Here is a 65,626-nt window from a genome sequence, read left to right as displayed (position 1 = left end):
CAAAGTAGTCTGGATGTCTGCGCTGGAGCAGGCTATATGTAATGTAGATTCTGTTCATGGTATATATGTATCTAGGGCCCTTTTTTTTTTTTTTTTGCTTTAATTGGAGATAAGACTCACATTTAGAACAGAGCCATGCACCCCGGTGCTATGGATTGGCAAACAGTTTTGCTATGTGAGGGCTCCCTCTAGTGGATATTGTATTGTCCTGCAATAGCAGAACATGTTCAGGGGGCATGCTGCAGAAAAAGGGCATGCTGTCCATATATACAGTGAATATGCCTTTTTTTTTTTCTTCTTTAATCGTTTATGAATGTCCATCCCTTGGCGAATGATTTATTGTCCTGTTTATGGTGATCTAGATACTTTATGTATTTTCATATTTTGCCGCCTATCCCTGGATCTACTATTCTGGCCAAAGCAGACGGCCAGCTTTGTAATAGAAGGGAAGGGAAACTTTGTGTTTTATTAAAAAAATGTTCTGCTTGATAACAAAATAAAATTTACATTTATCAGAGATTTGGAGCGCTGCGCTTTGTGTTCTGCATTGTCTGGGAGTGACTGACACATATATACTGGTAAACAGGGTCCCTATACTAAGTTTTGCTATGGGGCCCTAGGAGATCTGTGTGCGCCCCTGCTTGGGTGGGTTTGATGTTCCGGGGGTAGGACTTATAGCCTCTAGGCAGAGGGAGCTCACTACATGCTGATTTGTTATTGTGCTGTATAAACCATTATGTCGGGAGCTCCCTCTGCTGGTGTTTTCAGGCAGGTGAAATTTTAGCATGTAGCTATGACTTGGAAGTTTTTAGCAGAACAAAAAAAAAAAAAAATAAATAAATACTTCCACCACTAAACAAAAAAAAATCCAAAAAAATCTGGACCTATTTAGATCATAGTCTCACATTCCTGCTTTAGACCACCAACATTAACCCTTTCACCTCCCTAAACCACATTATAATGTTGCATTGTGTAATATTATTGCCGTATTTAGCGTTAGTCTGTAAAATACCCTAGACCCCCTGAGATAGTAGATATTAGCCCATGGTTGAGACTAGAATGGAGTTGTTAGAAGGAGGTCCTCCCCCTGGAGTCAGAAATCTAGTCTGTTCACTATATAGCAGGCTAGAATGGAGTTGTTAGGAGGAGGTTCTCCTGTTCTCGATGTTACTTATTAAATTCTTTGCGTTCTTAATATAGGAAATTGTTTTACTAGAATTATGAATTTCCTTATATTCGTGTATTTTTATCGATGCAATAGAAAAAAATCCATTCTGCTTGTTTTCACACATACATAAAAATAGACCTAAGGGGGTCATTTATGGCCAAATACATACCACTTTTTGGTGTATATTTGGCACACAATCTGAGACTTCTTCCCCTTCCAAGTCACTTACACCAGTACTAAGAAAAGGAGGAATGGCGTGGGTGGGGAAGGGGTGGCCCGGCCGGCCCGGCTCATTTATCATTTCCTACGACAGTTTTTGGCGTAAGAAAATGATCTAAGTCTAAGGCAGCAACGGAGCTGGTGTAGATTTAAGGCTGTTGTACGCCGGCTTAGGCACATCAAGCGCCAGCGCAGGGTTACTATTGGCGTCTAAAACGCCAGTCTTAATAAATGACCCCATACATTTTTCAATACATGATCAAATTCAGAGTTTTACGGTTGTGTACGCACAGCATGGCCATTAATGACAGCCGTTAACACTCTCATTAATGGCTGTGTGGTTTTGCCAATAAAAAACCGCCAAGACACATAGTCAATCAAAATGCCAGTTCTAAAACCACGTCCACCGCGTGAACACACCCTTCATGTATTTTAATTTCACAGTTTAATCTGCCACAGCCGACTAGATTAAGGACTCCACAGAGAGGACCAATATGAATTCAATAAGCCATAGAAAATACAGGAGGACCTCCTTCTACCCACTCCATTCTAGTCTGATCTGTATAGAAGAGACTAGATTACTGACTCCAGGAGGAGGACCTCCTTCTAACACCTCTACAGCTTATATTACTGACTCCAGGAGGAGGACCTCCTTCTAACACCTCTACAGCTTATATTACTGACTCCAGGAGGAGGACCTCCTTCTAACACCTCTACAGCTTATATTACTGACTCCAGGAGGAGGACCTCCTCCTAACATTCCCGTTCTACCATATAACTGACTCCAGAAGGAGGACCTCCTTTCACCCTCTATTCTAATAAGGGTCCATGCACATGAACATATGCCCTCCGAGACATACAGTTCGTGAGCAGGGCATATGTCCCAGAGTGCACAGTTTCATAGTTTACTATGCTGTGCGCGTCAGGCTACCCACAGGATTACTGTCCCGGACTCGTATGATCATGGAACACAATTGATGCTGCTCTGGGACATATGGCCTGCTCATGGACGCTATGTCTCGGAAGGCATACGTCTGTGTGCATGGGCTTCAAAATGCAGTTGTTAGGAGGAGGTCCACACTCTGTAGTCAGTAATATAGTAGAATGGAGTTGTTAGCAGGAGGTCCTTCTCTATTATCAGTAATATAAACTGCAGAGTTGTTAGAAGGAGGTCCTCCTCCTTGAGTCAGTAATCTAGCCTGTTCACTAAACAATCAGCTAGGATGGAGCTGTGAGAAGGAGGTCCTCCTTCTGCAAAGTTAGTAATATAAGCTATAGAGTTGTTAGAAGGAGGTCCTCCTCCTGGAGTCAGTAATGTAGCCTGTTCACTAAACAATCAGCTAGGATGGAGTTGTGAGAAGGATGTCCTTCTTCTGCATAGTTAGTAATATAAGCTATAGAGTTGTTAGGAGGTCCTCCTCCTGGAGTCAGTAATCTAGTCTGTTCACTATAGAATCAGCTAGAATGGAGTTGTTAAAAGGAGGTTCTCTTCTATTATCATTATATAAGCTGCAGAGGTGTTAGAAGGAGGTCCTCCTACTGGAGTCATTAATGTAGCCTGTTCACTATATAATCAGCTAGAATGGAGTTGTTAGAACGAGGTCCTCCTTCTGGAGTCCGTAATATACCCTGTGCAGTTGGTAGAATGAGGTCCTCCTTCTGGAGTCCGTAATATACCCTCTGCAGTTAGTAGAACGAGGTCCTCCTTCTGGAGTCCGTAATATACCCTGTGCAGTTGGAAGAACAAGGTCCTCCTTCTGGAGTCCGTAATATACCCTGTGCAGTTGGAAGAACAAGGTCCTCCTTCTGGAGTCCGTAATATACCCTGTGCAGTTAGTAGAACGAGGTCCTCCTTCTCGAGTCCGTAATATACCCTGTGCAGTTGGTAGAACGAGGTCCTCCTTCTGGAGTCCGTAATATACCCTGTGCAGTTGGTAGAACGAGGTCCTCCTTCTGGAGTCCGTAATATACCCTGTGCAGTTGGTAGAATGAAATGCTCCTTCTGGAGTCCGTAATATACCCTGAGCTGGCCAGAATAGAATGAGTCCTATTTTTTAGGTGAAATCTTATACTTATGATATTCTTAGGTAAACTATTACATGTATTTTTAAAATAACTTAAAATTGAATGGCAGTATTGAAGGCTTAAACCTGGCACAGTTAAATAGATTTTACAGGGAGACAGGTACAAGACTGCGACTCTCATTATATGTTTTGTAAATGCAAATATATTCATAGAACTGTATCTACCACTGCAGAGTTCTAAGGAGGGGGATGTGGAATAGCGTAGGACATGCTTTAGGTTTATACACTTTGATGTAGTCAAGTGCAGACACACCATAGGCCCTTTTGAAAAGATTCCTGGTGGGATGATTCCTTGGGGGCCACCCAAGCTCTTATCATGGCAGAGGTACAGATACACAATGACCTGACCCTTCCAGCATTAAAGGGGTTGTCTCATCTCAGACAATGTGGGCATATCGCTAGGATATGCCCCCATTGTCTTATAGGTGTGGGTCCCACTAATAGGACCCGCACCTATATCGGAAATGGAGCCCTACAAGGTGGTGGCTGGAGGACTCCGGTCCAGCCACTACCAAGCCGGCTCCCCATAGAAGTGAATGGGAGCGCACCGCGCATGACCGGCCACCACTCCCATTCACTTCTAGGGGCTCGATGGAAATAGCCGGCCCCATAGAAAATGAATGGAGGGCGGCTGCGCATGTGCCCTCCTTCAGTTTCGGGGCTCTGTTCTCTATATAGGTGTGGGTCCCAGCGGTGGGACCTAAACCTATAAGACAATGGGGGCATATCCTAGCGATATGCCCCCATTGTCTATGATGAGACAACCCCTTTAATACTCGGAGCATCAGGTACTTACAGTTGCAAGAAAAGTATGTGAACCCTTTGGAATGATATGGATTTCTGCATAAAATGTGATCTGATCTTCATCTAAGTCACAGCAATAGACAATCACAGTCTGCTTAAACTAATAACACACAAATAATTAAATGTTACCATGTTTTTATTGAACACACCATGTAAACATTCACAGTGCAGGTGGAAAAAGTATGTGAACCCTTGGATTTAATAACTGGTTGAACCTCCTTTGGCAGCAATAACTTCAACCAAACGTTTCCTGTAGTTGCAGATCAGACGAGCACAACGGTCAGGAGTAATTCTTGACTATTCCTCTTTACAGAACTGTTTCAGTTCAGCAATATTCTTGGGATGTCTGGTGTGAATCGCTTTCTTGAGGTCATGCCACAGCATCTCAATCGGGTTGAGGTCAGGACTCTGACTGGGCCACTCCAGAAGGCGTATTTTCTTCTGTTTAAGCCATTCTGTTGTTGATTTACTTCTATGTTTTGGGTCGTTGTCCTGTTGCAACACCCATCTTCTGTTGAGCTTCAGCTGGTGGACAGATGGCCTTAAAGAGGACCTTTCACTACAATAACAAATCTAAACTAAGCATACAGACATGGAGAGCGGCGCCCAGCGATCTCCCTGCACTTACTATTATCCCTGGGCGCCGCTCCGTTCTCCCGGTATAGGCTCCGGGATCTTCATATGTTCGGGTCAACTGGGTGGAGCCTGCCGACGGGCTGGAGTGCTGGCCAATCGCAGCGCTCAGCTCATAGCCTGAGAGTTTCTTTTTTCTGAGCCATTCTAAGATTGTTTTCTCGTGACACTTTGTACTTCATGTTAGTGATAAACTTGAGTCAATAGGTTTTACCTTTATTTATAAACAAATTCCCAAATTTACAAAAAGTCTTAATTTTAAAAATTTCTCTCCTTTTAAAACAGAAAATCCAAAAATTACAGAAAATTTTGAAAAATTCACTATAGTGATACCTCACAAAATAGTTATTACTTTACATTTTCCATATGTCTACTTTATGTTTGCATCATTTTGTAAATGTCATTTAATTTTTTTTAGGACGTTAGAATTTTAGAAGCAATGTTTAACATTTTCAATTTTTGGGAGGCAGATTTTGCTAGAATGGTTTTTGGGCACTATTTTGTATTTGAAGAGACCCTGAAGTGCCCCTAAAGTGGAAACCCACAAAGAGTGACCCCATTTTGAAAACTACACCCCTCAAATAATATATTAAGTGGTGTACTGAGCACTTGGTTTCTGTTTTGGCACAGCATTAATCTGAGGGGACATATCATGTGATATTTTTATAGAGCAGGTTGTCACGGACGCAACAATACCAAATAAGTTTTAAACAGTAAAGGCATTTTTGTATACAACAATATCTTGTTTTTGTGTTGCCGTTTTCTGAGCGCCATATTTTTTTTTTCTTTTTCGAGTGATTGTCTTATGTAGGGTCTTTTTTCAGGATTTTTTGACAGTTTGATTGTTACCATTTTGGGTTACACACGACTTTTTGATCTCTTGGTATTACACTTTTTGTGAGGCAAGGTGACCAAAAAAATGGCACTGTTTTTAGTTTGTTTTTACGGTGTTCACCTGACGGGGTGTGATATTTTTATAGAGCTGGTAGATACTTACGCGGCGTGTCTATTTTTATTTTTTTCCTATTTTTTATAATTTTATATAACTTAATTATGGGAAAATGGCACTTTATTTTTCTTTCTTGGAACTTTTAATTTTTTATTATGTAAAACAAGTGAATGGGGCTAAGCTGCAATACCAAGCACAACCACTATACAATGGATGTCACTGTGCTTGGTAAACTGTGAGCAGGCCACAACGCTTACTTGAGAACCGCAGCATCTTCAGGCAACTGATCAGCAGGGGTGCCAGGAGTCGGACCCATACTGAGGATCTATCCTGATAGCTGAACAGTATTAAAGGGCATCTGTCAGCAGATTTGTGCGTATGACACTGGCTGACCTGTTACATGTGCACTTGGCAGCTGAAGGCATCTGTGTTGGTTCCATGTTCAGCTTCCTCCAACATACAGACCCATGTAAAAAACCTCCCTGCGGCCTCCTCCAACGTACAGTCCCAAAAAACAGTGTTGGCTCCTTTTACCCAGGCTATACTCAGCCTACAGGACCCGAGTTACTCAGCGTGGACTCCGGCAGTAGGAGCAAAATTAAGCAGATATGAGAAAAAAATAAAAAATAAAAAAATAAACATCACAAAAAGGCAACGTAACCTGAGAACAACAGGAGGGAATGGTGTCCCCTGGAGAAGACTATGGGGGTCATTTATGACCAAATATACGCCACTTTTTGGCATATATTTAGTGCAGATTTTGTCTCAAAGGCGATTTGTGGCAAAATCTGCGACTTCTTCCCCTTCGAAGTCATGTACACCAGTTCTAAAAAAAGGGGGCGTTGTGTGGGCAGGGAAGAGGGCGTCTCATTTATCATTTTCTATGCCAGCAAGGGAGTTGGCGCCTCTACATAAAACTTAGGTGCATCAAGCGGGTTAGGACCAGGGTCTAAAACATCGGTCTTAATAAATGACCCCCTACAGTCATGTGAAAAAATTAGGACACCCTTTGAAAGCATGTGGTTTTTTGTAACATTTTTAATAAAAGGTTATTTCATCTCCGTTTCAACAATACAGAGAGATTAAAGTAATCCAACTAAACAAAGAAAACTGAAGAAAAGTCTTTTCAAGATCTTCTGTAAATGTCATTCTACAAAAATGCCTATTCTAACTGAGGAAAAAGATAGGACACCCTCACATGTATTCCCTCTTAAATTGGCTCAGATCTCACACAGGTATATCACACCAGGTGCACATAATTAGTAGATCGTTACTCTGCATGTTGAATGAGGCTTGCCCTATTTAAACCTCAGACATTTAGTTTGGTGTGCTCCTGACTGTTGAAGTGAGAGTGAGCACCATGGTGAGAGCAAAAGAGCTGTCAGAGGACTTCAGAAAAAAGATTGTAGCAGCCTATGAGTCTGGGAAGGGATTTAAAAAGATCTCAAAAGATTTTGAAATCAGCCATTCCACTGTCCGGAAGATAGTCTACAAGTGGAGGGCTTTCAAAACAACTGCCAACAAGCCCAGGACTGGTCGCCCCAGCAAGTTCACCCCAAGAGCAGACCGCAAGATGCTAAAAGAGGTCTCCAAAAACCCTAAAGTGTCATCTCGAGAACTACAGCAGGCTCTGGCTACTGTTGATGTAGAAGTACATGCCTCTACAATCAGAAAGAGACTGTACAAGTTTAACTTGCATGGGAGGTGTGCAAGGAGGAAACCTTTGCTTTCCAAGAGAAACATCGAGGCCAGACTGACATTTGCCAGAGATAAAGTTGACAAAGACCAGGACTTCTGGAATAATGTTCTTTGGACAGATGAGTCCAAAATTGAATTATTTGGACACAACAGCAGAGGACATGTTTGGCGTAAACCAAACACAGCATTCCAAGAAAAGAACCTCATACCAACTGTGAAGCATGGAGGTGGAAGTGTCATGGTTTGGGGCTGCTTTGCTGCAGCAGGACCTGGTCAGCTCACCATCATAGAATCCACGATGAATTCTACTGTGTATCAGAAGGTGCTTGAAGAACATGTGAGACCATCAGTTAGAAAATTAAAGCTGAAGCGGAACTGGACCATGCAACATGACAATGACCCAAAACATACTAGTAAATCAACCAAAGATTGGCTGAAAAAGAAGAAATGGAGAGTCCTGGAATGGCCAAGTCAAAGTCCAGATTTGAATCCCATTGAGATGCTGTGGGGTGACTTGAAAAGGGCTGTACGTGCAAGAAACCCCTCAAACATCTCACAGCTGAAAAAGTTCTGCATTGAGGAGTGGGGTAAAATTTCCTCAGACCGATGTCGAAGACTGGTAGATGGCTACAAGAACCGTCTCACTGCAGTTATTTCAGCCAAAGGAGGTAACACTCGCTATTAGGGGCAAGGGTGTCCTATCTTTTTCCTCAGTTAGAATAGGCATTTTTGTAGAATGACATTTACAGAAGATCTTGAAAAGACTTTTCTTCAGTTTTCTTTGTTTAGTCGGATTACTTTAATCTCTCTGTATTGTTGAAACGGAGATGAAATAACCTTTTATTAAAAATGTTACAAAAAACCACATGCTTTCAAAGGGTGTCCTAATTTTTTCACATGACTGTATGTATGTATCACTGAGGAACGCAGTGGGAGGATGGCTGAGACATCCCTGCCTGGGATACTCTGTAAAAAAAAAGAAAAGAAAAGTCACGCAAAAGTGCGCACGATATAGAAAAATGGAGAGAAGTGCGCCATAACCCAGGAAGAGGGAACCATGGATTTGCACTGAATGTTTTGCATATAGCTGATCAAAACTAAAGAGATATAGCTGGCTCAAAAGCCGGCATTCCGATATATGTCATCTTTTCACGAAGGTAGAAAAGAAGATTAAGAGGTAGAGAGGGAAGCCTGGAAAGAACAGAACAGAGGGCGACAACCTGTGGGAGAGAGGGAGGCCTGCGTCAAAAGGGGGAGTTGAATATGTGCAAAACTAGAAACCATAAATCAACAGGAAAAGGTCCCGTAAGAGCAGAAGGACCATGTGTATAACCATCTGGAAGGAGGACTATAGGCTAGAAGCTGGTTAGGGAAAGAACCAGACCCTCACGAAGACTACAGCCTGACGAGGGGCGGAGGCGACATGGAGCGCCACGCATTGGGAGGCATGCAGGCAGCATACCGCTTTCTTCTCCGCGGCTTCTTCCCTGGCTATTGGCAAGCAAAGGGACACACAGTGTGACTGTTCCCTCGTCTCAGGGTGGGGGGGGTGGGGGGGGACAAGGAAGCCCAACGTTCTCCATTCTCCAATCCTAGAAGAAGGCATTAGCCCCAGGGGATAGGGAGGATGGTGGATCCCTGTCGGCTACACTGAACACAACGTGGTCCTCAATACAATTAAAATTTATGTAATAGTAAGAGGAAAATATATATTAAAAATAGCGGCATTTCTTTAATTCGTACAAAATGTATTTATTTTACATTAACAGATGGGAAAGAGGCAAGAAAATTATGTCTTCACAGTAATAAACCCAGTGATGTTCTCACAGTCATCTGTCTCCCATCTTGTATACCCGACCTGCGGCCCTCCAACTGTTGCAAAACTACAACTCCCAGCATGCCCAGACAGCCTACAACTATCAGCCTACAGCAGGGCATGGTTGTAGTTGTAGTTTTACAACAGCTGGAGGACCGCAAATGGAGCATCCCTGCGTGTAGTTCATCTGGTTATTGAGCAATAAAGCAAAATTCATCCAGCAGAGTATTCTTCCCCCCGTGCAGGAACACTGGAGCTATGTATTGTGTGGCTTCTGGTGACATACGTGGTTCTGCAAATACAGCCATAGACCCAATGCCAATATAACATCCTCTCCATTTCAGTACAGCGGGTCACTGGTTGGGAGCTAACTGGAGGTTATTCTGTAATTTATCCATGAGCAGCAGTCCACTCATGGCAAGACGATGACAATCTTCATCAGCGTCGGTCTCAATCACATCTAGGAAGAAAACATTAGTTTCAGTCTATTCTCTGTCCAGTGCTATAGATTCTATGATGTACCCTTAGGATAGGTCATCAATATCAGATCGGTGGGGATCCAACATCTGGCATCCCAGGCTGATCAGCTGATAGAAGGTGAATCAGCTTCAGCTGAATGGGACTGAGCTTGCAGTACATTTTCTGACCACTACACAGTGTATGGAGCTATGCTAACTCTGGTGCACCGCAGCGCCTTCTATCAGCTGATTGATGGCAGTGCCAGGAGTCGCACACCCCACCGATTTGATATTGATGTCTTAAGGATAGGTCATCAATATCTAGAACCCAGACAAACTTGGGAAAGCACTTTAAATAATAAAATTCTATCTGCCAGCAGCGGCCACTAGGGGGAGCTTGCTGCATACTGATTTACACACTTTGCATTGAACTCTACAATAAATCCATATCCACAGAATCTACTAACCATAGGGATTGGAGCTCTATATAAAAAAAAGTGACGAATGAAACCCACAAAGATGTAAAAAGTGTTTTAGATGGAAATATAGCTAACTTGGAATTGTTGCTGTTGGTCAATGTAAATATCATTGGTACGGTGCCGATACAATAGGAATGTGAGGTAGTAGAGTACCTATCGTAACTATGTCCTGCTCTTGGAGGGTTTGGGAGGGGGGTGAGTTTATAGGGATATTTGTTGGTGGGTGGTTACGGGATTATAAGAGTCCTATCTGAGCCTGGAAATTATTACTTGTAATGTCTGTTACAGTCATGTGATATGCATTGTATACACCATGTATGAATAATATTGTACATGCCTATTATCTGTAACCAATGACTTTTTGATGCTTGGATAGTCGATTGAAAAGAAAATTGATAATAATAAAAAAGTGTTTTAGATGTGAAAGCAGCGCCCTTCTTCTTTACAGTCATGCATGGCAGTTGCTGCTTTGTGTGCAGACCATTCAATATTACTTCTACATGCAGGGGACCTGTACGTGCACAGAATTCATACAACATTTAAAAGGAGGCAATAACACAGGATGCACTGGCTTGGTTTTACACCGCTTCCCATGGACCTCACCTGTCAGCCAGCATTTCATTTCCAGCACCTCTTCGGACATGTCAGCCATGAGTAGCGCCCAGGGAACACTTAGCAGGATGGTGATAGCGCAAAACAGGAGACCCTGTCTCACAAACCTATAGACAAAATATACTATAAAGTCAATACCCACATATGGCTGGTAGTATGGATAAGTGACGCGAGACACATCATATACTTCATATGCATGGTTAGGTTATATGGATGTCATAGAGCAGGGGTCTTCTCGGGAGCTGCCTTCTATATGCCAGAGTACAAAGCGACTCTCACTCTAGAAGACTCAGGTAGTCCATGTATTATATGGTTGGCCATTCATCTTGTCGGGATAATTATAGGCCCGAAATGAATCAAACATGAATTTCCAATGTTAAATAGTGTGGCATCTGCCATTTTGTGATATGTCCACCATTTTGTGTGAGCTTATGGAAAGGACACACGTTCCTAAAGTGTATTCTTATATTTTTCTCTATAATTATACCAGTTCGAGGGAGCACTTGCTTCCCTACAGAATTAGGTTTAAAGACAAGACATTTATCCATATATCCTAGTTATTGTGGATCTGATTATATACCTGTATATGTATCTAAAAAAGGCCATATTCTCATTTATTCAAAGATGGCAGAAAGAGGTTCATGAAAGTTCAGTATGTATAAGGTTCATATTGAATACAGAGAGCATTGTTCATTAAAAGTGATTACCACAGATGTAGGTTTATCTGAAGGGAGTGATCTTTCCTCATTACAGGGCTATGAGGGAGGTAGCGCTGTTTCATGAGACACATCTGGTGTGTAAGTTTATTCATATAATCGAAAGTATAACGTTTGTATACATATAGTGGATTTATTTAGTCTTAGCATAAACGAATTGATAAATCATATATATAATATTCTATATTGGCACGTTATAACAAGGTATTGATATATTACACACACACTTATATATATATATATATACACACACACACATACACACACATACACACACACACATATACATATACACACACACACACACACACACACACACACACTTGATGCCATGTGTATCCCAATAAAAGAAAATGTATTCTTAGGATATATGGAAAGCATTTACTCAAAAGGGACTGATATTATTCTAACCTAATGAATTAGTCGTTTGGACAGTTAGAATATACTAACCCACAGTGCTAGTGTAAGGCCCATTGTATTTCTTATCAAACCCATAAATTCAAGAGTCTGGGAAACTCATGATGGTCCCACTAAGTCTGGGAAAATAGTTTCAGGGTGTCAAAGAAGTATCCCTTCTCATTGATATACATTGCAAAGGTCAAAAGGTATAATGTGTAGCATAATTCTGATGTTAATATGTTGCACAACAGTGCCATCTGAAGACAGGAGGATATCATGACACCATTCACAACAATATTGCATTCTGGGTAAATATGATCTCATAGGATCATTACCATATGAGCACACCCATCCAATGTGATTTTTTTGGATGAGAGAAAGAAAGAAAAAGGAGAAAGAAAAAGGGAAAACAAAAAGGGAAAACAAAAAAGGAAAAGGAAGAAAGAAAGAAAGAAAGAAAGAAAGAAAGAAAGAAAGAAAGAAAGAAAGAACGAAAGAACGAAAGAAAGCCATGGCAAGACATGCAATGATGGACCACCCAGCTTTCCTAGGAGCAGAAGTGAGATTCCTACTAGGACTTGGTAAGAGACACAAAGAATGATAGTTCTTTTTATTAAGACTAATTGGATTATGTGGGTGAAGTTATACCATCTAGATTGGCGAATAAATAAATAAATTGATAATCTCCATATTGAGATGTAGTCTTAGGATATTGTAAAACTTCATTCTACCTGCAGAAGAATCAAGACTCATAATTTATCAGAGCATTAAATGATTGCCTATATATATTGATAGTAATATTCTTCGCCAAGCTAAGTGATGGATTCCCACAGGAAAGACTTGTTCCAAGTTCTTCCCATTTAAGATATAATAATAGCTTTAATCACAAGATCCCTGTTATTTGTCTTAATGGTCTTACCAAAGTCATATTTGTGAAAATATACCAGGATGGGGCGGAAGGATACAGTTATCTCTTCTAAGTTATATCCTTGATTGGATTTGCCCATCTTGAAGTCATGTGATGTGTAGTTGGTTAGAGGGGGGTGAAATGTATTTAGCATTCCATATTGATGTCTAGGAGTAGACATGCCCGTCCTGATATCATGAGGTTTCCTCTGAACAGGAGTGATGTATATAAATTTCCTACTTTGATATCCTAACCTAATAATAGCTTTGTTATAATGTGACAAGTTATTTCCACTCACATGTATTGTTAAGCTTGTAATGCTTTATATCAACGCTGAATATATTATTTGCATTTATCACAATGTTTATTTACTTATTTATGTTTATAACCTTGTAATCAATAAATCTGCATATTTTTATAATACCTACGTATTATTGTATAATGCAGAACTACATGTTTTATCATTAACGTCATCTCACGTCAAAAGAACTTATTTATCTGAGGAAATAGTCGGACTCAGATGTGAATTGTATCGATTAGGTTGTCCACAATTCACCAGGTCATGATTATAAGAATTTATGACAAATTTTATACATTTGATTTTTTCATGGTTAATTATTTTTATGAACATAATTAATAATTCTTAATTTAATTATTACTGCCCCGACAATCTTAAGGTGGTTGGTCCATCTCACTAGGATATGCCACCAATGTCAGATAGGTGGGACCCGCATCCATCTCTAGATCGGGGCTTCCAAACTGAACGAGGGCAAACCGAGCAAGCGCGGCTACCCTCCATTCACTTCTACAAGAGTGGCAAAATATCAGAGAGAGCTAGCTCGGCTCTTTTTGGAACTCCCATAGAAGTGAATAGTGAGCATGCCACACATGCACGGTGCACTCTTCTTCGCTTTGAAGGCCCTGTTCTAGAGGTGGGACCTGACATTGGTGGCATATCCTTACGAAATGCCACCAATTTGAGAGCTGGGCCAACCGCTTTAAATGGTTGGCATATAATGCTACATTTCTTCTGCAAAGGTCAACATATCAGCTGACCTACACCCAACCATCCTCACTGTATGATTACTTATCACACAGAAATAATTTTATGGTGACTTATACTCACGGATCAGTGTGAAAGCGAAGGACCCAGACAAACTCCAGCAATGCCTTCCCCATCTGAGAAGCAATCTAGGAGAGAAGACGAGCAGAGTCATCCATCCATATGTATCTACTATCTAGCCATCTATCCTATGCACCAAGTTTAGATTGTGTGCTCGATTAGATTATATCACTATTTAATCACTTTTTATTCATCCGTCTCACTTTTTTCAGGGTTTTCTGAGATATTTTTACTGATGACCTATCCTCTGGATAGCTAATCGTCAGGGGTCCCAGGTGTCAGATACTGATAACCTGTTTGACGAGGCATTGGCATTTAGCGCCATGGCCTTCTCTCTGCTCACCAAGCACAGCGCCGTCCCATTCACTTCAATGGGGCTGAGCTACGCCTAGGCCATGTGACCGATGAATGTGAGATCAGATGGCCTAGGCTAAGCAACAAGAAGGCCGCGGCGCTACTGCCAGCACCGTCACAAACAGCTGATCGGCGGGGGTCCCGAGTGTCGGACCCCCACCGATCAGATACTGATGACCTATCCAGAGAATAGGTCATCACAAAAAATCTCTCGGAAAACCTCTAACAGTCTAAAGCGAGCAATATATTTAACATATCGGACGCAGGCGGACAACTGAATCTAATTAACACTCTAATCAATCTCCCCCCCCCGTAACTTCCACACATACATATACATTTGTACACTACCATAGAATTTAAAGCCAGGTGCATCAGGATGCCCAGCGTGTGAACTAGTCTTCCAAGGATCAGGCGATCTTCCCCCAGGAGGTCAAATGTCATGACAGGCCTGGATATATTAAAACCAAAAAAAGATTCCACATGTAGTACACTAACCACCCAGAATATACACAAATACTGTAATTGCTAACTATAATGGTTGTGGTAGGGGGGACATGAAACGCCACAGACATAAATTATAACTGCAAATACAATAATTATATCAATATAATAGTTTAAAGAGGACCTGTCTCCTCTCCTGATATGTATGTTTTAGTTACTACTTGCATTCCCCATGTAATAATTCAGGAACATCTATGACGCTACTTTGTGTCATTCCTTTATTATTTCTTCTAGAAGTTGTAAATGAATTGCCAGCAGTTTGCAGAGAAGGTCCAGCATGGTTTTACTAGCGGGGGTGTCCCTGCAGAGTCTGACAGTATCCAATCAGCCACTCAACTGGACTTTTATTGCAAACTGCTACCAATTCATTCCTAACTTCTAGCAGGAATAATAGAGGAACGGCACAACAAAGAGTTATAAGAATGAATGCTCCAGAATTGTTATTACATGGGGAATGCAAGTAGTTACTAAAACAGACATGTCCGGAGAGGGGACAGGTCCTCTTTAAGTCCAGGTAATCACCACCTTGGTAATGGTGGTGGAACAGTTACAATAGCAACCAGATTTCAGAGGTTCTAAAATAAATGAAGCAATCCGATTGGCTCTTAGGGTAACAGCACCACTTTTACATTTTCCCACTTTCGATAACCCTCCATTGAGCCTTCACTTGGCCAAATTAAATGAATAAAAAACGTTTTTTACCGTCGGGAGGGAAGAAATGAGAAATGTATGAATGTAACTTACCTGTCATAGTTCTGTATAAGTGGGAAAAAGAAGTGTCCTGCAACTGCATGAAATCTGTTTGGTGTGGAAGCTGGGGTGGCACTTGTATGTCCCTATAATGAGAAAGAACAAAACACTGCAATTCCCATCACTCAGTTATACTGTTTGCCTGCAGTCACCACTAGGGGGAGCTCACTGCATACAGATTTTTACAACTCCCACTGAGCTTAACACTTGCTGAAGGATATTTCCAACATAAAGACAAAAGATTCGTAAGTCAGAAAGGCTTGCAGTAATCCTGGTCAGAACATGTGACGACAGGGAATGGTTTAGGATTTGTTTAGAGCTCTGACGTCTACGCATCATGTTTATGCTGTTTTTACATTCCGGCAGATACCTTGGCAAAGCGCCTAGTTTTGTTTGCAATCCTCTCCTCTACAATTTTCCTCCAGTCAATGGGTGCATCATCCTTTATGTTCCCATGTGTGCTACTAGGAGAGTGGAAATCACGCGTCGCCGTCTCAGGGGCCTCTTCTTTTTTTGGATTCACAGACTCTGAAAGCTCCTTCGCTGCAGCTGCTAAAACCTGACGGAGACGGAGAAGAATTGCTGTATAAATTCCTTTTACATGACAAAATATTTGTACTTTACGGATGACAGTTATAGCAGTGATCTCCAAGACCTCTGCCCTTTAGTTTCTCGACATCAGCGCCAGCCGAGCAAAATCTTGCGCTGGTGCAAAAGACTTCCATTCACTGCCGCAATATGGAGATGTGCAGCGAGCGGAGGTGTATACACCTCGGCTTTAAGCGCTCACTGTGTATGCCCGTATAGCGGCAATGCATGGAAGTCTTCTGCGCGAGATTTCGCAGGTCTAGCGAAGGGGTGGTGTGGGAGAGGCAGAGGGGAGGTCTCGGAGAACAAGATGGGCGTGGGAGCGGAGAGATGACTTCTGACTCCCCTCAGGCAGAACAACGTCCTGATGACTCCATGAGGTACCTGGTCATGACATTAGAGTCATTTTGAAAGTTACTTTTGATTGGAGGATATTTACTTAGCTCTATATGTCAATCCTGAAGACATGTTCCCGTACACTGCAGAATTATTCTGCAGCAAAGGGATAACATTTGCTAAAATGTCATCCACTTTACTGACTCCGTGGCAGGAAATCTGCAGTACATGCATCCCACGTGAATATACACTTTGGGCTGTGTCCACACATTGTGTAAATGCTGGGCATTTTCCACCACGGAATTAGATTATGGGGAAAGTCAACAGCATTTTACATTACTAGCAATGTAGATGAGATTTCATGCTGTGAAAAAAATAAAATATATATATGCAGCGTAGATCGAACTGTGCGGCAAATTTTAAATACACAACATGTCAATTTATACTACGGATTTCCATCACAGATTTGACCCTGTGTAAAGCATCGGGGGAAATCTGCAGAAAATTTCCCTCTGAAATTGCGTCAAACTCTGCAGCAGAACTTCCGCTCCCTGTGGCTGTACACATAAAGTAACACACACATACGTCTAATATATCCATTCGCTGTCGCAGGCTGTAGTTTAAGGTGTAGAATTCTCCGGTAATATACTGAGTCACCTGTAAAAGAAAAAAAAAAAGTGAATTTTTAGTTAAGCCATCCACACACATTACACAGACAGTGGAAGTCATGCGGCTGATGAGTTGTACATCGGCTGTTATGAACCATCCCCCATTACAGTCATACGCGTGCTCTCGTTGTAAGGCAATTATCTACTGTGCAATCAAAATGAGCAACTGTACAAATTCAGTCCAAGAACAGGTTAAAAAAAATAAAATAAAAAAAAAAATCGAATTGACTGACTGTTGGGGGGAGTCATCTCCCTGCACCTGATTTCTGGTGTAAAAAAAAAAAGTTGAAAAAAACATGTGTTTGCAACTTTTGGATGCCATTTCGACAAAATATCACCAAGTGGCGTTATTACACAACCCTCACCACTTTTCTGAAAGGGGGCGTGACCAGTGGCTGTGATCTGTTGTAGATTTCTGTTTAGGCGCACGGACTGCCAGAGGGTACATTTGATATACGATGAGGCTCGCGCCTCCTCATAAATTGGGGGCATCCACTGACATATTTTTGCGCCGGACTTTCAGGAGAATCTGTTGGGTGCAAGATTTCCGGGCCAACATCACTAGACGAGCGGTGTGTAGTTGGCTTTACCATTGGGGCTTCTTTACATGCAGCAGATTTTGTTGCAGAAATTTCTGCGCCCTGAAAATCAGTCCCCTTTATATGAATAGGGTTGTTTTGGCCGCAAGCACATGGATTGCCCTATTCAGATGATTGGAACAGATTTAAAGTTGCAAAAGAAAACTGCCGGGTGTGAAGGCACCCTTAGAGACGCCTCTCAGTCCCCGATGTCACAGTCACATATTCTCCCACTTTTAACTTGTGGTTTCAGAACTTCCCACCAGTTATTAGTGGATAAGTAAATCAGTGCGGGCACTTACGGGTACAGGATCAATAACAGTGACAGAAACCATGGCTGCATATCTCAGCTGAGTGAAATTCTCCACGCCGTTGCAGTCATCAAGGTGCAAGAGGATTTTGACGAGCTCTGTGCTGACCTACAGGAGAAGACGGCAAGGGAATCTTTACTATTTGCTATATAACATTCTGTATATCAAACCCATAGTTTCTTATCTTCCAGCAGAGACACCGTAAGTACGGTCTCCATTTTTACCTCTCTGGTGGCCGACGGGTTTGAACGAATCAAGCTGGATAACGAACTCATGGTCACCTCCAATTTTTCCACATCTTTTGACAACAGAACTAAATAAAAAAATTAAAATCACATCCGCTCTTCCAGATTTATATGAAGTTTAATCATGAACAGTTTCTAATATACTTTGCTTTACAATTCCTCACCAGTTTCAAGAGATGTGTTTGCTGTCAGGGAATGGGAACACTCGTTTCCAGGATTAGGCATGTATTGGTTAGCAGCCTGCGAGTCTAAAAGATCAGACTCCTCATTCATATCTTAAACTGGCCATAAACCTTGGATCGATGTCAGCTGAACTGCCTATTTCAGTGGGACTGGATGATCATCATGTGTATTGGGGGCTTCCCAACAACCCTGATGGCAGATGTCGGGGGAGAGAAGGACTAAGAAACAAAAAGGACTGAATTTCAACAAATTGCCCAATCCTTTTGTTCTTAAAAGGGGTCATCCGCTCACCAAGAAAAAAAAAAAAAATTCAGTGTTTCTAGGAGCAGCTTTGCAGCAATAGGACTCTTAAACTTTGCATATGAAGACCGCTCTGTCCCCTGGTCAAATGACAGGTACTATTCAGTGCGTCTTGCAACGCCATAGTGTTTTGACTGCTAATCAACTGGGCAGCCCCGTCTCCTGTGACAGAACAAGCTGAAAGGCTGGTTCCTCCGGGCCGGTTGTATCCATCACCTTCCCATCACAAGCCTGCCTGTATAGATACAGCTGTCCAGTTCTTTCTATCTAAGGGAATGGGGCTTCCCGGAAAGCAGTTTATGCAGATGGAACGCCATGTTATTGCAAGTAGCGCTGAATGATAGCTGACTCCTATGGGTAAGTTAGTTGCAGCTAACTTACCTATAAAAACGGCGAAACTTACTTTTTTGGTGAGCAGACAACGACTTTAAAGGGGTTATCCCATCATAATGATCACTGTTAAATCTGTGATCATTTTTGCAAATATACTTTATTAACAAATTCCCACCGATTAGGATAAAATTCACCCCCACTTACCTTATTGTTGTGACTCGGTCTCCCCTGGTTACAACCACCGCTCTTCTCCAAAATCCCGATGGTCGCGCTTGCCCAGAAGACTCCTTCTTTTCTCCCGGCCGGTCCGCTCGTTGTCCTGAACGCACACGCTGCCGCGCATGCGCGACGGTGACTTCTTCCCGGCCAGAATAGTACAGAGCTGCGTACAAGTCACCGTTGCGCATGCGCGGCGGCGCGTTCAGTCCAGCGCGCGGCACGGCCGGGAGAAGACTTCAATCAAGATGAAGCCAGCCCCCAGCCAGAATCCAGGAAGTGAACGCGCGGTGGCAGCAGGTAAGTTTAAAAACGCAAAGTGGGATAACCCCTTTAAGGGAGGCATGTAGCCGGAGCTTCTTCCCCTGTCTGAACACAGGCATGCGTGTAAAAGAATGTACGACAATAGGATAAATGCAATCCCACCTTCCAAGCAATCCCGGATATATGCTGGAATTTTGCTTTTCTTCAGCTCGGTGTCGGCACTCATGTCATATGGAGTCAGGTCATCATCACTGTTCCAGGGGATTAAGGAGACAATTGTCAGAATTAAAAAAGAAACAAAAACAAGCACAAAACATTAATAGAGGAAAACTATTTGCTCAGATATTCACAAGGACAGGGCCTATTTGATGAAACTGGACAAAAAGCTATATAGGCTCTTTCAATTTCAGCCCACCCTGTAATACCAAGATCACACGGCCATATACCGCCAACATGAAACCACCATATAGTGCCCAGTTAATATGAAGTATCCAAATAATACTGACATAATAGTTCCGTTCCCAAAATATATCACCATACATCCCTTCATAATGGTTGGTAGTAGAAGCTTACTACTGGGGTTCCCCATCCTTTTTATAGTGTGAAAACTCGGGCCTTGGGCAATTGCTGTAAGTATAGTTAACCATTCACTCACCTATCGAGTTCAGAGTCCGACCCAACATCAGCTTTGGGCTCTCCCTCCCGTTCGTTACTGTTGGAAGGCTGAATTCTGGACTGAGAGCTGTGAAAGAAAGAGAAATGACCGCGGGATGATAAGACCTGATTAACCAACGAGATGGACTCCACGTCATCCACTTACCTCTCAGGTGAAGCCGCTACGCTCTCTGCAGGATCCAGCGCAGAAATGGACGGAGGGGTCAGCAGTGACTTCAGGTCTTTGATTTCCTCACCTTCTTGATACTACAGGATGAAGGATTTTATGTTTGTACAGTAAATTGTAGGTCTAGGATACTGCCTCATTGCGATAACTAATGACTATTATCACCCCAATTTCACCATCTCAGGGACACAGATGAGTAAAAGTAGGTGCTTCCTCTTTCATACAACAGATGGCGTCGCCTCGCCTGTAAATACTCTTCATAAAAATACAACTGTGCAACATCATTTCTTAAAACCCTGTGCGTGGTGTTCCTCTGTTATTCCTCCTGGAGCTTGTTAACAGTCTCCAGTAACAACTAGCAGAATAGTGAGTGCAGCTCTGGAGTATAATACAGGATGTAACTCAGGATCAGTACAGGATAAGTAATGTAATGTATGTACACAGTGACTGCACCAGCAGAATAGTGAGTGCAGCTCTGGAGTATAATACAGGATGTAACTCAGGATCAGTAATGTAATGTATTTACACAGTGACTGCACCAGCAGAATAGCGAGTGCAGCTCTGGAGTATAATACAGGACTTAACTCAGGATCAGTACAGGATAAGTAATGGATGTACACAGTGACTGCACCAGCAGAATAGTGAGTGCAGCTCTGGAGTATAACTCAGGATCAATACAGGATAAGTAATGTAACTGAGACTCCATCTTGTTAGGGAATCCATTTTGTCTCTAACTTCATTATATCTACTATGTACTAGATTTATGACCCTTGCATGAGCAGATTCTTAGGAAGTTCTAGGCAAATAGCCAAGAACTCAAGGTTAGTAGATAAGGTATGATTTGTGCTAGAATAGTCAGCTGTATGACCATGAAATTAATATATTGCTTGTACGCTTGCTTCAAAAGCTTGGCGTAAAGCCTTCTTGTTCTGCCTCTATAAAAACCCACCTTACACCCTAATAAACAGGATTCTCCCTTCAGTACACAAAACTTGTGTCTCTTGTGTTTTTCTTCCGAGCAGCTCGACTACTTCTGATTTGGAGCCCCGCTGTATTGCCTGAATAATGGATTTCGCCAACATAATTTATGTACACAGTGACTGCACCAGCAGAATAGTGAGTGCAGCTCTGGAGTATAATACAGTAAGTAACTCAGGATCAGTACAGGATAAGTAATGTATGTGCACAGTGACTGCACCAGCAGAATAGTGAGTACAGCTCTGGAGTATAATACAGGATGAAGCTCAGGATAAGTAATGTATGTACACAGTGACTGCACCAGCAGAATAGTGAGTGCAGCTCTGGAGTATAATACAGGATGTAGCTCAGGATCAGTACAGGATAAGTAATGTAATGTATGTACATAGTGACTGCACCAGAAGAATAGTGAATGAGGCTCTGGAGTAATACAGGATGTAACTCAGTATCAGTACTAGATCAGAAGTTACTGAGCTTTGTATGTAGATTATACCTGTACATATCTGAGAAGTAGGACAATAGCAGAACAGAACTGTAAAACAATAAATATCCTACTTTCCAGAGTGGTAAGAATTAAAGGGGTTGTCTCACTGCAGCAAATGGTATTTCCTATATCCTATAGACAAAGTTAATACAAGGCACTAACTAATGTATTCTGATAATCCATATTGCCTCCTATGCTGACTTAATTTTACCATCACATTATACATTGCTCGTATCCAGGGGTTTCCGACCACCCTGCAATCCAGGAGTGCGCATAGGCCGGTACTTTTTCCTATAGTGTTCAAGCACGGCCACCACTGATGGATTGCAGGGTGGTCGTAACCCCTGGATACGAGCAATGTATAATGTGATGGAAAAAAGAATCAAGCCAGCAAATGAGGCAATATGGACAATCATAATACATTAGTAAGGGCCTGGTATTAAATTTGTCTACATCATAAATGTCATTTGGTGAGTGAGACAATCCCTTTAAGTCTGTCATTTTAAGAATTAAGGGGGTCATTTACTATGCAGAAATATGCCTATATTAGGCGTATTTCTGGTCAGATTGTGGCGCAAAGGTTATTTGCATCGCAATCTGAGACTTTTCCATGCTCACGCTGGGTCTAAAAAAGGGGGCATGACATGCCCTGGGAAGGGGATAGCCCGGTAGGTCCGTCTCAGTCATCATTTTCTATGCCTGTTTTAGGTGTAGAAAATGGTCTAAATGTAAGACAGCAAGGAAGCTGGCTTACATTTAGACTTGCGCTGGATACGCTGAATTTATGCCTGTGCCTTTTCACAACTTTGGCGGATCCACCGTCAGCTATAGGGGTTATTAAGACCGACGTCTAAAACGCTGGTCTTAATAAATGACCCCCTAAGTCTGTCCTTTTACTTCAACCAATCAGCATATCCAAGTAAGAACGTTGTCACATCTCATGGCTTCCATACAGGAACCTTACTTGGAAAGTAAGACTGGGACCTCCAGGTCCCACATAGCGGCTCAGACATTCAGCGACTACCATGCCCAAGCATCTGGCTGGAGAAAGAGAACTGTCCAGATAGTGGCGGGTCCCAGAAGTCAGGGCGAAGAGTATCTCTGCCGATGATGTAGGAGGGGGGGAAAGACAAATTATCAGCGAGACACGAAGAACAATCTTGAGGTGGTATGGGCGGCCATATTTTGCTATATCTTACCTTGCTTACAGCCTTCAATTTCTTCTTTGTTCAAGAGACCCAAGCAAATAAAAATGGAGCTACTCAGGTAAAGGAGCTGGGGATGGGGCGAGTGTTTAACTGCACTGCCAGATGACCACACTTCCAGAAGCTCCTTCAGTACCTGGAGTAAACAGACACTACAGTACACGATATTACAGTACTCCCCTCTCCCCATTCACTTCGGTGAGCAGTCAGTGGGAACAGCCGTTGGATGAAGAAGCGTTAAGCTACAGTCACTAAACGAACATTGCACGGGGCTTTTTAACAGCCAGTGAATAGCGGGCGTCAAAATACAGGACATGTCCTATGTTAGGCTGTTTTCGCGGCCAGACAGTCTAACAGACATTAAAAAAAGCTACACTGACACTTGCATCTTACTAAAGACAGCAAGACCCTAGCAAGAAGACAGTGTGGTGGTGTCACCATGCTGGAAGTGTCAGGTCCTGGTGCCTCCAGTCAGGAGCAAGTGTACCCGCGTGTGCAAGTAGGCGAGGTATGTTTTGTTTTAGATTTTTTAATTTGTTGGCACTAACAGGGGTCCCCCACCACTATGTGCCCATTATAGATACTGGGGGCCATTATAAATAATGGGGGGCATAATATATCCAGGGGGCACTACACAGGGACATTATGTATACTGAGGGGGGCATAATATGTACTAATGACACCGCAGAGGGTGGTATTAAAAAAATGAAATAAAAAAAAAAAAGCCTATGAAATTCACCCATTTTTAATGGCCGTTAAAAACTGGTGGAAAACAACCATTAAAAACAGATAAACGGCCCGAAAATGGATGCACACACCGATGCAAAATGGCCATGAAAAACTGACCATTATTTTTCACGTGAATGTAGACTTTGGGGGATATCTACATAGTGTACGGCCAACTTTAGTCTTTGTCTACTTGTAGGCTTAGAAATCACTTACGTCTATATACCTACCTTAATCAGTAATGGACGGCGACCAATCTCCATAGCCAAATATCCCAGAATGCTCTGCAGTGCCTCTTTCTGGTGAGGAAATAAAACTGCGATCATTTCGTTTCCTACGAGCCATGAATGGGATCCGATTAGAAGGTGATGATTACCTTGTGACCATACTGCAAAAACAGCATCTTCTTAGTCAGCAAGAACTGAGTCTTCTTATTCTTCACAACCAGATCTCCCAGTAACCGGGAAAGAGTCGCAGGCCTGAGAAAGACAAAGACGTAGCTAAGCCCTGCACAGAGCTTTTATACTAAATATTGCACCAACTTGCTTAGATTACAGATAAATTAAAGGGGTTGTCCGGGCTACAGATATTGATGGCCTATGCTCAGGATAGGTCACCAATATCAGAACCGTGAACAATGGACACGGAAAAAAAATACGTTCGTGTACATGAGACCTAAACGGATTAGAGCTGCAGTCCCTTGAACAGTGGGCGGTCAGGATGCTGGAGTGCAAAAAACGATGTCATTTCCTACTTACCCATCTACCATCTGAACAAGACCAGCGACCACCGGTTCCATCCACCTGTCAGGAACAGACTCAATCAGCCTCCAACAGATCCTCTGCCAGATGCAGTCCGACTGGACAAGCGTGGTCAAGCGGGGTACCAGTACAGAGAGAAGCTCCCCTGCAAGTAGATACCAGACATGGTCATCCACCTTAAAGGGATGTTCCCAAACTTCAGGATCCTTTTGATAAGCCAAGTTAGCAGTAAAAGTACTGATTTTGCTGCTGGCTGCTCAATGTCACTACAGCAGCCATCATAGGAAAAATGTAGTTTTACATGCCAGGCAGATATTATCTGGCTGGTCGGGCGTGTAAACCGTGATGGACCTCCTACCCTCCCTTCAATCACCCAATAGGGAATATGGAAAGGGGTTGCCTCATTCCTTTGTACCATAAGGGATCTTTTATTTATTTTTTTGGATTAGAGAATTATTATGGCAAGATCCAGGATACTCACTTTGTCGACCTTGCATACAGACTTTTCCCAGGAGCTGAGACACAAAAGAGATGGAGCAACCTTTCCCATCTAAGATAGAGAAGAGCATTAGTAAAGTATGAGCTGCCCGGGCCCACAGCAGTCAATCGAATATCAACTCTCATTTTTCAGAAATGTTCACATTTATGTTTGGTCACTAGGTCCACACTTACCTCTCAGAGACACAGAAACCATCTGCAGCACACATAGTATTGCGTTCCCCATATGGGGATAATAATTTTGTGGGTAGAAAACAGCTTTATTGTGTTTTTGGAGACAATTAGCCAAGTGGTCGGGTAAGCTGCAGATCCTCATTAGGATGGCTTCATGTAAGACAGGGGTTGGCGTGGCCTCCAGCTGCTGCTGACAAACCTCCCAGATGACCTCGGCCAGAGCGCCGCGCTGCAAGAACTTCTCCAGTACATGAACACATCGATCGAGGCGGATACAGGGTCTGTAATGTAAGAGGAGTGCGGGTTATTGCGCTGCAGCGCGTGTGAGGTGTACGACGGGGGAGACGAGCGCGTCAGCAGTTATTTCATGGACACAACAGAAATCAGTCCCTAAATCGCCATCAATGTGTGATCAGTCAGAGTCCAACTGCCGGGACCCCCTGATCACAAGGAAGGATGGCGGCGACATTTTATTTTATTACATATATGGCAGCATATTCACTACGTTCAACGTAGCGGTTCCTCTGCTACTCCTCATGCAATTCTATAAATAAATAGATAACTAGGCGTCACCATTTCCCCTCCAATCTGTACTACCTGTATCAGACTATCTAGAGACATTCCCTATTGACAAGGGGAAAGTTATTTCCAGGAGGAATTATACAGCAAGGAGCTCTAAAAACAGACATGTCAGGAGAGGCGATTGCTCCTCTTTAAAGGGATTCTGTCACCTCGTTTTCGGTTATAGAGCTGCGGACATGCATGGCTAGATCGCGGCTAGCCAGTCCGCAATATGCCGATCCTATAGGGCTGTGTGGTTTTATTTTGTTTAAAAAATTATTTTAGAGATATTATTTAGCCTTGTAAGGTGCCCAAGGGGCTGTATGAACCTTCCTGGTGCCCAGCCACGCAACTCCCCCCCCCCCCCCCGTGAAGGAGACAGCACCGCCTGCGTCCTCCGAATCTCCTACTTTCGACACAGTAAGATTGCCGTAATCTCGCGATGTGCGAGCTCGTGCATGCACAGTTCCTTCCCTGAGGCTGATGCCAGCACAGGGAAGGAACACTATACCATCACTGCGCATCACGAGATTACGGCAATCTAACTGTGTCGAAAGGAGGAGATTCGGAGGACGCAGGCGGTGCTGGGCTCCTTCACAGGGGGCGTGGCTGGGCACCAGGATGGTTCGTACAGCGCCTGGGTCACCTTACAAGACTAATTTACATATCTTTAAAATAATTTTTTGAACAAAATAAAAGCACACAGCCCTATAGGACCGGTATATTGCGGACATGCTAGCAGCGATCTAGCCGTGCATGTCCGCAGCTCTATAACCTAAAACGAGGTGACAGAATCCCTTTAACTAAAAATGACAGCAATAAAAGGGTTAGGCTACTTTCACACTTGCGTTCAGAACGGATCCGTCTGCATTATATTGTTAAAACATTTCTAAGTGTGAAAGTAGCCTGAACGGATCCGTCCAGACTTTACATTAAAAGTCAATGGGGGACGGATCTGTTTAAAGATTGAGCCATAGTGTGTCATCTTCAAACGGATCCGTCCCCATTGACTTACATTGTAAGTCTGGACGGATCCGCTTGCCTCCGCACGGCCAGGCGGACACCAGAACGCTGACTGATGCATTCTGAGCGGATCCGCGTCCACTCAGAATGCATTAGGGCTGGACGGATGCGTTCGGGGCCGCTTGTGAGCCCCTTCAAACGGAGCTCACAAGCGGACACCCGAACGCTAGTGTGAAAGTAGCCTTACCTGGCCTAAAAGCCAACAACCCCTAACAGTCATAAGCTGTGCCCAATAGGGGAAGAAAAAAAAAAAAGCAACTCTCCTGCCAGATCGGAAGTGGCTCGGTCTAGAAACGTGTATGGCGGTAGTATTTTTGGTATGATCCCTGAACAAAGGGATCTTTCCTTCTTGTCTGTTACGGTCTAAATCTTAAAATTCCCTTTAGGGGTAAGGGAATGAGAAGACATGACTGTTGATGGTGCATGTGCCTTTCTCTTCTGAACAAAACTGCCAGAAGATTCCTTTTATTAAAGAGAAAGACCCGGGTGTTTTCCTTACTCCTGCAATTACAAATCAGCCAGTCACACTGTGACATGTGTTATAACATGGACCTATATGTCACCAAAGGACGGCATCGGGAAGTTATCCAGGAAAGTTAAATAATGATTTTGTCTAGATACAGGAGGGGTCTGTATACAGCTTATACCAGATATTGCCACCTAGCCATTTCCTTGTATATTGTATATTATATGGCATTCAGAAAAATATGTTTAGTGTCCAAAGAGATTAGATAAGCAGGATTTAATTCATCTTACTATATCACGTTAGTGACGTGTCGTTTCAGCACACATGACTGCTGTGGCAGTGATCAACAGTCAAAGGACTGAGCCACTCCCAGTCTGGCGGGGACCAGAGGCTGCCGAGAACTGGCAGTTGCTGCCAATCTGTTCCATACTTTCAGGATTGGCAAAGCTTATACATCCTTATGTCCTACAGGACTCAGTAAAAAGGGGGAGGCTCCTGCTGCAGCCAGTTGTCTCACAGCCAGACAGAGGAGGGGGACATGGCTGAACTCCTGAGACACAGAAAGAGCAAGTTAGGCTACTTTCACACTAGTGTTTTGGCTTTCCGTTTGCGAAATCTGTTCAGGGCTCTCACAAGCGGTCCAAAACGTATCAGTTGCATTCTGAATGGAAAAGGATCCGCTTAGAATGCAGTAGTTTGCCTCCGATCAGTCACCATTCCGCTCTGGAGGCGGACACCAAAAAGCTGCTTGACGAAGCTAAGCCAAACAGATCCGTCCTGGCACACAATGTAAGTGAATGGGGACGGATCCGTTTTCTCTGACACAATCTGACACAATAGAAAACGTATCCGTCCCCCATTGACTTTCAATGGTGTTTAAGATGAATCCGTCATGGCTATAGAAGACATAATACAACCCGATCCTTTCATGGCGGATGCATGCGGTTGTATTATTGTAACGGAAGCGTTTTTACAGATCCATGACGGATCCGCAAAAAATGCTAGTGTGAAAGTAGCCTTACCCATGTAAATGCCTCATGTACTCACCCCGTCCTCACCAAGCTGTCCATCAGCACTAGGAAAGCCTGGTCTGCTGGACCCTCTAAGAAAAAACTGTCCCACAGATCCAGACGGTCAGACGTCAGAAGGTCAAACCACTGTGGCCCAATTTGAGCCACTAAAAACCTAAGGAAAGGGGTGTAATGTGCTCTGTTGAATTCAGCAATCTCCTGAGCAGACGCCGGGGGGTCTCCTTCTCCGAGGTACCGCCTGGCACTGGACAGCACCTCCACCAGTCTGTCTCCATCGCCGATCTTAGACAATTCAGTGATGATGTCTTGGAGTGCGCAACGCACAGAGAGCAGGTCCTGATCCATTTCTTATGAAGCCCTACAAAATGGAAGACGTCGCAAAGATCTGATTAGTGTTCTGATGACGGACATCAATACTTGCATCTGCACAGAATATCAATGGTTAAACGCTGCACAGTCTGATCCTGCCGCCCGCCGTGCTGAATGCAGGCAATGAAGAAGTAAGGGGCCAATGGAAGGGAGTGTGGCTGCAGGGCCAGACTACAAAGGGTGTGTTTAAAGCTTGTAACCATGAAAACACAAAGGTCTGCATGGGAGCTGTACACACAGTACGGCAAGGATGCCCAACCTGCGGCCCTCCAGCTGTTGCAAAACTACAACTCCCAGCATGCCTGGACAGCCTACAGCAGGGATGCTCAACCTGCAGCCCTCCAGCTGTTTTAAAACTACAACTCCCACCATGCCCTGCGGTAGGCTGTCCGGGAATGATGGGAGTTGTAGTTTTGCAACAGCTGGAGGGCCGCAGGTTGGCCAGTCCTGCAGTAGGGCATTTTAACTTAGTTTTCAAAGAGTTCAATCCTTTGGACAGGTCATCAATATCTGATCGAGGGGGTCGACTCCCAGCACCCGCACAATCCGCTGTTTGAAGAGAGAGCGTTGCGCTCCGGTGAGCACTGTGGCTTCCTCACACCTTACCAAGCACAGCGCCGTCCATTGTATAGTGGCTGTGCTTGGTATTGCAGCTCAGTTCCATTCACTTGAAAGAGACTGAGCTGCACCTAGGCCACGTGACTGACGAACGCGCTGTCACGGGTAGAACGCGGCGGCTGCTGCTCTCAGCGGAGTGACGCTGCCTCTTTAAACAGCTGATCGGTGGACACCGGGTGTCAGACCTCCACCGATGAGATACGGACTTATCCTGAAGATAGGTATTCGATATTACACCTTGCATCACTTTTTATTAGAAGAAATAACATGGGGTTGCAAAAGTATACACATCCTGTAAGCATTGTGCAGTCAGTGACACAGAAGTGTAACATTCACATGCGCACAATGAAATATATATCTTACAGTCAGTTAAAGGGGTTATGCCATGATTAAATAAAAATCTGACATCATGCAGTACATGGAAATCTCCTTCTAACAAAGCTAGAACCAGCCCTGCACCTCACATGGGCCCCGAGATCTCCCCATATTGTTCTGCTAGATTATATTCAGCCTGGCAGCTCAGTGGGTGTGCCCTTTCTGCTGCGGCCGCGGCCTCTCCCTTTAGCTGCCACAGCTTCTAATAGCACATATGGCTGGTGGCAGTTGAAGATTTATTAAACTGAGCATGTGCGACCAGCTCAGTGAGACGGACAAAAAACAAGGAAAAGAACAAACAGCAGGTGGTGCTATACAGATACATTTTATTGAATAGCTCATTGGCTATACTAGATTTTTAATTACATGCAATTACAAAAGTGTTCAGATCCAGGTGCTGGTTTGAAAACTGTAGAATATGTTTCGTGACACGTCCCCTCAACAACTGGCCTTTGTAGGGATTACACTTCTCTATGTAACCCACCGCTGTAGAACTACAAATCCCAGCACTAATGTACAGCATAAAAGACTGACACAGACTCAGGGTGTGATCCCTGAACCTTACACCAAAGCCTTCTTTTATAATGCCCTCCCCAGGCAGATAAATTAGATGTTAATCAAAACTGGCACAGTTCTGACAGGGCTGCCAGTGATGAGCCCGAAACCTGTTCCGGGATTCATTCCGCAAATTACCTCCCCGGTCGTTCCAATGCCAGACACCGCTCTCAGGAGCAGTTTTGTACGACCCTGACGTTTATCCATCACTCACCAAAGCTTAGCTCCTGAGCGCAGCCACCTTGGTCCTCTCACCGGAAGTAGAAAGCAGCCATCTTGGCACACCCAACGCTGGTAATTCTGCAGCGTCGATGAGGTATGAGGCGACAAGTCCTGGTCACGTGACGCCGCCTCGCGTGGTGAGTGATGCTCTAGCACCCTCTAGCGCTCCCTATGTATTACTACAGCAAACAGTACAAACGTGTAGCTTCTGCTTGCATTTCCAGGGACTCTCTGTGGGTTGTAAAACAAACTAGTCCCCAGGGCACATTTTGCAAGACACTTTTAATTAATTAATTATTATTATATATATATTTTTTTTAGATCAAATCCTCAACAGTAGGCCATGGTTACCCCGGCTTAACAATGTGCTAGAAAATTTGCAGCACCTGCTTGTCTTGAATTTACTTGGGAAAACATAGTATAATTATTGTACAGCGTTGCCTGGTTAGCAAATCCACATTAGTCGCTGGGATCCCACGGATAACGAGAAACTCGTTCTGCAGTAGTCGCTTACGAGATCGCTTGCAAAGATCACGAGAAAGGGGAACCTGTACTCTTTGGGGCCTCCTGAATTGAATGGAGCAGCAGGAGGCGTGCACGCTGCCGCCCCATTCTTCTCTACGGCAGTTCCAGAAATAGCCAAGCGTGGTACTCGGCTATCTCCAGAACTCCCATAGGTAATGGAGCAGCAGCAGGGGCGGACTGGGAAATTAAAGTGGCCCTGGGAAAAAAATACAAAATAAAAGTGGCCCCATGTTGTAGGGGGAAAGCAATACCAGTAGGCGGGGTCAGCAACACCATAGCGGAAAAATACCTTCCCTTTAGAACCATATACACAAGATATTACCCCAAAAGCTGTCCCTCTGTGGCCATCAATAGCTGCCATTTTCTGTCCTCCTCCAGATGTCTCTGATTAAGGTATTAGGCCCCTTTGACACGGGCGTCCCGGATTTGCTCCGGATGCGTCGCGTGTGCATTGCGGGAAAACCGTGCGAGTAGGCACGCAATTGCAGTCAGTTTCGACTGCGATTGCGTTTAGATGTTCATTTTTTTCTGCGCGAGTGCAATGCGTTTTGCACGCGCGTGAGAAAAAACTGAATGTGGTACCCGAACCCGGACTTCTTCACTGAAGTTCAGGTTTGGGTTCGGTGTTCTATTCACTTTATTATTTTCCCTTATAACATGGTAATAAAGGAAAACAATAGCATTCTTAAAGGGAATCTGTCATCAGGTTTGAGCATATTAAGGGTCTTTTTCTTTTTTTTCATGTTGTCATTTAGATAAAAAAAAATTGGGGGGTTATGCTAATTAACCTTCAAGGTGCCCAGAGGGGCGTTATTCCTCTCCTCTAGTGCCCAGTAACGCCCCCTGCAGTGCCCAGCCGGCCTTAATTTTAAGCCCAGCACGCCTCCTCATAAATACATTTCCTCCCACAGCCGAGCTGAACGGCGCCGCCCCCTCCGCTACGTCATATAATTTATTCAACATACGAACCTTGCTTCATCCTTTCTTGCACATGAAATCTCGCGCAGCCGCAGTATCGCCAACTGCCTGTCCGATCCTACAGCTCCTGAGGCAACAGCGCTCTGATTACGTCACTGGGCTCGGCGCAGGCCCAGTGACACTATTGAGGCTGTTGCCCTCAGGAGCTGTAGGATCGGACAGGCGCAGGCAGTCGGCGATACTGCGGCTGCGCAAGAAAGGATGAAGCAAGTTATTTTTTATCTAAATGACAACATGAAAAAAAGAATGAAGACCCTTGCTGGAAAGAAGGTCGTTTATTGTACATTGCAATGGTAACAGCTTTAGGCTACTTTCACACTTGCGTTCAGAGCGGATCCGCCCAGACGGATCCGCTCCTATAATGCAGACGATGGGATCTGTTCAGAACGGATCTGTCTGCATTATATTGTAGAAAAAATTCTAAGTGTGAAAGTAGCTTCAGACGGATCCGTCCAGACTTTACATTGAAAGTCCCCTCTGTAGCCATCTAACTTCTATACCAAATATTGCAACCCAGGTCTATCCAAAATGTAATTATGTTTAAAATAATCCTACCATATAAATGGCTGTAATTTCAGGTAGCGCCTATTGAGATCTCTACAGGGAAATATTGGTTGATGGGACCGCTAAGGCACACATTTTTGGGTGCTGCAATCTATTTGTTAAAGGTGGCTCGCCTTAGTGCCTCAGCCAGTGACGGACTAAGCGGGGTCTGTCCTGGCTTTTTCAGCTCGTCAAGCCCGGATAGGAAGTGCAGAGCAGCAGGGACCAGAGCAGATTTGGAACAGCAGCCTAGCCAATCAGATCAACCAAATTACGGTAAGTCTAGTGATAAATGGGGGGGACCGATATTGCAGGCAGAGCCCTAAAATATCCAGCTAATTATATTTATGGTCTATTCTCGTTATGTACAATGAGTGGTTGCCCCCTCTCTAGCAAATAGGAAAGATCAAATAAGACAAGCTTAACAGAAAAACCCCTGCAAGTATAATGTTTTTTATTACCCACTATTACAAGCTGCCGTCTCTGCCATTACTGTGACTTTTAGGACTCATGCACACAGACGGGGTCTAATGACCTGAACTAGAAGAATCATAGGGATCTATGGTGCTGTCATTTCAGGTCTTTAAACCCTTGCCAGGGACGGGATTTGTGGCTGCAATGCAACCCGTATAGTACGGCTGACTACGGAGAGGCCGGTGCGCATGCAAGTCTATGGAAACAGGGCTGACTGCAGAGCTCTGTCTATCACAAGGTGTGGGGTGCAACCACCCGAGGCTCTTCATACTCCTTTTGGGCACATCAAACTGTTATCTGCTCAGAGGAGGTTGCTCTCAGAGCAGCCAAAATAAAAAATAAAAAAGTACCTGTTGGTGGAATGTTCACCAGATGATGCCACCATAGCTCAGAAAAAGGTCACTTCTTATTTTGACTATGTTGCCAAGCTCTGTGCAGCACTGTTGTTTTTATTTTGCTAGGGCTTGCTGTGGATGGGATTACCAAGGTGAAGGACTATAGTTCCCATGATTTCTAGTTCCAGCTCAGTGTGACCACCGTAAAATGGAACATAACGTAAACTGGCTTGACAATAAAGCTTTGCTCACATCTGCAGTGGAGGTTCCATGCAGAAGATCCATAGCAGATTTTGTCATATTTGCTGAAAAACCCAGCACAGCACATGTATGTCCAGCTTCAGGTTCAGATCTAAATGAGCCCCCCCCCCCCCTCCACAAAAAAAAGGAGTTGCTTTTTAAATGCTTATATTTACATTATTTTATTTTTTTACAATACAGACAAATGCAAATTAACAGCCGAATAAGAAAAAAAAAAAAGGCACATATGTACAATGGTTCTAGTCACTGATTCTGCAATGACTGAAAAGCTTTAGAGACAGGTGGATCCAAACGTCATCTGGACAGAGCTTTCTGCAGCCGCATGATTGACTCCTCGGGTCCTAACGACAGCATCATCTCAGCAACACTTGGCCCTGTCTAGAGAAAAACAAAGGAGGGAAGAATGGGAGTTGTAATCCACAAGCAGAACATCAACACTTCTGGCAAATTCACTATTACACAATAATGGAGAGAATTTCACATTTATTTATTTTTTAGCTCGCCAGCTGTTCTGTGTATGCAGCTAGATCTGCGGATCTTCCTATATACGTTCTATGTAGAGATATGATTGCTCCAGATTACAAAGCTCAAAGATGCACTAATGAATGATTCTGATGACTTCCTGTACCAATTTTGTCACGAAAACATCTATGTAGATATATACACACATAGCAGCCGCCGTTCAAGCCAGGTATGGATGTAAACCATTGGTGTGAACGGCGATTTGGATCTCCACAAGTTCTCTATGACAATAGTGCCCTTGACAGAAAACAGAAAAGGTCGTCAGAACTTTCATGTAATTTTTTCCCTTCATTATCACAGTTTTCAGTCTTCGCACTGCAGATCTGTGTCTCCAGATTGGTTAGTGTGTATAAGGGTCCATTCACACGTCCGTTGTTTCTTTCCTGATCTGTTCCATTTTTTGCGGAACAGATCTGGACCAGATCTGGACCCATTCATTTTCAATGGGTCCTTAAAAAAAAAATCAGACATTGTGCTGTCCGATTTTTTTCAGGACCCATTGAAAATGAATGGGTCCAGATCTGGTCCAGATCTGTTCCGCAAAAAACGGAACAGATCAGGAAAGAAACAACGGACGTGTGAATGGACCCTTAGCATGAGCCCTGCAGGAAGTCGGTACATGTTGAGATGATTTTCCTAAGGCCTCATTAAGGCTACTTTCACATGTGTGCTTTTCCTTTCCGTTATTGAGATCTCAATACCGGAGGAAAGCGCTTCAGTTTTGTCCCCTTCATTGTCAATGGGGACAAAACTGAACTGAATGCACCAGAATGCATTCTGTTCCGATTGGTTGCGTTCCCGTGCTAGCAGTGTTTTTGAGTGCGTCATGGGATGCAGAGCAAGACGGATCCTGCATGAAACACAATGCAAGTCAATGGTGTTGGATCCGTGAATGTCTGATAGGTGAGGGTCCCACCTCTGGGACTTGTTCCTATTTCAAGAATGGGACCCTGGAGTGACTGGAGAGAAAGCTGCACATGCGATGTGACTTCCTAAATTAGAAGTGAATGTAGAGGCTACTGTGACCACGGCGTGACCCCATTCTAGGGCTGCAGCTAACGATTATTTGAATAATCGATTAGTTGCCGATTAATTTCTACGATTAATCGGGAAAAACGACAAAATTACAAAACAGAGAGGTTTATATGATCTTACTTGAAAAATGATGTTCAAAGGCCATATTAAAACAAATTATGGACGACATTATTATGGGGGCTCTGTGGACGACACTATTATGGGGGCTCTGTGGATGACACTATTATGGGGGCTCTGTGGACGACACTATTATGGGGGCTCTGTGGACGACACTATTATGGGGGCTCTGTGGACGACACTATTATGGGGGGATCTGTGGACGACACTATTATGGGGGGGATCTGTGGACGACACTATTATGGGGGGGATCTGTGGACGACACTTATGGGGGATCTGTGGACGACACTTATGGGGGATCTGTGGACGACACTTATGGGGGATCTGTGGACGACACTTATGGGGGATCTGTGGACGACACTTATGGGGGATCTGTGGACGACACTTATGGGGGATCTGTGGACGACACTTATGGGGGATCTGTGGACGACACTTATGGGGGATCTGTGGACGACACTTATGGGGGATCTGTGGACGACACTTATGGGGGATCTGTGGACGACACTTATGGGGGATCTGTGGACGACACTTATGGGGGATCTGTGGACGACACTTATGGGGGATCTGTGGACGACACTTATGGGGGATCTGTGGACGGCGCAGTTATGGAGAGGGGGATCTGTGGACGGCGCAGTTATGGAGAGGGGGATCTGTGGGCGGCGCAGTTATGGAGAGGGGGATCTGTGGACGGTGCAGTTATGGAGAGGGGGATCTGTGGGTGGCGCTGTTATGGAGAGGGGGATATGTGCACTATTATGGGCATAACAGTGCACAGATCCCTTTCCTCATAACAGTGCACAGATCCCCCTTCCCATAGCAGTGCCATAGACAGATCCTCCCCCCTCCCCATAGCAGTGCTATACACAGACCCCCCCTCCCCATAGCAGTGCCATAGACAGATCCTCCCCCCTCCCCATAACAGCCCCGGCCCCGATGCTTATAAGTCGGATTAATCACTGCATCTTTATTTTACCTTTTTACAATGACGCTCCTGTAACAGCCAGGCAGAGCGGACGGCGGCGCAACGTCACTCACTCACGTGACGCACCTGCTCCGCCCACCTCATGAATGAAGGAGGCGGAGCAGGCGTGTCACGTGAGTGAGTGACGTTACGCCGCCGTCCGCTCTGCCTGGCTGTTACAGGAGCGTCATTGTAAAAAGGTAAAATAAAGATGCAGCGACCGCCCGCATAGCAACGAATCGGCGATTATTCGATAACTGAATTCGTCGACAACGAATCCAGTTATCGAATATAATCGATTACATCGATTAATCGTTGCAGCCCTACCCCATTCTAAAGATAGGAGAGGGACCCGCACCTAACAGACATAAATTGCATATCCTACTGATGTTTGGGGCACACCATATTTGTGCTAAAATTTCGTGCCGCTTTATGCTTGAAAAAAGTGGGTGGGTGAGTCGCATGCCTCTTAATAACCTTGGTGCTTTTCCCTCAGGTTTTCATCTCAGCCATTCACTTCTATGTGAGTTATGGAGGCAGCTTAGGACAACCTGCTTGACCGTTTCCGTAACTCTGGCCACCACATACGAGAGGTATTTCAATCTCGCCCATGACTGGATGAGACAGGAATAACCCTTTAAGGCTGGTGTATGAAGTGCCAGTCATAATAAATCTCTCTCATCATGCAATTTGAATTATGGCTGCCATTGGGCTTGACTGTCTACGATTCACTCACCAGACAATGACATCCAGGGCACCTTGGTCAGAAAATGTATGAAAACCGTCTTACAGAAAAATTATGGTTGTGTTGCAAATAGCGACCTGAGTCAACTTAAAACGCGAAAGAGAAATGCTGGCTGGCTGCTATGGGCGCTTCCGATGAGACAGTTTTCCAGCACTCGACCCTCTGAGTATGAGACATTTGTGAGACATTTGCGGTATATTCATTCATTAGCTGCAAGTTCTACCTTCAAGTACTACATTAAGTACAGTGAAGAGATATTGCAGGAGACTGAAGAGATTGGCTTGGAGTTTGCAACTGGCTCATCTGTGTGTTCTTTTGCTAACCATTGCTTGAGAAGAGCTGCAAGTTCTACCTTCAAGTACTACATTAAGTACAGTGAAGAGATATTGCAGGAGATAGTCAGGAGGTAGGCTGGAAGGTGGAAACAATACAAAAAAAAGGTAAGATTTGTTTGATTTAAATTGACAATTTTTTTTTTCTCCTCTTTAAAATGGCAGACTTGGTTCAGTGCAGGAATTGTTGTGCATTTATTTCATGTTCCACTCTTTGGAGATTCGGATGCTGTCAGATCTGTAGACAGTTCTCCTTACTGCAGCAGGAAATTGCATTTTTGAAATCTGAGATATTTAAATTATCTGTTAAACAAACTCTAGCTAGGACTGCTGCAATGCCACTGCCACAGAGGACCCCCAGAAATGGCAGATGGGTTACTGTAGGTTCTGGAAGACTTAGAGTGGTGGATAGAAGACATGTCCCACAGTCGGTGATTCTCCAAAATTCATTTGCAGCACTCTCAGAATGTAAGGACAACATGGATATGGACTCAAGCACAGAGGGTGAGAAACCATCGACTCCTATGTCTAATGTATGCAAGACTGCAGCCAAGGACAAAAAAGATAAAGTGAAGTCTCAAAGGAAGCAGCTGTTGCTGGGTGATTCAATCATAAGAAGTGTGGAGCTTAAAGAAAATGGTTTTGTGAGATGTCTCCCTGGGGCTACTGCTAGAAGAGATAGAAGACGTATTATTAATATTGTTAAGCAAGCAAAGCAGGAAGGGGACGTGGATGTTCTTGTCCATCTAGGGACAAATGACCTGGCTTGCAATGAAGTGTCAGAGGTGAAAAAATCTTTTATCACACTTGGTAATGACGTACAGGATTTTGCATCCACCATTTCATTTTCTGAAGTTCTGCCTGTGCATAATGTTCAGAATGATAGGCAGAGGCGCATAAAGGAGTTCAACACATGGCTTGGTAAATGGTGTCAAGAGCAAGGATTTGGCTTTGTTTCTCATAATAGCTCTACTTGGAATAGAAAGGAACTGTACAAAAAAGATGGTTTGCATCTTTCTCTCAAAGGAACAAATGTACTTAGTGAACAACTCCAAGAATTTGCGAAAGAGTATTTAAACTAGGAAGGGGGGGCAAAAGAGTGAAAATAAAAGAGTCCAATTGCCCCCCGAAACAATGCCAGAACAGGTCAGAAGCACAGAGGGTAAGAAATAAGCTCCGAGTCCTCTCTACAAATGCTCGCAGTTTAGGTAAAAAAATCAATGAACTTGGGTCAATAATGGCATCTGAGAATGTAGATTTAGTGGCTGTTACGGAGACATGGTTTGATGAAAGAAATGACTGGGACATAACCATACCGGGGTACTCTTTATACAGAAGAGACAGAGAAGGCAAGAAAGGAGGAGGAGTGGCCCTGTATGTGAAAGATAGCATTAAATCTAACCTAATACAAGTTGGTGAGGCCAACATAGAGTCAGTTTGGGTTACGTTGCAGTTTGCTAATCATGCAGTAACTCGTGTAGGTGTGATATATAGACCACCTGATCAAGTTAAAGAACTAGATGATCTACTAGTTGAAGAAATAGCTAAAATGACAATGAAAGGAGAAGTTATCATTATGGGAGATTTCAATCTTCCAGATATAAACTGGAAAACCAAAATAGCAAGTTCTACCAGGAGTACAGATATTCTAAATTCCCTACTGGGGTTATCCCTACAACAAATGGTTGAGGAGCCAACCCGGAGGGAGGCCATTTTGGATTTGATATTCACAAATGGGGATTCGGTATATGATGTCATTGTCGGCGAAACCTTGGGATCTAGTGATCACCAGTCAGTGTGGTTTAATATAAGAACTGTGAAAGAGTCCCACCACACAAAAACAAAAGTTTTAGATTTTAGAAAAACAGACTTTTCAAAAATGAAATTAGTCATAAATGAGTCCTTATCAGACTGGAACGGATTACATGGAGTCCAGGAGAAATGGGACTACTTAAAAGGTGCATTATTGAAGGCAACAGAAAATTGCATTAGACTTGTCAGTAAAAGCAAAAAAAGGAAGAGACCACTGTGGTACTCAGCAGAAGTGGCCCAAATCATTAAAAATAAAAAGCTAGCATTTTGTAATTATAAAAAAACCCAGAGCAATGAAGATAAGGAAATCTACAAGATTAGGCAGAAAGAGGCCAAGCAAGTTATAAGAACTTCTAAAGCGCAGGCAGAAGAAAAACTAGCTCAGTCTATGAAAAAAGGGGATAAGACATTCTTCAGATATATAAATGAAAAAAGGAAATTAAAACAAGGAATAACTAAATTAAAAATAAGGACGGAAGGTATGTAGAAGAGAATAAAGGGCTAGCCGACTGCCTTAATGAATACTTCTGTTCAGTTTTTACAAAAGAAAAAGAAGGAGAAGGACCTCCACTAGAAAGGATGACTATTAAATCGTTTGATGCATGTGTCTTTACAGAGGAAGATGTTCTAAGTTTGCTGTCTAAAGTGAAGACAAATAAGTCACAGGGGCCTGATGAGATACACCCAAAATTATTAAAAGAGCTTAGTGGTGAGCTGGCAAAACCGTTAACAGATTTATTTAACCAATCATTAGTAACAGGAGTCGTCCCGGAAGATTGGAAATTGGCAAATGTCGTGCCCATTCACAAGAAAGGTAGTAAGGAGGAATCGAGCAACTATAGACCAGTGAGTCTGACATCAATAGTAGGCAAATTAATGGAAACCCTATTAAAGGATAGGATTGTGGAACATCTAAAATACCATGGATTGCAAGATGAAAAACAGCATGGGTTTACTTCAGGGAGATCATGTCAAACAAATCTTATAGATTTTTTTGACTGGGTGACTAAAATAATAGACGGTGGAGGTGCAGTAGACATCGCATATCTAGATTTTAGTAAGGCTTTTGACACTGTCCCACATAGAAGACTTATCAATAAACTGCAGTCATTGAGCATGGACTCCCATGCTGAGTGGATTAGGCAGTGGCTGAGTGACAGACAACTGAGGGTTGTAGTCAATGGAGAACATTCAAAACAAGGTCATGTTACCAGTGGGCTTCCACAGGGATCTGTACTGGGACCAATTTTGTTTAATATCTTCATAAGTGATATTGCAAAAGGCCTCGATGGTAAGGTTTGTCTTTTTGCTGATGACACAAAGATATGTAACAGGGTTGATGTTCCTGGAGGGAAACGCCAAATGGAAAAGGATTTAGGAAAACTAGAAGAATGGTCAGAACTCTGGCAACTGAAATTTAATGTGGATAAGTGCAAGATAATGCACCTGGGGCGTAAAAACCCAAGGGCAGAATATAGAATATTTGACACAGTCCTGACCTCAGTATCTGAGGAAAGGGATTTAGGAGTAATTATTTCAGAAGACTTAAAGGTGGGAAGACAATGTAATAGAGCAGCAGGAAATGCCAGCAGAATGCTTGGATGTATAGGGAGAGGTATAAGCAGTAGAAAGAGTGAAGTGCTTATGCCGCTGTACACAACACTGGTGAGACCTCACCTGGAGTATTGTGCGCAGTACTGGAGGCCATATCTCCAGAAGGATATAGATACTCTAGAGAGAGTTCAGAGAAGAGCTACTAAACTGGTCCATGGATTGCAGGATAAAACTTACCAGGAAAGGTTAAAAGACCTTAATATGTATAGCTTGGAAGAAAGAAGAGACCGAGGGGATATGATAGAAACTTTTAAATACATAAAGGGAATCAACTCGGTAAAGGAGGAGAGCATATTTAAAAGAAGAAAAACTACCACAAGAGGACACAGTTTTAAATTAGAGGGGCAAAGGTTTAAAAGTAATATAAGGAAGTATTACTTTACTGAGAGAGTAGTGGATGCATGGAATAGCCTTCCTGCAGAAGTGGTAGCGGCAAATACAGTGAAGGAGTTTAAGCATGCATGGGATAGGCATAAGGCTATCCTTCATATAAGATAGGGCCAGGGACTATTCATAGGATTCAGATATATTGGGCAGACTAGATGGGCCAAATGGTTCTCATCTGCCGACACATTCTATGTTTCTATGTTTCTATGTATATAGATTGGTGACTGTCAGCAATGATTTTTACTGCACCTCAAGCCCGCTGAGCATCAGTCGGAGAAGCTTCATGGACGTGCTATATTTTGTGGCTTTCAGCCGCTTCAGGTCATTCCTCAGCTCTTTACTTAACACTTCCAGGCTGGTGCCATGGTGGCTGTTCTGCAAAATCCTGAAAATAAAGGAGCAACACAGATTTCTCTATCATCATCTAGAAGACAACCCGTCACTAGGTGCCCTATTAAGTTTTAAGAATTCCCAAGGCTGGTTTGCTATGCAAGTAGCATTTTTTGAGGTTGTACCAAGTATTGAAGTTCTCTATCCACAGAATAGGGAGTAACTAACAGATCGGTGGTGGTATGACCTCTGGCATCCCCTCATCCTGAGAACCGGATGGAGACGCAGGTTGATCACATGATCTGTTGCTCTGTTCCAACGATCAGCACCCTACGGCACTCCAACGGTTCTGAAATTTCAACTCCATTCACTTCTATGGGCGTTACAAGAACAGCTGAGCAAGTGTGCATGCTGGGAGTTGTAGTTTGATAGCAGCTGGTGTGCTGAAGGTTGATAAACCCTACAATATTCATTCTCTATGGGACTGCCAAAGATAGCACAGTACAGCCCTTGCAGTCCCCTAGAGAATGACCGGAGTGGCAGGGCACATGCCTGACCTGCTGCTTCATTCATTTTCAAAGGTACAGGGCACCCGTTCTCAGGAAAACGGGGTCCCAACTGTCGGATTCCCACTGATCAGTTAATAAGGTGGGCGAATAACATGGTACAACCCCTTTAAAACCAAACTGAACGCTAAAAGTAATACACACTGCACAACCAGACGCCCAATCTCACTGGCTTCGCTTGAAAGGCGATTCAGATCTTCCAGCTGCACGAAGGGTCGGACCCACAGATACGAGTAATCTGGAGACAGTAGATCTGTCAGCAGGTTCAAATGCCCCTGGGAGATAAAAAGGCAGAAAAGATTCCTTAGAACAGCATGAACTAGTGATCAGGGCAGATTGTCAAAAGCGACGCAAAAGAAAAATTGGCCAAAGCAACAAGTCGGTGTCCATTTCCATTGCTTGCTATGGCCAAGTGCTCCAAAGGTGCTGCCAAACAGGAGGCTTCTCTCAGCCTCTCCAGGAGGAGGCACAAATAGACCGTAGACTGTAAAGGACAGCCATTTTTCCGAAGTCGAGATATACGCTGATGTGAGCCAAAGACGCAAGGTGCTCACAAGAGAAATGTATCTTCTTCATATGAGACCCACTCACTGCCCAGGCCCCCCAGTTATGAAATGGTCACCATACTGCAGAGTCCAAGAATTACATACATTTCATCTACAGCACCATACTTTAGGTACCTGATATTCTAAATTATCAGCCAGCCATGGAAATGTAACATTTTCGGGAATTAAACGTATAAGATGCGACTGGTTGTTTCCTAACTGGTTCTCGCTGCTCAGCCTTGACCACAATAACTACAGGTCTGAATTATCGGACGTTCTGGAGATACCGGATTACAAGAACGGCACTGCAGATATAGGCTACATTCACACGACTGTAGTGTTTTGCGGAGCCGGCAATCACAGATACTGGCCCGTATGCGTTCCAACAATTTGCGGACCACACATGGCCACCGCTATCATAGAAAATGGCTATTCTGTGGACAAGAATAGAGCATGCACTATATTTTTGCGGGACCGAACTACGGATGCGGACAGCACGCGGTGTGCTGCCCGCATCTTTTGCAGCCCCATTGAAATGAATAGGTCCGCACCGGATGCGGACTCCTTCATCTGGTCGTGTGAATGAGCCCATACAGTAAGAAACTGAATACCATACAATGATTTGAGAGTCCACATACCTTCCTCAGCACCAGTATCCTCTCAATATACTCTTTATCAAATGTCAGATCCTTGTGCTTCTCTTGCAGAAGCGTCTGCAGCTGTGCCACCAACTGTGCCCGGGTGTCAGCACCCTCAATCCACCGCGTGAGGTGAACCCTACAAGGAATTGGAGATATTAAAGCTCCTGCAGTAAAAGGGATCCTATCTAATGCAGGGATCAGCAACCTCCGGCACTCCAGAATCCTCCTTTCATCTCTATGGGAGTTACAAGAACAGCCGAGTAAATGTGCATGCAGGGAGTTGTAGTTCCACAGCAGCTGGAGTGAAGGAGGTTGCTGATCTCTGATCTAGTGAATAGTCTGTGTACACTTACCTGTTGAAGTCTGGAAGTTTCTCCAGATCCAGGAGGGCAGAATGAGTGCTGGTGCTTTGCAGGTTGTACTGCTGAATTAGTGCGGGGAGAGTTCTGCCGATCTGATTTCCTGGACGGGAAGAAGAACAAATGCTAAGTTTTGCACAGTGCAATTAAAATCTGACCATTTAAAGGAGATGGCAATTATCTATTACTGGCAGCACATGGGCTGGGAATAGCACATGCATGCAGCTAGTAATAAGCCTTATTAAACTATAGCCACCGAGGTCTGAATGTTTAGGCTACTTTCACACTGGCGTTCGGTGCGGATCCATCTTGTATCTGCACAGACGGATCCGCGCCGATAATGCAAGCGCTTGTATTCGTTCACAATGGATCAGTTTGCATTATTCATTTAAAAAAATGTCTAAGTCGAAACGGATCCGTCTTGACTTACATTGAAAGTCAATGGGGGACGGATCCGTTTTCAATTGCACCATATTGTGTCAGTGAAAAAAGTATCCGTCCCCATTGACTTACACTGTAAGTCAGGACGGATCCGTTTGGCTCCGCACGGTCAGACGGACACCAAAACACGCAAGCAGCGTTTTAGTGACGCCTAAAAAACGCAACAGAGACTAAATGCAGCTAAATTGATGCATTCTGAACGGATCATTATCCATTCAGAATGTATTGGGGCTGAACTGATCCGTTTTGGGCAGCTTGTGAGAGCCCTGAAACGGATCTCACAAGCGGACCCAGAAACGCCTGTGTGAAAGTAGCCTTACATGAAGGCATGCCGATGGAGGGTTCTGTCCATCTGTGGCCTCCATTCACTTACACTGGGGACCGATAGAACTAGCGCATGCGCAGTCCGTCCCCAGTGTAAGTGAAAGGAGTGAATATACTCTACAACTAGACTACTGACAACTACGAAACCGCTATATTGTATAATTAGGCGTTTATGGTCTTCATTAAAGAGGACTTTTCACCGCTCCTAACATGCCTATTTTAATAGCTCCATGCATTCCCCATGTCGTGAAGCATCTATTTTTATGACTCCATGTTGCGCCATTCCTTTATTATTTCTACTAGAAGCCATGAATACATTTCTAGCAGTCTGCAGTAAGGGTACAGAGGGGCGGTAACCAGTTTGGAGGGGGCGGGGGGTCTAACCAGTCAGTGCTGCCATTGTCAGACTGTGCAGGGACACACCCCCTACTGGTTACCGCCCCTCTGTACCCTTACTGCAGACTGCTAGCAATTTATTCATAACTTCTAGCAGGAATAATAAAGTGATGGCAAAACACAGAGCCATAAGAATAGATGCTCCAGAACTGTTATTACATGGGGAATGCATGTAGCTATTAAAACAGCCATGTCAGGAGAGGCGTCAGGACCTCTTTAAAGGGGTTTATTAGCAACATTTATCACATAGGCGATATCCAACCACTGGTTCCCCCACGATCACAGAAACAGGCCATGTGTCCATAATGTGAATGGAGCATGTGTGACCACAATGTGGGACTGTCGGAGATAGCAGAGTGCAGCACTCTACAGTACCATAGATCTACAGAGAGCGGTGGACATGTATGTGCACCACCGCGCCATTCACATGGCAGGCTCGGAATCCCTGTTCTTGTGATTGGTGGGGGACCCAGGGATCATACACTTATCACAGATCCTGTGGATACATGATAAATGTTTGTTAATAAGATTACCCTGGCTTTGCATGTAGTCACTTCACCCCTTGACTATTTATTCTCCCTACTCTTCTCATACGGACAAGTCTCGCTCTCCATCTTTACCAGCGAATCCTGATCCGCAGTTCGTTATAATGTCCAGCAGGGCATCCGGCAGGTATCCTCTCTGCGCAAAGTGCTGGATAAATATATCCCCCTGTCGTTTGGAAAGTTTGCTGCCATCTTTGTTGAGCAGGAGCGGGAGGTGAGCATATGCTGGAGGTTGCCAGCCCAAGGCACGGTACAGGAGCAGGTGTTTGGTCGTAGAGATCAGCCACTCTTCTCCCCTCAGGACGTGGCTCACAGCCATTTTGTAGTCATCCACCACATTAGCCAAGTGATAAGTGGGAAAGCCGTCCTGCTTCAAGATCACTGGGTCTCCTTCCACGCTCGCCACATCGTGGTGTGTCCAGCCATAGACCAAGTCCTGGAAGGAATGAGCCCCACCTGGCAACTGGAACCGGACCACAAAAGGCAAATTCTTTGACAGTTTTTCCTGCACTTGGCTTGAGGTAAGATGTCTGCAGCGATTGTCGTAGCTTTAGGAAAGAAAAAGTTAAACGGAAATAAAGCGGTTAACTGCAAAGGCAGGTATCAGCAACCTCCGAAACTCCAGCGGTTGTGAGACTACAAAACCCAGCATGCTCTATATATTTCTGAGAACAGCCAAGGTAGTGCGCATGTTGGGAGCCGTAGTTTCACCCCAGCTGGAGTGCTGGAAGTTGCTGACCCCTGGCATTGGGGGCACAGGGTAGATAGCCCCTGCAAAGAGTGCCACATTCAATTGGCATGGCTGCTTCCCAGCCGAACTGCCTGTGACATTTGGAGCGTGAGGTGATGTCAAGTTGTCATTTAAAGGGGTTTTCCAAGACCTCAGTAGATTCTGGAAATCCCCTTTACTGTGTAGGACGTTGAGGAAAAAAAATAAAAAAGTGCAAAGTCACACTGTCTGACTGGCTTCTATGGTCAAGTGAGGTCTTACTGGACAGGTTGCCACAACCTGGAGGAGCGGCAGTGGGGGAAGCAGTGGGCAGCAGCGGGCAGCAGCACTAGGAGATTTGTGAGTACATTGAAAAGTATCATCCACTGCAGCATTTAGGTGAATGGGTGCAATGTCACAGGTCATGTCTGGAAACAGCACACACAGCACTACAGGTAGGATGTTCCAAACCACCCGAGATGCCTGCTGACAATGCTGCTGCAACGGGATTTCTCCGGAGCCTGGACACCTCTCCAAGTGAAGTGTCTGGAGAATGCAGCACTCTGAGATCACTGAAGGTAGGTCAGCGTCCCCCATTCTCCCCGTAGGTGAGGGTCCCACAGGAGGGACTCATAGGATTTGGGCACTTATGGTGAACTCTGATTGTAATGCCCCTTTAACTGTCTCAGCTGTTGTGAACAAGGAACCAAACACTAGATATATGCCATTAAAGGGGTGATAAATGTACGACTGAAGGGGTCCGATCGCTGGGTTCCCCACCGATCATGATAACAGGGGTCCCACAGTCCCTTGTGTCGATGGAGCGGTAGTGCACACGAGGACTGGGACTTCCAAGTATAGCACTTAATTACCTCCCACAAAAGTGAACTGAGCATTCATGTTTGGTTCATGACAGACGCCAGGGCAGCAGTCATACCTCTGAAAATCATACATTTATCACCCGTCCTGTGGATAGATGATTAATGTTGTTTGTGGACCAACCCCTTTAAGTTGTATCTGTTCAAGAGGAAAGCTGGGTGATACTCAGTATAGCTGCCACAGGGGGTGACACCCAGCTTACCCAAGCATATGCATGGCAAAAGAACACCATACAACTAGGCAGCAGTGCCATTCAAGAGTTTGGTAATACAGTGCTACAACCCCTTGTTGAAGTTGCAGTGACAGCCACATTTGGTGGCACCCAGCTTTCCTGGAAACAGATAAAAAAAAAAATGTAACTAGATTTCCATGGTCGAGCACACCATCTGCAAGTTCTGGCAGAGCTCTGGGAGACAGAGCACCATCTTACCGGGGTGTCTGTCTACTCCTCAGCGCTTCTTTCTTGATCAGCTCCAGTCTCTGCGGAGTACAGAAGCAGCGGTAAGCCGCTTCGCTTTCCATCAACGCTTGCGCCACCTCATGGTATAAGTTCAGCCGCTGTGACTGTTCATAGGGTCCGTAAGGACCTCCTCGCCGGGGACTCTCATCTGGTGGGATCCCTGGAGAGAAGAAATTTACAGTGCAAGTGTGAGCCACATCTTCTCCAAGATTGTATATACAGTGGTCCCTCAAGTTACAATATTAAAGGGGTTCTCCGAGACTTTTAAAGGGAACCTGTCACCTGGATTTTGTGTATAGAGCTGAGAACATGGGTTGCTAGCACATCTGCAATACCCAGTCCCCATAGCTCTGTGTGCTTTTATTGTGTAAAAAAAACGATTTGATAGATACACAAATTAACCTGAGATGAGTCCTGTACGTGAGATGAGTCAGGGACAGGACTTATTTCAGGTTAATTTGCATATGTATCAAATCGGTTTTTTTCACACAATAAAAGCACACAGAGCTATGGGGACTGGGTATTGTGGATGTGCTAGCGGCCATCTCGCAACCCATGTCCTCAGCTCTATACCCAAAATCCAGGTGACAGGTTCCCTTTAAGAAGTAAAATGACGGAAAACCCCTTAATTCTGGGATGCCATGTTGAAAACACTATGGCTGGGTTCACACCTGAGCGTTTTACAGCACGTTCCTACGCGCTGTAAAACGCTCAACAAGGAGAAACCAATGATTCCCTATGGGAATGGTTCTGACCTGGGCGTTTTACAGAGCGTACGATCGCGCTTTAAAACGCCCGACGCCCCAAGAAGTACATGAGCTTCTTTGGGGCGTCTTGTCGCGCGTTCCCGTACATAGACTCTCGGGAACGCGCGACAATCGGCGTTCGCTTGTCTCTGTGTGCGCGATTGCAAACGCTGGTACAATCGCGCATACAGAGTGCTCCTTTCAGAACGCTCAGGTGTGAACCCAGCGTATAACTTGAGTTCTTAACTCTATGGAAAACTACTAATTGGTTCCAAAGCCCCAAAATGTCATCCTGAGATAAGAGAAATGAAGATTTAAGAAAAGTAAGCAGATAACTAAGATAGGTGAAGAAAGTTCTTCCATAGAACAGTCAGGAACGGCTGCCGGAAGCTGTAAAGCACTTTCTAGGATGAGCACAGGAGCTTCTTCAGGGTCCTGTATAGTACACATTGTGCCAGGAAAAATAGGAAAAAACACCCTCACCTGGTGTCCAAAGGAGCAGCTCATCCTGGCACAGATCGAGGGCAGTATGGGACATGTAGTACCGCACTGTACTGTAAAGAGGAGCTAATAAACAACCACTACAGGCGTTTTACCAGAGAAAGGGCCATGTATGTCTAGTTTTACCTTGCAATATCCCAGGAAAAAATCGCTGTATGCTGAAAATAATGTATCTTGAGGGTCCAATATATATATATATATTTTTTTTACATAAAAAGGTTGAAACGTGAGGGTCTACCTGCCCACTCCAACATATCTTCTATGCCATCCGCCGCTCCTGGAACCAAGCGGCTTCTATCTGTGTCTTCAAGGCGCAGAATAAAAGCTCCTCCATGTTGCTTAGCAAAAAGGTAATTGTAGAGTGCAGTGCGCAGACCACCCAGGTGTAGAAAACCTAAGGAGACACGAGATGGGGGATCAGCAAAACTCTTTGGGTCCATGTGCCGGCCGCGGCTTCCCTGACCCGAACTGACCATATCAGAGTAAATTATGATACAGTCCGTTCATATCAGATGGTGGGGGTATTGTACTGTACTGTACTGCATCACATCAGTACACGGCAATGTCCCCGCCATCAGACAGAGACTGGCTGTATCATAAATTACTGTAATACCGTCAGTCCGGGTCAGGGGTCGCTGTCGGCCTGGGAGATGTGGCCGACACATGGAGAGTCTTTCCTGGGCCGATCGTGGACGTGTGCGCAAGTTCTTTGAGTGTAACTGCTATTCTTTTTTAATTTTTTATTTGTGTAATATGTAGAGGCAGAGATGTTGATCATTTTTCTAGAAAAACGGCTCTAAAGTGGCCCATTTTGAGCCTTAGGCTCCATTCACACGTCCGTAACGTGTTTTGCGGATCCACAGATCCGCAAAACATGGACACTGGCAATGTGCGTTCCGCATTTTGCGGACCGCACATCGCCGGCACTAATAGAATATGTTCTATTTTTTTGGGGAACGGAATTGTGGTCCGCAATTCCGTATCCGGGCAGCACATCGTGCTGCCCCATAGAAATGAATGGGTCCGCCACTGACTGTGTTTACATAACACAGTCAGTGTTGAGCGCGTCTCCACAATTATGTAAACAGAAGACAGAGGAGCGTTGCTAAGGCTCAAAATGGGCCACTTTAGAGACGTTTTTCTAGAAGAAATGTACGTTTTCAGTAATTAAAGTATATTACAAAAATGATCAACATTACTGCCTCTACATATTACAAAAAAAAATAAAAAAAATGAATGACAGTTACACTTTAAAGGGAATCTGTCACCAGGAAATTCCCTGTTACACCAGGCAGGGAGTCTTGTGGGGCTAGCTGCAGCTCACTGTAATGATATATTTCACTTTGCGATCCTTTGCTTCGTTCTGGAGAAAAAAAAGTACTCTCAATCCATATACAAATGAGCAGTCAAGTGCAACGAGGGTGGACACAACTGCCTCTGTGCACCCTTGCTCCTCCTGCCAGCCTCTCCAGGGCCAGGTAAGAGGACTATGCATGGGTCTTCACCACGTCCGTGACACACCTTGGGGTCTGTGTTAGGCCCCTGGTTGCCATCGCGTCGAACATTTATGGCGCTGTGACTGTACTACCACCCGCCTGGACCATAAATATATGGCGCAGTGCAGGAAGAAGTAAAAAAAATAATAATAATTGCCCTACCGTTTTGTGTATACAGCTCCCATGCAGAGCTATGTGTTTCCATGGTTACAGACTACATACAAGGTGTGTGTAGTCTGACCCTGCAGTCATATTGCTCCCAGGTAGTGGAGGGGGCAGATGTCACGAGCAATAGGTTGATCAGAGGTGACTTATGGTACAGCCTGAGCTGTTCTGACATAGCAGAGTTGGGTTGTGTCCAGCAGTTCAAATTTACCTGTGGGGCTCGGAGCAAATCGCACCCGAATTTCCTTATCTGGCCCTCCAGTACACCCCCTGGTCCCCTGACGGGCTGCTGAGAGGAGAACCCTGCCTAACAGCAGCCTCATCTCCCCAGATGTTGCCCTTGTCAAAAGTTGTCTTCCACCGGCCACTGTCCTGCATTCACAAACCAGGTTCCTGAAATGTCTTCATGACAGGCGCCATTATACCGGAGTTCCTGGCTATAGTCTATTACCATAGTCTTCAAAAAAATGGCGGCGTCATCGGCAATGATTAGCGTCCAATTGCCCTTTGGTTGGCAAAATACCGGAAGATTGGCAAATCAGCTCCCGGAGACTAATCACGACATCCTGCGGCTTGTCTCTATGGTATCATCATCATTCTTCCGGTTCTAGCTAGGCCTACGGTGGTCGACTGGGTCCAAAAAGATCTGATTGTGCGTTTCCCGGCAGCACTAGCGCTGGCGACTTGTACACAATCATCATGGCGTCCCAGGACGGTGGGTACCGGGTCCCCCGAGGGCAGAGCCGTGTGTTAACCTTTTCTGACCAGTGCAGAGACTGGCGGCTGTGTGTTGCCCTGTCACTCGGACTGTTGTGCCAGCTGCCACAGCCATTCCTGCCCTGATGCCCCTCTCATTATAACTGCCTTCCTTTAGATGCCCTTTCTTGCTGCCACCCCCTCCCTAGGATCCGCCCAGCTACACGTCCTAACTTTATGCCCAGCTCATGTGCCATCTGTCATTCATGCATGCCCACTGCCCATCCTTGCTGCTTGTGTGCCATATGTAAACCATAGCCCCCTATTGTGTGCCATCTGCTGGCATCACTGCCCTGAGGGCCCTGTGTGCTGTGCATGGGGCATCATGTCATCCCCAATATGGGGCAGTGCCATCTTCCGAATCACTTGACAACTTCTCCTAGGTGTCGTTACCCATCAGGAGTTGTCAGACAATGCGCCCGCTGACAAAAGTTACACTTTTCCGCAACTTTTGGGCATTTTGACTCCGAGGAAAGTTCAAATCCTGGATGAGAAGGGTGCCGACAAGTTGTTCCACCCAGTGGCGGTAACGCTGGCCACCACATCCGTATAACGCCAGCCTTTTGTTGCTTCCTCCCTTGTGCCATGCCATATATGTGCCAACTATCCGTTATAAATGCCCGTCCAATGCCGTGGGCCATGAGCGTGCCATGTTTCTCCTCTGTGCCATAGCTTGCTTGTGTTTTGCATGACGGTACTGCTTAAAAATCTCCCTCCTTCTGCGTGCCACGAGTGCAATCTGACGTCCTGGCATGCGCCATATATCCGTGGTTATGTATGGGTGATAAGTGTCACTCCTGTTAGGGGGTAAGGTTTCTGAAATATGAGGATCTAGCCCAGGGATCAGCAACCTTTGGCACTCCAACTGCTCGGAAACTACAACTTCCAGCATGCAAACATTCTTCTTACTCCCATAAAAGTGAATGGAGCACTCTGGGAGTTGTAGTTTCAGAACAGCTGGAGTGCCGGAGGTTGCCGATCCCTGATGTAGCCTAATTATGTCTATCACACGTCTGTGATGATATCCGTAACAAGATGGTCAGTGTTTCGTCCGTGTATCCGTTTTTTCCTCTCCGTGTGTCATCTGTAATCCATGCTAGGCTGAAATGTAATTTCCAGAGCGTGTCCTACCAATGCTCTGTGAAAATTACTGATCGAACATGGATAGTCCGTGTTTTTCAAGGACCCCTAGACTATAATTTGCGCAAGGGATCTGTAATGCTTAGTCCAAATAGGGCGTGCTTCACTGATGTGTGAAAGAGGCCTTATAGAGCGCGTCACAGAGAAGTCATCTCCCAGCAAAGCCAGACAGTGGGTGCACGCTGGGAGTTGTAGCTTTACGGCAGCTGGAGAGCCACCGGTTGGGCACCAGAGACATGCCAGACTCTCTCATCGGTAGGGACCATGATGATGCCCCCTCACCAATTGCTAGGGTGAAGGGGGGTCCTATACTGTTCACAGCACGGTACCCCCTTTGTCTCCTGTTGGGCTCACTTAGGGAGGTATAGACCGGCCATGGAATTGCGTAGCATTATGTGACCCATCGCCATCTCTCTCTCTACAATGACTCCTGTTGAAGCAGAAGATGCGCTGCGCCGAGCTCTGTATCGTAGTGGAGCCCCTTTATTTCAGTGATTGGTTGTAGGGATAGTGCCAGCCCAGGCCAATGGAGACTGATGTCATGTCAGAACAAGTTCTCTGAGATCGGATTCACACTGATGCTGTGGGTCTGGGTCCATTAAACCCGCTGTTCGGCTGTGACACATCTGAGGAATTCAGACATATAATACGTGACTGTGGCCTAACTGGGTACATAGAATATGGCAGCAAATCAGACAAGTAGCTGAATTGCCTATGACACGGACCACTAAACTCTGGCACTCCAGCTGTTTTAAAACTACAACCCCCAGCATGCTCTATTCACTTACAGCCTGGTAAGTGTGCATTTTGGACGTTGCCAATCCTTGCCGAGTCTGTACCCTGTGATATGTATGTCCATTATTATGGTGTATTGCAGGGGTCAGCAACCAGTTGCTGTGAAACTACAACTCCCAGCATTCATGCTTGCTCGAGTGTTCTCGTAACAACTCTAGAAATGAATGGAGCGATCAGGAAATTGTAGGTTCAGAACAGCTGGAGTGCCGGAGGTCCCTGATCTCTGGTGTATGCTATAGTCACCATCAATGTGTTATGTCCCCCTCCTTCATTTTTTGTCCCTAAAAAAAATAATAATAATCTAGTCGCGTCACATTGAACGGGACCTGGTCCTGTGTTTCACTTAGCGCCTGATGAAGAGGACGCTATCACTTCACTTGTGTCCCTGGCCTGTCTACTCTGCTGCTAGCCCTCAGCCGCCTGCATGAACCGTGACATAATCTGCCCCTCAGGTTCATACAGATCTGGTCTGCAGTAGGATTTCAACACATTAATATGTACATATGGAAATCCATCCTTAAATAATTTGCAGCAGGCAGTGAACTTATTTGACCCCCGAAACACCCCCCCCCCCCACCCCGTGCGGTGTCATCTCAGGGACAGTTGTGACCATTTACCTTCATTCTGCTGACGCGATTGTCCGACTAGTGTGGAACGATCTGTTTTGTGCATGGCTGAACTAACCCTTCAGTGTCCTTGTCCCCTATAGAAGTGGAAGAGCTGGGGATGGAGGCGGATGGACAGAAGCCACAGCTGAGCTGTGAAGAAAGCGGGGACATAGCTCCTCAGGACAGCAGCTCGGCGCAGCCGGAAGAAGACGGCGCTGTCAGTAATGGAGGGGACTCCGAGTCAGAGAAAGAGCTTGTAGAGTTTAAAATCATTTGGAATAAGAACAAGTACGACGTAAAGCTTCCAGTTGGATAGTACAGGAGCAAGCCTTAAACAGAAGATACATACACTCACAGGTAAGTCCTCCAAAAGGGATATCTGTCTCTATGATAGACCGCTTTAAAGGGAATCTGTCACCAGGTTTTATGCTGCCCTACCTGAGCGCAGTGATTGCAGCACTGGTCTTTCATAAAATCGCACTTTATAAAGTGCAGTGCGAGTCCTCAGTGTTCACGAGCTGCAGGCTAACCCTGCCCTCCAGCGCTGATTAGCAGCCGTCTCCTTATTACTGTGCATAGGGAGAAAGCTGTCTACCAAGGGCAGGGAGCCAGCAGTCCATGGATCAGCTCACATTGCACTAAAGAAACTGGGATTTTTATGAAAATGACACCATATGGAAAAGTGAGTGCCAAACTTTTAAAGGGTCACTGAGTTTACAATTTTTTTTTTATATGTAATATAGAGACATATCAAAGATTTTGATTGGTGGGACCCCCACCTATCCCTACAACGAGACAAGGGAAGCGATCGCATATCGCACTCTGCAGAGGATGGAATTGAGACCGGCCCATAGACTTCTGTTGAGCTAGTCTCCTGCAGCGATATAGGAGCACCTTTCTCTCCTCGTTTTAGCGATCGGTGGGGGTCTCAGTACTCAGACCCCCAATGATCAAATTTTTTGATATGTATCTATGACACATCAAAAGTTTTCTTTGAAAACTGAGTGACCCTTTAAGACTCGGGCTACACAGACTTTAAGACATGAAAGAAAATCCCATCAGGCCACCTTACTCACTACTTCTATAGGGTACGACCTATCAGAACATTTACACCATAGTGTGTGATCTACCATAGGAGTCAATGGGTAAATGTCTTCACAAAATGCAGACCGGACGCCCCATCTCTTTGGATGGAGAATGCCCTCTGATGGACTATGGCTATCTGCTGCTCACATCCGTTTACTTTGTACTTTCAGGTCTTCCACCAGCTATGCAGAAAGTCATGTTTAAGGGGCTGCTTCCCGAGGACAAGACACTACGAGAAATCAAGGTCACCAATGGAGCAAAGGTTATGGTAGTAGGTTCCACCATCAATGACGTACTGGCTGTTACCACCCCCAAAGAGACCGTCCAGCAAGAGGTGAAGGAGGAGGAGAGCAAGAAGGAGCCATTGTGCAGGCAGAAGGTAAGGCTACCATTTCTTCAAATAGATGCCCTTCTTAAAAGTCTCCTGATGGCGCCTCTTTTAATATGGGAGGAAGGCGTAATGCCCAAGAGGAAAACCACAGGGTGACTTGGTGAACATCCAGACTCCATGAAGATGTCACCAATGCTGGATATCAACCCACAGCCTCTAAACGAAACGGCGACAATGCTGCCCCGGCAAAGCATCTCAATTATCTGGATTGTGGGTCATGTCCTAGATTTTATTCTTTATTTTTGAGATATATATTAAGTACTTTTTCCATCTAGTCTTAAATTCTAACATTTCTTTTTATATATTTAAGCAACACAGAAAGGTACTGGACAAGGGCAAACCGGAGGACGTCATGCCATCCCTGAAAGGCGTGCAGGTAAGGACACATTTTTCTGGTAGCCGGCGGTACCTAATGGTACCCAAGCACAGCAGGCTGAACCTATAAGGGCGAGTTCAGACTGTACTGTATAATACATGTGGATGGGGTTTTAAAAACACCGTCTACGTGTAGCAGATAATAAGGCATGCTGGGGATTTGCAAATGTGCTGCATGCTCAGTATGTTATGCCATTGATTTCCATTATGGATTTCATCCCCTCATGTAACTCATGCAGATTTGCAGTGCAGTCTTTATGGATTTACAGTGAAATCCACAGCAGAAAAATTCTGCCACATGTGAACTCACCCCAAGAGCCTGATGACCTATCGGTATCTGATTGGTGGTGCCCCTTCCTTGATTAGTTGTTTGAAGGGGCTGCAGCACTTGGGCGAGCCTTTGACAATATACTGCACTGGTACTGAAGACGTATTGCCATTCTTGTGTTCTGTTCCAGGAGAGACTTCCGACGACTCCTATATCTGGTATGTACAATAAATCTGGAGGGAAAGTCAGGCTGACATTTAAACTGGAGCAAGACCAGCTATGGATTGGTACAAAAGGTGAGAAACCAACAGCTCCAGGCAGCAAGGCACAATGTGATAAGACTGTGCCATGAATGTGTAGGATAGATGAGGCTTTCTTCAGATCCTGATATTTGTATACGATGGGAGTACCCTCTGACGTATGCCACTGTATACCCATTGGCCACATTGTTAAAGGGGTTGTCTTACTTCAGCAAGTGGCATTTATCATGTAGACAAAGTTACTACAAGGCACTTACTAGTGTATTTTGATTCTCCATATTGCCTCCTTTCCCGGCTTGATTCATCTCTCCATAACATTATACGCAGCTCGTTTGCATAGTTACGACCACCCTGCAAACCAGCAACGGTGACCGTGCTTCCACACTACAGGAAAATACCTATGCGCACTCTTGTGGTCCCGGCTACTGTAGAGGCTGGCGCCTTTTCCTATAGTGTACAAGCACGACCACCGCTGCTGGATTGCAGGGTGGTCATAACCCCTGGATACAAGCTGCGTATAATGTTATGGAGAGATGAATCCAGCCAGCAAAGGAAGCAATATGGAAAATCACAATACATTAGTAAATGCCTTGTAGTAACTTCGTCTATATGATAAATGCCATCTGCTGAAGTGAGAGAACCCCTTTAATGTGAGTCTGGTACCTGAGTAGTGTTCAGAGATCCGGCCTGCAGGAGCTCTCTGGATCCGGTATTGCCGGATGCTGCCTGAATGCCCGTCGGTCCCATTAACTATAACTGGGACAGGAGTAGATCCGGCTGCAACCTGGCAAATATGCAGAGAATCGGCCGGACTAAAACTGCTGCGTGGGGCCAGCGGACATTCGAGCAGCGTCCGGCAATGCCGAATCCAGAGGGCTCCTGCAGACTGTAGCCTGTCGGATCTCAACTAGCGGGAGGAGTTTGTATACCTGGTTATGGCCACACAAGTCTGTACAAAGAATTGTGACTTTTTTTTTTTTATGCAGAAAGAACAGAAAAAATCCCCATGGGTTCTATTAAAAATGTACTCTCCGAGCCAATTGAAGAACATGAAGACTATCATATGATGGTAAGGGGCGTCTCTGTACTTTTAGATAACAGGAACTTTATTTCCATGAACTTGGAAGCAGCAGCATCTTACGCAGCAGGAGGAGCTGAGCAGATTCATGTATAGCATAGCCTGTTATGTCAGCCTTTGCCTATATTTTTTTACTTATCTGGAGGATTTTCTTCCCTTTATGTGGGTGGGCAGCAGCTCATCTAAGACAGTCAACCACCTGCCTCTCCCGGGAGGCATTTCAGGTAGCTCTTGTTAACCCCTTCCTGTCCTGCCTATAAAATAGCGCCTCACATATAGCCCTAAAGATACATATGGTATGTAGTGCCCCAACCATTTCCTTCTCCACTGTCTAGAGAGAGATAGCGCTATATACTTCTATGAAGTTAGAGGTAGGGATGTATGAATGAATGGCGTCTGGACCTGCTTTAGGCCTCTTGCACACGAACGTATTTTCTTTCCGTGCCTGTTCAGTTTTTTTTTCCGGACCAGATGCGGAAGCATTCACTTTAATGGGTCAGCAAAAAAAACAGAAGTTACCCCGTGTGCATTCCGTTTCCGTATTTCCATTCCGCAAAAAAATAGAACATGTCCTATTATTGTCCGCATTACGGACAAGGAAAGTACTGTTCTATGAAGGGCCAACTGTTCCATTCCGCAAAATATGGAATGCACAAGGGATGTCATCCGTATTTTTAGCGGATACGTTTTTTTTGCGGACCGCAAAATACATACGGTTGTGTGCAAGAGGCCTGTGAGATCAGGGAAGCTACTGAGCATATTAGTCCACCACTGAATGCAAGATAAGGATAAACAGTAGGGGGCGGTATCTTAGAGGAAAAACGTAAATCACATCAAAAACAAAACGTATTTTTATTGCATGTTTATTGCAGTAATACTTAATTTGAAATGTCCTGTTGATACTAATACTGTTCATAGGACACTCTTTTTACGTTTGTAGGAGTCCAGTGGGCGGGCTTGCACAGGGAAGGCTGGCAATCATTGTCTTTTTATTTAGGCAGGGGCTATTATTAAAATCAAAAGCCAAGGGGTGACTGCTATAATAAAACTTAACTTTTAATGATAAGACAGGTAAAATGAACCCAGATCAGAATAACTTAAAATTGTTAACTTCATAGATATACTCAACCCCTATGATAACCAGGGGTATGAGCGGCTTGTACGGGGTACGCGGCGGCACCCAACCCATGGAAATGAAAAAAAGAACCAATAGTTCCTACCACATCCAGTGTGTAGGTAGGGTTTTCTCACCTGGTGATCCCCCGCGAGACAGGATATTACTCGCTACGGGAACACGGGTATTGTCCAGTCCCCTACTCCCTCCGTACGCAAGTAGAGTTAGGGTTGTCTAGGGCCTTGACAACAGGGAAAAGTCCTGGACGGGGCCGCTCTTTTCAGGGCGATGACTCCGTATTAGGAGGTCATCAGGGTGTACTAGCCTGAGTAGGGCATACTAGAGACAGTATAGTACCCCTAGCCCCGTCTTCACACTGGCTACGCATGAGTACGTCTGTGAATGAGACAGCAAGCACAGGAATTCCTGAAACTTTATTGAGTGGACACATGTCTGAACCATATTCGCATGATGCAATTCAACGGGACCGGTAAGATCGACCCATTTTTTTTACCAGTCTGATTGTAGATACACCCCTTTTGGGTTGTTGTACATACACCTGTTGCTACTAGTAGAATCATTGTTACGCCCTTATGGGGTTGCAGATCTTTTGGTTTATTTGTTCTTGTCGGGGCTCTTTATTATTCTTTCATTTATTTCATTCAAAGTTAAGTTTTATATGCTATACTGCCCCCCTTTAAATACTCTGTAGGTAGGGTGTCCATCAGGCATAAACCGGGGTCAAATGAGTGCAGGGAATGGATGTGGTAGGAACTATTGGTTCTGTTTTCATTTCCACGGGTTGGGTGCCGCCGCGTACCCTGTACAAGCCGCTCATACCCCTGGTTATCATAGGGGTTGAGTATATCTATGAAGTTAACTATTTTAAGTTATTCTGATCTGGGTTCATTTTACCTGTCTTATCATTAAAAGTTAAGTTTTATTATAGCAGTCACCCCTTGGCTTTTGATTTAGATGTTGCTGGTAAAGCACTTCCATGGTGGTCATCCTCTGTGGTTCTAGGTTGGATTTTGTGTGGGGCTATAGTTTCAACGACCCATTAAAAGGGTTGTGCCAAGTATGAAAGTTATACCCTATCCACAGTGTAGGGGATAACTAACTGATCGCTGGGATCCCACCGATCCCGACAATGGTGGTCCCATGTCTATATGAAGCAGCAGGCCAAGCATGCTCCTTGCAGCTCCATTCATTCACTATGGAACTGCAAGAAATGGCCAAGTGCTGTACTCCGGCAGTTCCATAGAGAATGAATGAAACGGCAGGGTGCATGCTTGGCCTACCGCTCCATCAGGACAGGGGCGTGGGATCTCTGTTCTCAGGATATTTAGCACAACCCCGTGACATAGCCATGCACACGAATTTACGTTTGTCTGTATCTCCCACTGAATGATTTTTTTTCTTCTACAGGCTTTTCAGCTCGGTCCTACCGAAGCATCTTACTACTGGGTATACTGGGTGCCAGTACAGTACGTGGATGCCATCAAGGACACAGTGTTAGGGAAATGGCAGTATTTTTGAAGTTACGCTCACCTCTGGCACAGGACGCGAGACAGTGGGAGGAGCCATCCAACAGCCACACCTTTTCTTACCCCGCATCCTCAACACCTGAACCCCGACCCCGCCATCCAATCCCTTTCTCCACTGCTCCACGGAAACTTACCGGGGTGGAACTTTTGCCGTTGCAAAACATCCTGTGCGACAGAGAAGGCTTACTTTATAGGAGCCAGAGGTGACCGATCCAAAAAATAGTTTACATTTTTAACTCTTGCACGTTGCAGGGTCCCCCCCTGCAGCTGCCTCAGCCATATATATCCAAGTCAATAAAGCAAACCGCTCCTTTTTTTTTTAAATTCCCTTTTAAACCCTTTCCACTGCTAGGGAAGACCTATAGGGCCAATAGATGGGTCTTCCTGAGCAGCCTTGGGAGAAGTATCGGATGATTTGATGCGGACACCAACGTGTCAGAATTGGAACAGCGCCGTCTGCAGATGCCACGTCTTCACTGCATGCAGGGACCCCTTCAAAACACGCAGAGAAGCCCAGCTGAACGCTAGGAAAAATCCTCGCAAAGTGCGGCAAATGTTTCCATAAATACTCTTTATATTTAGTATCTGCCAGCACGGTAATGGAGGGATTTCAAACTGCTTAATTGTTTTTTGTTTTGTTTTTTGTTTTCTTAATATAGAAAAAAAATAATTAAATGGATGCAGGAGAGGCTGCACTGTAAAAAAAACGTCTTTGTCCATGTGTAACTGTGGTTTAAAAAATCTGCAGTATGTTGTAGCACAGTGCACTAGATATAGAAGGGATTCTATAGTTTAAAGGGGTTATCTGGTAAAAAATATAGATGACCTATCCCCAGGATAGGTCATCAATATCAAATCGGCAGGGGTCCTGGTTGTCGGAAGAGCTGATAGCAGAGTCCGTGAGCCTGGGCAGCCTCTTCCTAAGTCATGTGACGTCACCGTACTTAAGTCACATGGCCTAGTTGGATCTCAGCCCCATTGAAGTGAATGGGGCCGAGCTGCAATACCATTCACAGCCACTATACAATGTACTGGCGCTGTGCTTGGAAAGCTGCCGGGAGTCCTGCGGATCGGTCATCATTGTATATTACTGGATAACCTCTTTAAGGCTATTTTCACACTTGCGGCAGTGTGATCCGGCAAGCAGTTCCTGTCGTCGGAACTGCCTGCCGGATCCGCCGATCTGTATGTGACTGAAAGCATTTGTGAGACGGATCCGTCTCACAAATGCATTGCAAGAACGGATCCGTCTCTCTGCTTGTCATGTGGACAGACGGCTCCGTCTTGTATTTATTTTCAAATTTTTACTGGTCTGCGCGAAGGACGGATCCGGGAATCCGGCATTCAGGCAAGTCTTCGTTTTTTTTTTTTGCCTGATCAGTCAAAAAGACTGAACTGAAGTAGTGATGAGCGAACTTCTGTTTTAAGTTCAGCGTCTAAAGTTCGGCTTCCGGTTAGCGGAGAATCCCGATCTGGATCCGGATATGGATTCCGACTTCCGTTGTGGTCCGTGGTAGCGGAATCAATAATCGGCCATTATTGATTCCGCTACCACGGACCACAACGGAAGTCGGAATCCATATCCGGATCCAGATCGGGATTCTCCGCTAACCGGAAGCCGAACTTTAGACGCCGAACTTAAAACAGAAGTTCGCTCATCTCTAAACTGAAGACATCCTGAACGGATTACTCTCTATTCAGAATGCATGGGGATAAAACTGATCAGTTATTTTCCGGTATAGAGCCCCTATGACGGAACTCAATGCCGGAAAAGAAAAACGCTAGTGTGAAAGTACCCTAAGACACTCCTGAAGGCTTAAAGGTGTTGCCCAGCTTTTAATAGGTGACAGCCTATTCTCAGGATAGACCATCGCTAGCCGATTGGCTGGGATCCGACTCTCCATAACCCCACTGATCAGCGTAGGATATAGCATTGGTGCCGGAACTACACAGCATAGTTCAACTGTGTAGTGGAGGGAGCTTATCTCTGCAGCACTGCAATGATGAGCTTTGTCCATTACACAGTTCAAGGAACTTTGTAGTTTCGGCCCCAACCCAATACCCTATAGCCAATCAGTAGGGATACGGGGTGTTGGACCCCAGCCTATTAGCTAGTGATGGTCTATCCTGAGAATAGGCCATCAGTAGTGCACCAGAGTTATACCCAAACAGCGGATCGTTGAGTAGGTTGGGGTGTTGGACACCCCACCGATCGGCTAGTGAAGGCCTATCCTGAGTATCTTGAACAGCGATGTCTCCAGTGATATGGGTTAGAAACCTGTCCAGCTTCCTTTGATTGACACGTCAGACGGCATGGGCTAGAACATGGAAGCCCAACCTGCCGCCCTCCAGCTGTTGCAAAACTACAATTCCTAGCATGTCCGGACAGCCTTCAAGCAGGGCATGATGGGAGATGTAGTTTTGCAAAAGCTGGAGGGCCGCAGGTTGAGCATCTCTGGGCTAGAATACTGCCACAAGCGCAGTGGAAGCAGCATAGGCTCCACGTCCGTTCTGCGACATGAACCGGTGCATGCGCAGAAGGAGCTGAAGCGCAGACAGGCCACTTCCACAAGATCACCGAACACTTTGCAATTCAGGATACGCCTAGCGGACACTTCTCTGTTCGTTTTGCATATGGCGCAGAAAGATAAAAACTCGTTTTCTGGGGTATTATTGTTTTTACATATTCTGCGGCACTTTGCAGACGTTGTCCTCGCTTGCAGTCCACGTAGCGCTCGCTATCTACATTCCCTATCAGTATGTCTTTGGAGTGTGGGAGGAAACCCATGCAAATATGAGCACATACAAACTCCATGCAGATGTGTGTTTAGAACCAGTTACAGCAGTTTGGAGGGCAGAAAACTGCTGACTGCTTCTGTCTGTCCAGTTTTCTTCCTTAACGAAGTTTGAAATATGAATGGCTGATCCTCAATATCAGATTGGTGGGGTCCGGCTCTTGGTAAGTGAATAGAAATTCGTGGACACTTTGCTTTTTTATTCTGTGCGGACATTGAAATCTGCAGCGTGTCAATTCTTTGTGTGGATTTCACCCTTTTCAATGTAAGGGTGAGAACTGCGGCAAAACTGCATAAAAAAACGCAAGTAACCCGTGGTTTTTGGTGCAGAAACGCGTAGAAATACGCTCGGAAATTGGTGAGACAGCCTGCACCCCTTTCACACGAGCGAAGTTCCATCATTTTTGTCTGTAATTGCGTTCAGTATTTTAGTTTTTTTCCACACGGATGTAATCAGTTTTGATGCGTTTTTCACGTCCGTGGAAAAAAAAAAAAAAATGAAGAATTTCAAACTACAATTAGTAACCATCAGTGAAAAACCCATTGCTTCCGGATGCCTTCCGTGTTTCACTCCAGCCCATTTAACTTCTATATTCAGTGTTTTTCACGCAGCCATGGCTCCATAGAACATGCAATATTTTTTTTTTCCCTGAACGGAGAGATGATGCATGAAAAATGTGCAGAGACCCATTGAAATGAATGGTTCAGGATTCAGTGGGACGCTGTGCGTTTGCTTCACGCGTCGCACCCGGACAGAAAACCTGCTTGTGTGAAAGAGGCCTAGGGATCCCTACACGCATTCATTTAGCACTCTCAAAAAAAAAATGCTAGCATAAGTGGGGTGGTTTCGCACTTGTTTTTTGTAATATTTTGTTTTGCACACAGTGGGGGTCATTTATCAAAGACCGGCACTTTACGCCAGCCTTTGATTTCTCCTGTGCTGCAGGAGGATGCCCTTAATTTATGACAAAGCGATGGCCTCCTCATAAATCAGGCGCATCCTCCGCCAGGCCGTGCACCTAGACTGAGATCTACTCCAACCCCTGACTTCTGTACATTTCAGTCATCATTTGCTCCAGGTAACTGGCGTAAAATGTTAGTGAATTTGCTGGGGCTGAAAAAAACACTGCGTGCGCGTAAGGGTACTTTCACACTAACGTTTTTGTTTTCCGGTATTGAGTTCCGTCCTAGGGGCTCAATACCGGAAAAAAACTGATCAGTTTTATCCTAATGCATTCTGAATGGTGAGCATTCCGTTCAGGATGTCTTCAGTCCCCCTTACGTTTTTTGGACGAAGAAAATACTGCAGCATGCTGCAGTTTTCTCTCCAGCCAAAAATACTGAACACTTTAATTTACATTGAAGTGTATTAGTGCCGGATCCGGCATTAAGTGTTCCGGCAAAACGGATCCGACTTTCCGGTCTGCGCATGCGCAGACCTTTAAAAATGCAAAACAAATTAATACCGGATCCGTTTTTCTGGATGTCACCGGAGAGACAGATCCGGTATTTCAATGCCTTTGTCAGACGGATTCGTCTGACAAATGCCATCCGTTTGCGTCCGGATTGCCGGTGACAGAACTGCCTGCAGGAATCCTCTGTCGAAAGTACCCTAAGTTTAGGCCCGTGGGCGTTTAAAAAGTCCCAAAAATGGGGACAATGTGACTTTTTACCACCAGAAAAGGGTGTAGGGAGTCATAATAAATGACCCCCTGTCTGTCTTACCACTAGCGGTTTCTTCTTTGCGTCTTTCCCTATAGAGGTGACATTAGTATTAGTATTTGAAAAGCGCCGTTAATTCCATGGCGCTGTACATCCAGAGGGGGGTACGATAAACAAGGAACTACAGAGGGGGAAAGGGGCCCTGCCCGCAAGAGCTTACAATCTACATAAAAAATGCCATCTGCATCAATATGCACTTTTGAAAAGAAGCCATAAAGTAAAAAATAAAAAAGCCTCCTAAATAAGAAAAAACAATTAGGAGAGGGGGAGGAGCAGCGCTGGGAGCAGGACGTGCCATCTTACTGCTCCGGCGGAGCCCAACTATATCCCGCTCCATCAGCCACTTTGGAGGGCTGCCATCACACCGCCAGCTATCTGGGTGCTCAGCTGCCCTCAAGAGCTTCGGATCGGTGCCCGTTGGACCCGCCTAGACCTCGTTTTAAGGCCTTTCCGCCTGCGGCCTGTGCAGGCCTGTGAAGCCGCGGCCTGGAGTAGCGGAGCGCGCCGAGTCGGCAGACGCACCGCCTGCGGAGGAGCGGCCCCAACATCGCGGCGCTCACTGGGGGACAGCTGTTAGGCCTCCCCCCCATCTAACATCGGTGGCCAGCGGCGGAGGAGGAGGCAATCTGCTGACGGCGCAGGGGGACCGGCGGCGACCCGTGGACGGAGCTGACAGGCCGGAGCCATTACTCAGGTGGGAGACTGCACTGATCCCCTTATCCCGGTGCTGCCCCTTGTCTACACTCTCCCGGGCACCTACTCCAGCTCAGCTCTCTTCCTGGCATGGTTTTGGGACTGCATCTGCCTTGTTGAAGCCCTGCCATCAAAAATCTTAAAGGGTCACTGACCCTATTTTCGCTGTTGGGCACACACCACTGAACCGTACGCTGCCGTTTCATTGACAGAGGTTACATCTGTCCTGTGAGCATAGCCTAACACCATCAGCCTCCCCAGGTCCTCTGGATTGCGGACGCACAAGTCCGCTTTTTATATGAGCCCCGGACCCCCTGTTTAATCGTGTCCGGATAAGGGCTGGACAAGGGCGCATTGAACTACCTCGACGCCCGGCTCTCCTCCTTGCCAGGGGACTTAGAGGCCATCGGTCTCGACCTGATAGGTGCCCAGGGGGCACCCTCTTCAAATTGCGCATAAAGAGACCTTCCTGTTTTCTGCTATAAGCGTACATCGCCGGTGATTACCCGGCTCCTTCCATCCCTCTCCCTTCTGCTATATGCGTTTTTTATAAGCTCTCTTATGGACTCTAATCAATCTCTCATGTAGTGTAAGTTGCTTGGCAACTCCACCATTGTGTACTTTGTGAAGCCTGCCTCACCTGTGGCCTTTAACCACCTACAGCATCTATGGATA

The 65,626-nt window shown here is 44.9% G+C and overlaps 3 protein-coding genes across 5 annotated transcripts; 1 reads left to right on the top strand and 2 right to left on the bottom strand.

Moving 5' to 3' along the window:
• Positions 1-9,288: 9,288 nt before the first annotated feature.
• On the bottom strand, positions 9,289-30,637 carry TELO2 (telomere maintenance 2). 2 transcript variants are annotated; one of them, XM_044303730.1, is made up of 21 exons: positions 30,572-30,637; positions 28,457-28,798; positions 25,360-25,640; positions 25,169-25,237; positions 24,685-24,832; positions 24,303-24,405; positions 24,157-24,225; positions 23,195-23,336; positions 22,960-23,096; positions 20,513-20,613; positions 20,348-20,434; positions 19,855-19,943; positions 18,376-18,464; positions 18,143-18,259; positions 17,180-17,251; positions 16,041-16,229; positions 15,665-15,756; positions 14,768-14,867; positions 14,069-14,133; positions 10,912-11,027; positions 9,289-9,831 (listed from the first exon to the last, which is right to left on the bottom strand). In XM_044303730.1, exons 2-21 carry the CDS (start codon positions 28,783-28,785, stop codon positions 9,725-9,727), a joined length of 2,502 nt encoding a protein of 833 aa, XP_044159665.1. In that variant the 5' UTR covers positions 28,786-28,798; positions 30,572-30,637; the 3' UTR covers positions 9,289-9,724. The 2 variants fall into 2 exon arrangements, with proteins under 2 accessions (XP_044159665.1, XP_044159664.1); XM_044303729.1 differs by lacking the exon at positions 9,289-9,831 and adding an exon at positions 10,547-10,819.
• Positions 30,638-33,837: 3,200 nt separating this feature from the next.
• Positions 33,838-50,714, bottom strand: EARS2 (glutamyl-tRNA synthetase 2, mitochondrial). 2 transcript variants are annotated; one of them, XM_044303768.1, is made up of 9 exons: positions 50,535-50,713; positions 48,901-49,056; positions 47,386-47,575; positions 45,443-45,915; positions 43,656-43,764; positions 43,300-43,438; positions 42,261-42,391; positions 41,470-41,605; positions 33,838-34,073 (listed from the first exon to the last, which is right to left on the bottom strand). In XM_044303768.1, the coding sequence occupies exons 1-9, from the start codon at positions 50,644-50,646 to the stop codon at positions 33,990-33,992; spliced, it is 1,530 nt and encodes a 509-aa protein (XP_044159703.1). In that variant the 5' UTR covers positions 50,647-50,713; the 3' UTR covers positions 33,838-33,989. The 2 variants fall into 2 exon arrangements, 1 of the variants encoding a protein (XP_044159703.1); XR_006391076.1 differs by having other exon boundaries at positions 33,919-34,073; positions 42,286-42,391; positions 50,535-50,714.
• Positions 50,715-50,901: 187 nt separating this feature from the next.
• On the top strand, positions 50,902-60,448 carry UBFD1 (ubiquitin family domain containing 1). Its single transcript, XM_044303709.1, is given in 8 exon segments — positions 50,902-51,038; positions 53,724-53,929; positions 53,931-53,979; positions 54,879-55,087; positions 55,410-55,475; positions 55,933-56,038; positions 56,989-57,071; positions 59,623-60,448. Coding segments are annotated over 8 exon segments (846 nt in total). The 5' UTR covers positions 50,902-51,022; the 3' UTR covers positions 59,734-60,448.
• The last annotated feature ends 5,178 nt before the right edge of the window (positions 60,449-65,626 follow it).

The sequence above is a fragment of the Bufo gargarizans genome, chromosome 8, assembly GCF_014858855.1.
Source record: "Bufo gargarizans isolate SCDJY-AF-19 chromosome 8, ASM1485885v1, whole genome shotgun sequence".
NCBI classification, from domain to species: Eukaryota; Metazoa; Chordata; class Amphibia; order Anura; family Bufonidae; genus Bufo; species Bufo gargarizans.
This window is presented reverse-complemented; position numbering and strand designations above follow the sequence as displayed.

What these genes read in the sequence shown, in the direction of transcription:
- EARS2 (XM_044303768.1), bottom strand. Translation starts at nt 50,646, where the DNA reads ATGAGGCTGCTGTTAGGCAGGGTTCTCCTCTCAGCAGCCCGTCAGGGG. An exon ending in CTGCGGATCAGGATTCGCTG is followed by an intron (nt 43,765 to 45,442) that starts GTAAAGATGGAG and finishes CTTCCCGTCCAG; the next exon opens with GAAATCAGATCGGCAGAACT. An exon ending in ATTGGGCGTCTGGTTGTGCA is followed by an intron (nt 41,606 to 42,260) that starts GTGTGTATTACT and finishes CTTTATTTTCAG; the next exon opens with GATTTTGCAGAACAGCCACC.
- TELO2 (XM_044303729.1), bottom strand. Translation starts at nt 28,785, where the DNA reads ATGGATCAGGACCTGCTCTCTGTGCGTTGCGCACTCCAAGACATCATC. An exon ending in ACCCGTCGGCCACCAGAGAG is followed by an intron (nt 18,260 to 18,375) that starts GTAAAAATGGAG and finishes CTTCTCCTGTAG; the next exon opens with GTCAGCACAGAGCTCGTCAA. An exon ending in AAACTAGGCGCTTTGCCAAG is followed by an intron (nt 15,757 to 16,040) that starts GTATCTGCCGGA and finishes TTCTCATTATAG; the next exon opens with GGACATACAAGTGCCACCCC.